Below are 72,089 nucleotides of genomic sequence, written 5' to 3' on the forward strand. Positions count from 1 at the left end.
CACACACAGGAAATAATTTCACTAACGGATAAAGTAGCTGAACTTTCAGATCAGTTCACTAACTTATCTACAAAGGTAGATGATGATCTGAATGACACAAGACCTGTAGCCATCACTGACACAGAAGAGTATGAACAAATTAAGCAATTCAAACAAAATCAGAATCAAATTAATACGCAACACAAAAGAGAAATCCGGAAAGTACAAGATCAGTTGGCACAAGTAATACAAAAATTACATATTTCAGAGGACCATCGCGCTCCAACACGGGAAGAGGGACTTAGAAATATGGAACAACCACAAAATAATAACACAGGAAACTTCGGAAATTATGAAAGAAATTGGCAAGGCACACCGAATTTTGAGATGGAACCGCCGAAACGACGTAACAATGACCGACATGTGACTAGCCGACATAATGATTTTGACTATAAGCTGTTCATTACTACACGTAAATTCAAAACATTTAAGAATTCTGGCAACGACATTCATCCACAAGCATGGCTCCATCAATTCTCTCATTGTTTTCCTCCCAAGTGGTCCTCAGAGCACAGATTAGAATTTATGTGTGGCTACTTAGAGAATGAACCAGCTGAAAGAATGTGATCGGTCATTAACGATTGTCACAGTGAAGGAGAATTTTACCATGCATTCCTCTCAGCATATTGGTCTCAAGCTACACAAGACCGCGTAAAACATAGCATCATGATGATGAAACACTTTGAACAATCTGAATTTTCCAGTCTTGTCAAATATTTTGAAGACATGTTGCACAAGAATCAGTACCTGTCAAACCCATACAGCCCCTCAGAACTCATCCGCATTTGCTTAATCAAATTACCTGAGCATTTACGACATATTATTTTGGCAGGACGTTGCAAAGACGACATTGAAGCTTTTCAGGGGCTCTTACAAGAACTGGAAATTGACACTGACAATCGCGGAACGCGAAAACAGGAGCACAACAATTACAGGTCACATCCGTCACAATTCCGTGATGACAGAAATAATAACTGGACATGACAAGGCTATTCTTACAATGCAAATCGTGACCAAAATAGACACCACCCATATGACAACCACTGGCAGAGTAATAATAGTTACAGGGAAAGATCGCATTTCCGTCGTAATGAATATGACAGAAATTACCAAAGAAACAGACAATATGGGAACAAAAACAATTATTATCAAGGGAGACAGAATAACTTCAGACGCAACAGTTCAGCACGCAGTTACGATTCCGGGAGAAATTCTCCACCACATGACCGACAAACAAGAAACTATGTCAACTACCGACATAACAACAGACCTGAATTTCATCAGAACTGGCGGGATTTAAACAGGGCTGGGCTCTCTGGGCAAGGTGTATTTGTAGAAGTTAGGTCTCCTAATCCCAGTAACGACGCGCGCCAACAAAGAAACAGACAATGACTGGCACAGCAGGCAGCCACATGCACCTGCTGGCTCAGGGAAAAATAACATAGACGCTAACCTTGAGAAAAATTCCAGTATCCTTTACCGACGTATACCACATGATAATTGCGTTAAAGTTGAAACTCTGTGTACTAGGAAGAGCAAAGGGTTACACCACATTTCACATGTAAAACCGTTTATTGAGAGATAATCTGCTTTTTAACTTTGTCTTTGCCATATAACTTTTCACTTTACATTGCTAGTAGGCTTTGTCAGACTTAGAATCTGTTAACATGCAACAATGTTTGAAGTTAAATATCCAGTCAAGAACCAAGAGAACTTATTTCAACAGAAATTACGAATGCATTGTTATTGTGAACAGACGACACAGTGTTATTGTGTGTGTGCATTCTTGCTTGTTAGTTGCACGATTACGTAACGACTATAAGGCTCACATACTTAGAACATTTACCAGTACTGCTAATGAGATTTCAATGCAACATTTTGATTTACTTGAAAATACATTCTGGATTTCAAGTACTTTCTGTGAGATACCAGATGACACAGTGGTTAGTTTATGTGACAGCTACACGATTTTATGACAATGCTACTAATGAGTGACAACTTACAATGTTGCTTTTGCAGTGTTTCTGTTTTATATCTGCACAGTTTTTCTGAATTGTTCTGGAAAGTAAAACATGTTTTAGTAGTAACTTTTGTAATATAGCTACAATGAGACAGCCTCTTTCGTAGCACAACAACACGTTACACTATAGTACTTTCTTGATCATGGTAAGGTACGTAATAACTACGATATCTATACGCAAAGCATTTCACTTTCGTTTATGATGAGGTAAGTACATTGACTTCAGCAGACATTTGCTTACAGAGGACGATAACTACGACACTTCTACAGAATTATCTTACAGCAAGACGCACATTTAGCACTACAGGACACGCATTTGAGTGCTTAATTTTGTACTTAAACCATTTATTTTTCAAGATTTTTGAATTACAAAGAAAGTTTTCCGTAATACATTTCATTCCATTGCTGTAATCTGTAACACCTGAGGGTATAATTAGATTAATCCTCAGGGGGGTACACGCTTACTTTGTGTACCATGTGTGTGGCAAGCACAAGGAGCCCTAGCTAATATGGTATTTGCTTATACAACTTTACACATCAGTACCATATTTCTCCAACACAAAATACACAGCTACCTGATCATTTAACTGAGAGAGACAAACATTTATTTTACTACATCAGTGACAGATGTTTACATAATTACACCGTTGGATAACTTCACACTTACAAAATTGTAGTTTGTCTGTACTTTGTGAACTGTTCATATTTTTTCAGAACCATTGTGATACTATGAGTGCTTTGAATGATGTATTTGGTATGGGATCACGATTTTTAAAGTACGTTTGAGGTAGATGACACTATTGAAATGAGCAGAGTTTTTTTAGGTTTTGAAATTATTGGAGGAAGCTACGACGATTTTGAGAGTTGTCTGAGGTGTTATGATGTTATTATTACGATGACTATGTGTATTATGCTGTTGCGGTATGTTTATGATCAATAAGCTGATGCTATATGAGTTATTTGATTATGCTACGTATCTGTTATGATGAAATATTGAAGAAGTGTCGACGAATAAGGTAAGGAATAATGAGTAGTGTTTAGGGACTCTGGTTTGAGAAAAAGGTAGTTGGAAACCAAGAATCGTACTTTAAGAGTTATGAAATGTATGTAAATGCGTGAATGTATTACAATGCCGCCGAAAATTTTTTGGACACTGTTATATCAATAGGATTTTGTTTCTACAGATTTTTAACGCAAATTCTTGACCAGTGAAATATTTTTATATGAGACTGTCACTGTAGCAGAAACTGCTGTCGTAAATATTTCCGTAAGAAAGTTAAGTGACCACCTGCACGTAATGTGTAGTGGGCACCCAGCTGTGTCAGACACCTGGAGAACAAGCCATTAGTTTGTGCCTTTTCAGAGGCACAGGTAGAAAAAAAAAGGGAGGCCATTATCCTCGCTATTGACATTCCTTTGTAGAAAGCATCGCAAATACGACACACTCAAACTTGAAAACATATGATTACACTGTGGAGCTCTTAATTTATGATATTTACTGAAATGCCTAATGAAATGATGAGAAACATTTTACATTTATTGTCTTTCTAGTTGAGAGATTCTTTTGCCTTTGGAGACGACATTTGCCCAGTGAATGACGTTTCATGCATTGCTCTATATAGGCTATATATATTTGCTCATTTCGTTTAATATCTAGTTTCTAGCTGCACTGCAGCATTGGTTATTATAAAATTTAATAGATGTACTAATATCACTATTTTCTGTCTACAGACCCAGGAAATAATACATTTATGATGTACTTTCTTAGAAAAGAGAGCACAAATAGACATTTCCCTTCACAGGAACTGCATAAATAATTTTTTAAACGATTTGGTAACTTGTCTGCTACAGTAACTTATCGTGATGCATCACTCTAGTATTAAGATGTGACATAGGTAGTAGACATGGCCATGTTTAGTGTAATATTTTTTTTTGCTTGAGCTTTGTCATGTTTAGATATAAGTTATTACATTTGCTGCTGCTGTGTGCCAGGCATAGTGCTACTAAATTTCACTTTGTATTACTCTGTTAAGCTAGTTTCACTACTGATTTATTTTTCTTGTTGCTGCACATTGGCTCATATTAGTTGTAATGTTGCTTTGCTTGGTAATTTAGATTTATTGCAGCTTGCTTTGACAACTTCCATTTTTTTCATTGCTGTTTGTATTCATTGTTTTATGCTGTTGCATTGCCTCGTCCCTTAGTTTAGCATCTGAGCTCAGTAGATTTAAGTTAGCTTAAGAGGGGGTAGACTACATAAGAGAATGAGTTGCAATGAATTGGAAGAAATGCATTGAGAAGTTATACGAAAAAAGTACAGAAAGCAGGTGTAGGTAGGATTTTCTTGGAAATAAATAATGATGTAAGAAATATGTGTAATAAACACAGAAAGCATGCTTGGATAGGATTTTTTTGGTGGAAGCAAAGGTTGAAATAAGACGAAACATCTATGGAATGAAGTTTTGGGTTGGACTGCAGTATCAAATGTTGCACTGAAAACAAACCCTGTCCTTTCCTTTTGTATTATTCCGCTATATGTTTGTGTACCCTTGTGTATTTGTGTTCATCCTGTCTTTATGTGTTTATCTGATACGATTTATGTTGTAGAATTTTTCTAATACTCAGCTACATTCACTATGATGAGGAATACTGTTATCCTCAAATATAATTTTCATTAATAATATGTTATTTACTTTGCACAGATGTTAGACATTATTTATCTGTTCTGTTTTGTTGCTCATGTGTGCAGTTGATGTTTCAAAAGTTATTATGATCTTTTATGTAGGTACTTATAATGCCTGTAACACTGATGTTTATGTTATTTCGATTCTTTTGTAAAGCCTGTATTACTACAAATGTTATCTGTATTATTATGTTTTTAATGATGTTTTCTGTATCTTTGTAATTGTATTCTCGTGTTATAAAAAAATTGTAATTGTCACCAGTTCACCATATTATTAACTTGTAAGTTACATTTCACTGCACACGTTTCTGTTGGTCATAGTATATGGACAATATGTGAGAAGTAGGGACTGTTAGTGTTTGCACGTGTGTTAATAATTCAGCAAGAGACTGGATAACAGCATTGCTGGTTCTAAGGACAATTCCAAAAACTTTGTGAATGCACAAATGATGGTTATGGACTTGCTATATTATCCACAAGACTCTTCAATGGTGATTGTGCACCTGCACAGTCATAACAGATGGCTGCTGGCCATCTCTACAAGGACTACAGTGGGTCTACACCTTTGATGACTCACCAATACCATAATCTCTACCAGGACTACAGTGGGTCTACTCTGTGATGACCTACCTATCAATATTCTTCAAAACTTCGACTGACTCTGCTGTGGGTTTCCTCTGTTGTGGCCCATTACCCGTCTGCATGTCAAGAGTCAGCACTGTCTTCCCATGCCCGCATCTCGTGGTCGTGTGGTAGCGTTCTCGCTTCCCACGCCCGGCTTCCCGGGTTCGATTCCCGGTGGGGTCAGGGATTTTCTCTGCCTCGTGATGGCTGGGTGTTGTGTGCTGTCCTTAGGTTAGTTAGGTTTAAGTAGTTCTAAGTTAAGTCCCATAGTGCTCAGAGCCATTTGAACCATCTTTCCGTTGGAAGGACAACACTACTTCTTCAAGGCTGCATGGAAATCCACTACTTCCTTGTGCATTGTCTTTTACTGCACAGACTTTGAGAAAAGAAACGGCAGTTTTACTGTGATGAATGATCAGGACTGTCTTTATGGACTGTGAGAAAATTTTAGCTTTTGATCAACATTGTATCAATAAGTGTGTGCATATGATTTTTTTTGTTATTGTAGCTGTGAAAAAATTTTTAACAAATATGTGTTGGCCAGTGCCCAAAACAATTTGTAAAATTTTTTGTGGGGAGCATGGGGGCTATATAAGTAGGCTGTTTAGGTTTTTATATCGGTAACGCCACGTAGCGCTCTGTATGAAAATCGCTGGCTGTGCTGTGTGCAGTCTGTGGCTAGTTTGCATTGTAGTCTGCCATTGTAGTGTTGGGCAGCTGGATGTTAACAGTGCGTAGCGTTGCGCAGTTGGAGGTGAGCCGCCAGCAGTGGTGGATGTGGCGAGAGAGATGGCGGAGTTTTGAAATTTGTAAGACTGGATGTCATGAACTGCTATATATATTATGACTATTAAGGTAAATACATTGTTTGTTCTCTATTAAAATCTTTCATTTGCTAACTATCCCTATCAGTAGCTAGTGCCTTCCGTAGTTTGAATTTTTTATTTAGCTGTCAGTAGTGGCGCTCGCTGTATTGCAGTAGTTCGAGTAATGAAGATTTTTGTGAGGTATGTGATTTGTGAAAGGTATAGGTTAATGTTAGTCAGGGCCATTCTTTTGTAGGGATTTTTGAAAGTCAGATTGCGTTGCGCTAATAATATTGTGTGCACGGTCATGTATAATTGTTCTAGGAGACGTTTCACATGTTGGCGGACCACTTACCTGGAGCTTGTTGTATATAGCCCTGGTGTCTCTCAACGGTTTCGATCTGCTTGGCCGTACACAAATATCATCTCGGCTTGTACCCAACATGAATACTAGGCCATTCTGTTGCTTACAGTACGCTACGTCAATCACGCACCCTGCAACAGACAAGGAACACAGAGCACGTTTTCAGAGGAACGTTCATTCGTCAGCAAAATCTATCGTGATAACGATGCATTTCCGGACACATATTCGTATGACCCTTTTTCCTTCATTTCCAGTCAGGAGTCCGTTACTCCAGTTTGTCGGTTTTGTTATTGTTCACCCTGTGTCGAGGAAAATTGTGTCACGAAATTTTAACCCTGGGTAGCTGATGTCAGTAGAAACCAAAATTAGTAATGTGTAGGTCGACAAGACACAACTTATCAACTGCGCAACCTTGACGCCACGCGCTCCGATTGGCCGTGGGATTGCCCTGATGCCGTTCGTCGCTTGACGGGCAGCGCTATAGTTGTCGGTTCACACATACAAACGTCCCTCGCTCCCTCATTGCCCCAACCTGATACGCCCACCTGTCGAACAGCTCTTGCTGTTTGTCTCCACCTCACGTCAGAGGCATTCACACGTAAGCTTCGCTTCGGAGGGCACACACACGTCAAATGCGATTTAGTCATACAGTAAGCATGGTGGCACAGAATTCGTCTGAAGAACAATGAGATATGGTTTTTGTTTATGGACTAGAAGACGGTAATGCGCCTGAAGCTCGACGGTTGTATGAGGAACGGTACCCAGCAACACGCTAACCACACCCGCAGACTTTACAGTAACTCGCTGGCGTTTTGGCGATACAGGCTCGTTAGTGGGATATCATGGCGATGCTGGAAGACCTCGGACACGACGGGGTGCTGTATTTGAAGAAGCTGTTCTCGAGCGCTTCAAGGAAGCACCTACGACAAGTACACGAACTGACATCTTGGGTTGTCGGGTGTTCTGCCGGATATCAGCGTCGTACTTGCACGATATTTCGGTCACGTAGCTCGTGACCTTCATCAGGTGCGACCTGAGACTGCTCCTCGAGTGGACCTGGTCCAGTATTCATAGGCATGAATACTGGACCAGGTCCACTCGAGGAGTAGTCTCAGGTCGCACCTGATGAAGGTCACGAGCTACGTGACCGAAATATCGTGCAAGTACGACGCTGATATCCGGCAGAACACCCGACAACCCAAGATGTCATTAGATCGCCGGAAAGCCTGAAGAGTTACAAGTATACGAACTGTTGCACACGACATGGGTGTCACTCATCGGTTAGTCTGGGAGGTTTTGAGATATGACGGCTAGCATCCATTTAGTTTCCACCCTGTCCAATACCTAAATCTTATGTCGGACTAGGCTAGCGTTTTGCCAGTGGTTTCTGCGACGTGTTGCACGAGATCCCGGTTTCCCCGCCATTGTTCATCGACGAGTGCACCTTCCGTCGGGATGGCCTTTACAACACGTTCATTACTGGGAAAGGGGAAATCCTCACGTCACGTACGTCCACGGCCACTAGGAACGATTTTCGCTCAACATTTCGGCAGGCATTGTGGGTGACCATTTGAATGGGGCCAGTCCGTCTACCTCCTCGACTTACTGGGACAAATTACCTTCACTTTTTGCAAGAAACTCTACCTGGCCAGCTGGAAGATGTTCCCCTGGATGTAATTTTTCCTCCTATCTACGTGATTATGTAGCTCTCAATTCGTTCGAGCAATCAGTCATTCATAGTATGAAACACAGTCATAGCTCATTCACTCAAAATGATTCAGAAATTTTCCGCAAGACCGCTACGGTCGCAGGTTCGAATCCTGCCTCGGGCATGGATGTTTGGGATGTCCTTAGGTTAGTTAAGTTTAACTAGTTCTAAGTTCTAGGGGGCTAATGACCTCAACCGTTGAGCCCCATAGCGCTCAGAGCCATTTTCAAAAATTTTACTTCTTAGAATGAAATCAGGCGATGATTCTTCTTCTCTGGAGGCTCGTGCTTTGCGGCAGTCTGCTAATCTGTACAAATAAAATGCCTCGTAATTTTTGGGAGCGTTGTATAATCAATCGGGAAACCTCAGATCAAGCGGATATTTGGCTTTGATGAAGTTTAACCTTCCGAAGAAGTAATGGAGCTCTTGGATTCTTAAACGCAGGTTTGTATCCAGTCTTTCGGAAGTTCCCTTCTGATTAACAACTACGCAATATATCGACGAATATCATTAATTCTCAAATGTCAAATACACACCTTTTGTATGAAGGAGCAATATATATATTTCCCTTTTTATCGTACAATTTCGTATCAGTTATCTTCTGTCATAAATCGCAATATTCAGATTACAATTCTTCAAACCAAGCTCAGGCTAATCGGCACGAAGACAATCTCGGAAGCTTTTTTCTTCTAACAACCACCAGAGAGAGTACTACAAAGAATACTTATGCGCTCACGGCATAGCTATTGTATGAAACTATTTTGCGCATGGATTCTGCGAGTATGAAGATAGAAAATTTGTAAACGTCATTCAAGGGTAGAATTGTATCAGAATAATTCATCGAATATAAAGAATGGACATATGGCTGCGCATGTGGTTGGAGCATGGTGGGGCACCCGCACATAACAGTCGTGCTGTGCGCGGATATTTAAATGAACTCTTTAACGCCCGGGTAACTGCCAGAGGAGCTCATAGGACATGGCCCCCGCGATCACCAGACCTCTCGCCACCGGACTTTTCCTGTGGGGGTTCTTCAAGGTTCTAGTTTACCCAGCCGGACGCGAACCACCTAGAAACGAAGAGGAATTAATGGGTCGCATCCAACATGCCACCAGTCACATCAGGGCAACGCCAGAAATCTTTGAAAGAGTTCATCAATACACCGTTCGACGTTACCACGCCTGTGTCGCTTCAGAGGGTCGCCAGTTCGGGCACCTGATTTAAGTAAACAATGTCCTACGTACTGTGGTGTCACCGCCAGACACCACACTTGCTAGGTGGTAGCTTTTAAATCGGCCGCGATCCGCTAGTATACGACGGACCCCCGTGTCGACACTGTCAGTAATTGCAGACCGAGCGCCACCACACGGCAGGTCTAGAGAGACGTGCTAGCACTCTCCCCAGTTGTACAGCCGACGTTGCTAGCCATGGTTCACTGAGAATTACGCTCTCATTTGCCGAGACGATAGTTAGCATAGCCTTCAGCTACATTTGCTACGACCTAGCAAGGCGCCATTACCAGTATAGATATTGAGATTCTATTAATGTATCATCAAGAGCGATGTTCTACAAATGTGGATTAAAGTTAAGTATTCCAGAAGCTACGTACTTTTCTTTATAGCATTCATTACGTATCCTGTTTCAGACCTCACGCCAGCCTGCGTGAGCTTATAGCGTGCATTTCGGTCTCCTCAAACAAAACAGTGTTGGCACTTCTGCCGACACTTCACGTACAAAAATGGCCCTTTGAAGGGCCGACACAATATGTAAAATACTTTGTATACGCGAAGCAACAGCTGTTGACGGGTTTCTTCCTAGTACGTCTTATAATGAAACTATAATGGATGAGTCGGGACCCCAGCAGATTCGCCCCCAGGCCCCCAGAGTGAAAGGCTGGCGCGCTACCACCGTGCGAGCAAGCCGCCTTTGATACATCGCTATCTGCGGCAGCAAAGCATTCGCGGTCGTGCGTTGTCCAGAGCATCCGGCAACAGGGCAATTCCGCGGCTAATAGGAGCGCGTGGCGCCAAGTTTCCGTAGTTTAAAAATTGTGCATTGGAGACCTAGACAACATTAGTAATTTTGGTTCCTACTGGCATCAGCTATCCAGGGTTAAAATTTCATGACACAATTTTTTTCCGCCCTGTATATAGAGTGAATCACCTAAAACGTCCACGACAAATATTGTGGAAATGGAAAGTACTATTGATGCGCGGTCTTCACAGAATGGTTTGGTAGTCAGGGACTCACGTTAGCCAAACAATAGATTGTAATAATTAACCAAACAAACACTGTTTTTAGCCTTTTTCACAATTATTATTAATGCTGTTGCACAACCTAGGTTTCGTGTTATAAGCCCATTTTCAAGTACATTACTGCTTCCCAAACACGAAGTCATGAAGGAACTTAAAACTAGGATTGAAAACAGTAATGTGATTGAAACCAGTGCAGATATTGAAGAGACTGTAGCGCTGTTAAATAAAACAGATTATACAAACAAAGTAGAGGATTTTTTCCAGTCAGTGCAGCTCAAAAAACTACAGAGAGACCCGACAGCTAGTTACAATGATCAGTCTAAGCAGGTAGTAAACAAGTGCTCCAGTATCTTTCCTGAATATGCCTGTAAGAGCATGCTGCAAATGAACCCTAGGGCACCACAGCTGTATGGTTTACTGAAGCTCCACTAACCAGAACTTCTAATCCGTCCAGTGGTATCTGCAAAACATGCAGCCGGCCGAAGTGGCCGCGCGGTTCTGGCGCTGCAGTCTGGAACCGCGAGACCGTTGCGGTCGCAGTTTCGAATCCTGCCTCGGGCATGGATGTGTGTGATGTCCTTAGGTTAGTTAGGTTTACCTAGGTCTAAGTTCTAGGGGACTAATGACCTCAGCAGTTGAGTCCCATAGTGCTCAGAGCCATTTTTTTTTTTTGCAAAACATGCTCCAGTACACAAGACTGCCAGGAGAATCAACACCATCTTGAAGAAGAAGCTGAACTTCAAAGGAAAATATAGCATCAAGAACAGTTTGTATTTAGTTAACAAGATAACAGATGTTAAAGTTCCAATAAATGCAAAATTAGTCTCTCTTGATGTGCATAGCTTGTTCACATGTATTCCAGAGCAAGACTGTGTAGATATTGTGTCACAATCATTGTCTGCACACAACATAAATCTAGAAGAGCAGCTGAGCACTGTTAGTACAGTGGACCGTTGTTTAAATCAAAATTATTTCTGCTTTCAAGGGAGCTATTATCAGAAAACAGATGGTGTGACTCATCTTATCCCCCTTACTAGCAGAAATGTTCATGGACAAGTGGGAGACTGATTTTCTGAAGAGAGAACCACTGGCAGAATATGTTGTGTCTTGGTACAGATATGTAGATGAAATTTGTTTTATGTGGGAAGGTTCCAACAGACAACCCCATAAATTTGTGGAAAACATGAACCAGTGGCACATTAATATAAAGGAGTTGGAGGGGGGGGGGAGCATAAACTTCCTGGAAATTAGCTTAAAGATAGAGGACAGTAACCATACATTTAAAATTTCACTGACAACTTTCATCCCGGCTTCCTCCCAACATCCTACAAACTACAAACGTGCAGCATTCCATTCACATGATCCACCGTCTCCTTTCTATCCCTATGTCCCAAGAAGACTTTGGCCAGGAACTTAACACAACAAAAACAATAGCCATAAATAATGAATTTGACTGCAATGCCACTGATAAAATTTTGGGTAAAAAGATGAAGAAGTAAGCCAGGTCCTTACCGTCCTCAATGAAAAAAACATTGGGGACGGTATTACCTTTTATAGGGAAAACATCAAATAGCATAACTGAAATCTTGAAGGCAAAGGGTTTCTCTGTGTTTTTCTACGTCCCTCAGACAATTGGGGGTTTCTTGTCCAATGCAAAAGACAAACAATCAATTATCGCAAAAAGTGGGGTTCATCAAATCACATTCTAGGAGTGTCAGTTTTGCTACATTGGACATACGGGGAGGTCAATCTGTACCAGGCCTAAGGAACACCACAGAAGCTGGACACTGAAGAGGCCTGACTCAGCCTTTGCAGAACATGCCCTGAACAATAATCACAAATACACAACAGATGTACAAGTCCTACACACAGAGGAAAAGGGGGACAAATTCGACCAATTAGAAATTTTAGAAATAGAAAAACAGATGTGTATATCCCCACACGTATTATTAAACGACCAAACCCAATTCAATTATTCATCTCTTTTAGATGAAATCACAGGATAGAAGCAAAACTTTGAGCCCCAGTCAATCGTAGTTAAAAATATCTTAGCTGATTCATAACTTTTGTCAGGTTATGGTAGTATAATTGCTGAATGCGAATTTATGTACGTAATTTATTTAAAAAAAGGGTCATTGATGTAAGTGTACATTAAGATATGGATCGATACCTAAGGAGTTGAGATTATCTTTGCCTTGTCATCATATTTATCTATGTATTATCATTTTTGGTAATCAGTAATGTACTTGAATATGGTCTTATAATCCGAAACCTAGGTTGTGCAATAACATTAGTAATAAATTGTGAAATAAGGCTAAAACAGTGTTTGTTTAGTTAATTAACAACGTTTCAACAAGAATCCACAATTGATTCAATTAAAATGATTGTAATAACACTTAGAAAGTATATTTTTTGTGCAAACGTACACTTTTTAAATGGAACAATTCCTATTGCCATTAACAGACCAAAAGTAGGGTAAACTAGAACATCAGTGGTGTTTGTTACAGGTTCTAGTGGGTATCGTTTACGAGATACATTTTAAAAAGGTCCGATACCGACAGTTGTGCAATACCTATAGTAGCACTTACTAAAGAGCTACACAACTTGATACACTGGTTATGTGGATCCTCACCAGTAACGAGACAACTGAACATCACAGGTTGTGTTGAAAATGATTACCGGCAGCGGCAGTACACGCTTCCAGTCTGGTCTGGAACGACTGAGGCTGTAGTAATACGTTGTTGCATGTCATCGGGTGCAGGTGGTATGTCCTTGTAGACAGTGTCTTTCAGCTTTTCCCTTAGAAAAACGTGTACAGGCGTCAGAACCGGGAATGGGGGCGGACAAGGTACACGTCCTCTGCGTCCAATCCAACGATATGGAAACCATTCTTGGAGACATGCTTGAGTACTTCGTGCGCTGTGGACTGGACAGCTATCATGTCTGCAGAGGAACGTCTTCTAGTATCCTGGAACGTGGGCCATTCTGAGACTGCGAAAAACAGCACTATGAGCTGAAGGTTCACTATCACACATCACACTTTCTATCCTGGAAGGTGGGCCATTCTGAGACTGCGAAAAACGGCATTATGAGCTGATGGTTCACTACCCACACCACACTTTTACACTCCATGGACGCTGACGTTCCTCCTGACGAAGCCGATGGCGATTGCCAACAGACCAATACTGGTTATTTCGGCGGTTTATCTGGTCATGACTGGTAAATGTGGCTTCAGTACTAAACAATATACAGGGTGTTACAAAAAGGTATAGCCAAACTTTCAGGAAACATTCCTCACACACAAATAAAGAAAAGATGTTATGTGGACATGTGTCCGGAAACGCTTAATTTCCATGTTAGAGCTCATTTTAGTTTCGTCAGTATGTACTGTACTTCCTCGATTCACCGCCGGTTGGCGCAATTGAAGGAAGGTAATGTTGACTTCGGTGCTTGTGTTGACATGCGACTCATTGCTCTGCAGTACTAGCATCAAGCACATCAGTACGTAGCATCATCAACAGGTTAGTGGTCAACACGAACGTGGTTTTGCAGTCAGTGCAATGTTTAGAAATGCGGAGTTGGCAGATGCCCATTTGATGTATGGATTAGCACGCGGCAATAGCCGTGGCACGGTACGTTTGTATCGAGACAGATTTCCAGAACGAAGGTGTCCCGACAGGAAATTGATCGGCCCTTAGGGAGCACGGAACATTCCAGCCTATGACTCGCGACTGGGGAAGACCTAGAACGACGAGGACACCTGCAATGGACGAGGCAATTCTTCGTGCAGTTGACGATAACCCTAATGTCAGCATCAGAGAAGTTGCTGCTGTACAAGGTAACGTTGACCACGTCACTGTATGGAGAGTGCTAGGGGAGATCCAGTTGTTTCCGTACCATGTACAGCGTGTGCAGGCACTATCAGCAGCTAATTGGCTCCCACGGGTACACGTCTGCGAATGTTTCATCCAACAATGTGTCAATCCTCATTTCAGTGCAAATGTTCTCTTTACGGATGAGGCTTCATTCCGACGTGATCAAATTGTAAATTTTCACAATCAAAATGTGTGGGCTGACGAGAATACGCACGCAATTGTGCAATCACGTCATCAACACAGATTTTCTGTGAACGTTTGGGCAGGCATTGTTGGTGATGTCTTGATTGGGCCCCATGTTCTTCCACCTACGCTCAATGGAACACGTTATCATGATTTCATACGGCATACTCTACCTGTGCTGCTAGAACATGTGCCTTTACAAGTACGACACAACATGTGGTTCATGCACGATGGAGTTCCTGCACATTTCAGTCAAAGTGTTCGTACGCTTCTCAACAACAGATTCGGTGACCGATGGATTGGTAGAGGCGGACCAATTCCATGACCTCCACGCTCTCCTGACCTCAACCCTCTTGACTTTCATTTATGGGGGCATTTGAAAGCTCTTGTCTACGCAACACCGGTACCAAATGTAGAGACTCTTCGTGCTCGTATAGTGGACGGCTGTGATACAATACGCCATTCTCCAGGGCTGCATCAGCTCATCAGGAATTCCGTGCGACGGAGGGTGGATGCATGTATCCTCGCTAACGGAGGACATTTTGATCATTTCCTGTAACAATGTGTTTGAAGTCACGCTGGTACGTTCTGTTGCTGTGTGTTTCCATTCCATGATTAATGTGATTTGAAGAGAAGTAATAAAATGAGCTCTAACATGGAAAGTAAGCATTTCCGGACACATGCCCACATAACATATTTTCTTTCTTTGTGTGTGAGGAATGTTTCCTGAAAGTTTGGCCGTAACTTTTTGTAACACCCTGTGTATGATATATCTGGAGTATCCTGTTTTAATGCTCATGTACAGAAGACTTCCGGCATAGGAAGTCAGCCTCATTCTGCCAACGGCCTTGTCAAAGAGGGCGGAGGAGCGGATAGAGGTTCAGGGCACTCTCTTGTCCTAGGGGTGGGAAATTGCCCCTAAATGCGGAAGAATCAGCAATGATCAACGACATGAGGATGCAGAAGGCAATGGAAACCACTGCATTAAAGACACATAACGTGTATCCACAGGACATGTGGCCTGTGTTTGAAGAAGTGTCATGATGATCTCTCCATTGGCAAAGGATTCCGGAATAGTCCCCCATTCGGATCTCCGGGAGGGGACTGCCAAGGGGGAGGTTACCATGAGAAAAAGATTGAATAATCTACGAAAGGATAACGTTCTACGAGTCGGGGCGTGGAATGTCAGAAGTTTGAACGTGGTAGGGAAACTAGAAAATCTGAAAAGGGAAATGCAAAGGCTCAATCTAGATACAGTAGGGGTCAGTGAAGTGAAGTGGAAGGAAGACAAGGATTTCTGGTCAGATGAGTATCGGGTAATATCAACAGCAGCAGAAAATGGTATAACAGCTGTAGGATTCGTTATGAATAGGAAGGTAGGGCAGAGGGTGTGTTACTGTGAACAGTTCAGTGACCGGGTTGTTCTAATCAGAATCGACAGCAGACCAACACCGACAACGATAGTTCAGGTATACATGCAGACGTCGCAAGCTGAAGATGAACAGATAGAGAAAGTGTATGAGGATATTGAAAGGCTAATGCAGTATGTAAAGGGAGACGAAAATCTAATAGTCGTGGGCGACTGGAATGCAGTTGTAGGGGAAGGAGTAGAAGAAAAGGTTACAGGAGAATATGGGCTTGGGACGAGGAATGAAAGAGGAGAAAGACTAACTGAGTTCTGTAACAAGTTTCAGCTAGTAATAGCGAAGAATCACAAGAGGAGGACGTATACTTGGAAAAGGCCGGGAGATACGGGAAGATTTCAATTAGATTACATCATGGTCAGACAGAGATTCCGAAATCAGATACTGGATTGTAAGGCGTACCCAGGAGGAGATATAGACTCAGATCACAATATAGTAGTGATGAAGAGTAGGATGAAGTTCAAGACATTAGACAGGAAGAATCAATACGCAAAGAGGTGGGATACGGGTGTACTAAGGAATGACGAGATACGTTTGAAGTTCTCTAACGCTGTAGATACAGCAATAAGGAATAGCGCAGTAGGCAGTACAGTTGAAGAGGAATGGACATCTCTAAAAAGGGCCATCACAGAAGTTGGGAAGGAAAACATAGGTACAAAGAAGGTAGCTGAGAAGAAACCATGGGTAACAGAATAAATACTTCAGTTGATTGATGAATGGAGGAAGTACAAACATGTTCCGGGAAAAACAGGAATACAGAAATACAAGTCGCTGAGGAATGAAATAAATAGGAAGTGCAGGGAAGCTAAGACGAAATGGCTGCAGGAAAAATGTGAAGACATCGAAAAAGATATGATTGTCGGAGGGACAGACTCAGCATACAGGAAAGTCAAAACAACCTTTGGTGACATTAAAAGCAACGGTGGTAACATTAAGAGTGCAACGGGAATTCCACTGTTAAATGCAGAGGAGAGAGCAGATAGGTGGAAAGAATACATTGAAAGCCTCTACAAGGGTGAAGATTTGTCTGATGTGATAGAAGCAGAAACAGGAGTCGATTTAGAAGAGATAGGGGATCCAGTATTAGAATCGGAATTTAAAAGAGCTTTGGAGGACTTACGGTCAAATAAGGCACAAGGGATAGATAACATTCCATCAGAATTTCTGAAATCATTGGGGGAAGTGGCAACAAAACGACTATTCACGTTGGTGTGTAGAATATATGAGTCTGGCGATATAGCATCTGACTTTCGGAAAAGCATCATCCACACAATTCCGAAGACGGCAAGAGCTGACAAGTGCAAGAATTATCGCACAATCAGCTTAACAGCTCATGCATCGAAGCTGCTAACAAGAATAATATACAGAAGAATGGAAAAGAAAATTGAGAATGCGCTAGGTGACGATCAGTTTGGCTTTAGGAAAAGTAAAGGGACGAGAGAGGCAATTCTGACGTTACGGCTAATAATGGAAGCAAGGCCAAAGAAAAATCAAGACACTTTCATAGGATTTGTCGATCTGGAAAAAGTGTTCGACAATATAAAATGGTGCGAGCTGTTCGTGATTCTGAAAAAAGTAGGGATAAGCTATAGGAAGAGACGGGTCATATACAATATGTACAGCAACCAAGAGGAATAATAAGAGTGGACGATCAAGAACGAAGTGCTCGTATTAAGAAGGGTGTAAGACAAGACTGTTGCCTTTCGCCCCTACTCTTCAATCTGTACATCGAGGAAGCAATGATGGAAATAAAAGAAAGGTTCAGGAGTGGAATTAAAATACAAGGTGAAAGGATATCAATGATACGATTCGCTGATGACATTGCTATCCTGAGTGAAAGTGAAGAAGAATTAAATGATCTGCTGAACGGAATGAACAGTCTAATGAGTACACAGTATGGTTTGAGAGTAAACCGGAGAAAGACTACGGTAATGAGAAGTAGTAGAAATGAGAACAGCGAGAAACTTAACATCAGGATTGATGGTCACGAAGTCAATGAAGTTACGGAATTCTGCTACCTAAGCAGTAAAATAACCAATGACGGACGGAGCAAGGAGGACATCAAAAGCAGACTCGCTATGGCAAAAAAGGCATTTCTGGCCAAGAGAAGTCTACTAATATCAAATACCGTCCTTAATTTGAGGAAGAAATTTCTGAGGATTTACGTCTGGGGTACAGCATTGTATGGTAGTGAAATATGGACTGTGGGAAAACCGGAACAGAAGAGAATCGAAGCATTTGAGATGTGGTGCTATAGACGAATGTTGAAAATTAGGTGGAATTATAAGGTAAAGAATGAGGAGGTTCTACGCAGAATCGGAGGGGAAAGAAATATGTGGAAAACACTGATAAGGAGAAGGGATAGGATGATAGGACATCTGCTATGATATGAGGGAATGACCTCCATGGTACTAGAGGGAGCTGTAGAGGGCAAAAACTGTAGAGGAAGACAGAGATTGGAATACGTCAAGCAAATAATTGAGGACGTAAGTTGCAAGTGCTACTCTGAGATGAAGAGGTTAGCGCAGGAAAGGAATTCGTGGCGGGCCGCATCAAACCAGTCAGTAGACTGATGAAAAAAAAAAAAAAAAAAAAAAAAAAAGAGAGAAGGTTAACACGATTCTCATAATCGTTTCCACTGCGCTCTTGATGGCGAGAGATGTGAGAGGTCAAAGCATCCCCCGTTTGTACTGTTTTCTATTTTTTTCGTAATTAATTTATATATTTGATTACTGTTGCTGCAGGACCTACTGCTTTATGCTTCACAAGAAACAGTTCGCATGCAGCGCGCCTCTTTCCTTCGTCACGAAATTGTTTAATTTTGGCATTCCATAAAGCATGGATGCCTTTCGTATCTGAGAGTGAAATCGTTCAGCAATTCGCGATTGATATTTCTCAGATCAGACTTGGTGGCTAAAGAGACGTGCTACGGGTGTACACGACAAACAAGTGGTGTACGCTTGCACAGGCCTTCCTATTCTTGGTACACACTTTCAAGCAAGCACACTTTCGTACCAGCATACGTAATCGAAATTCGATAGAGCATGAATCTGCATGAACAGTCCTGATGCTTGCGCAAATTTATCCTACACACACTCAAGCATGCTTGCACACAGTGCTGCAAAATGGTTCAAGTCGTACCTCTCTAACAGGAAACAAAGGGTGTCAGTGCAAGGGACTAGTGAATTAAGTCATCAGCCATCATTAGAATGGGAAGAAATTACATGTGGTGGCCCACAAGGATACATCTTAGGGCCATTGCTTTCGTCATGTGTACATTAATGATCTCTCATCAGTTACACTGCCAGAAGCAGAGTTCGTTTTGTTTGCAGATACCACAAGTATTGCAATAAATAGTATGTCTAGTGTAGTTCTAGAAAGATCTCCTAATGATATTTTCGGCCGGCTGGAATGGCCGTGCGGTTCTAGGCGCTATAATCTGGAACCGAGCGACCGCTACGGTCGCAGGTTCGAATCCTGCCTCGGGCATGCATGTGTGTGATGTCCTTAGGTTAGTTATTTTTAATTAGTTCTAAGTTCTAGGCGACTGATGTCCTCAGAAGTTAAGTCGCATAGTGCTCAGAGCCATTTGAACCAATGATATTTACATGGATATTAATAAATGGTTTAAAGCCAACTCACTGACATTAAACTTCGAAAAGACTCACTATATGCAATTCAGAACCTGTAAGAGGTTTCCACCCAGCATATGTATAAAGTATGAAGAAGAGCAGATAGGTTGGCAGTCTTAAATTCCTGGGATTACAACTTGATAAAAAATTCAGTTGGGAGGAGCACACCACAGAACTACAGAAACGCCTTAACTAATCTGTATTTGCAGTTCGAGTGTTAGCAGACATAGGCGACATAGAAATGAAAAAGCTTGCATACTTTGCCTACTTTCATTCCATAATTTCATATGGTATAATATTTTGGGGTAACTCTTCAAGTCAGACAAAAGTTTTCAGAGCCCAAAAGCGTGTAATACGTATTATTTGTGGAGTAAATTCACGGACGTCCTGTAGAAACCTCTTCAAAGAAATGGGTATACTAACTGCTGCCTCTCAGTATATTTACTCCTTAATGAAATTTGTCCTAAATAATATATCTCTTTTTCCAACAAACAGCTCAGTTCATATATACAATACCAGGAACAAAAATGATCTGCACAAGGACTTAAAAGCACTTACTTTAGTTCAAAAAGGGGTCCACTACTCAGGAACATTCATCTTCAATCATTTGCCAGCAAACATAAAAAATTTAGTTACAAATAAAGATCAGTTTAAAAGGAGCCTGAAAGACTTCCTAGTGGCCAAATCCTTCTACTCCATTGACGAATTTTTTAATAGAAACAAATGATGTATTGTATATACTCATACTATTAGTATTGTTATTTCAGCTTAAAAAATGATGTATAGTATATACTCATTCAGCTTAAAAAAAAAAAAAAAGAATTGACATGTTCCACATCCACGAGGATCTCCTCAGCATGGATCTACTGAACGAAAAACTAATCTAATCTAAGCGCTTGCGCCTGCGTGCTTGTCGAGCATGATGTTAACAAGTGCAGCCACCTTAACAGACTACTCGGCTACCGTGTCTACACTAGTGCCGTACGGCACATCTTCTACCCGGAGAGCAGTCGCGCGTCATTCACGGCACGCCTTCAGATGCAACAAGCCTTCCACTCACTTTTGGTCACTCAGTATAAAAAAGATTCAATAAAATGAAGTCAGTTAGTTACTTACGTGCTCCACAAATAATCTGAGTGATTCTATTATCGAAATGATTTGGAACGAATCATTGTACAGGATTTGTATGTATGTACATACACCATTAATGTTAACATTAATGAACACATTATTTTTATAGTGATATCCATGAAACTACGATTAAAAACAAGTTGGTTGTTTTTTGTCTGGCCACCAGTTTTCAAGTACATATTCCTCAATGGAGTAGAAGCAGTTGTCCGGGAGAAATGATTTCGAATTATTTTAAAAACTTGCCTTGCTACCTGCTAGACATTTTGTGTAACTGAGTAAATGACCAAATATTTTTTGCTGTATGCTGAACTCATTTCTGAGCTACTGATAGCTTTAACAATAGGTAATAAAGGTAATTTTCCCTCTATTGTTGTAGTTGCGAACATCACTGTTCTTCTCAAATTGTGATGCATTGTTTATGATGAATTTCATTGGTAAATATACGTACTGTGAAAGGGCAGTTAACATACCTAGTTGCTTGAAGAGGTACCTACATGACGTCGGTGAGTGAACACCACTTATTGTTCTTACTGCTCGCTTTTGTGCAATTAGTACTTCCTTACCACAGAAAATTATTCTATAAAACATTACTGAGTGGAAATATGTGAAATATTTCAAAAGGCTGATATGTTTGTTTCCAAGATTAGCAATTACACGAAGAGCAAAATTAACTAAACTAAATTGTTTAAGAAGCTAAGTAATACACTTCTTCCGCTTTAAGCGTTCATCGATATGTGCACCCACACATTTGGAGCTTTCCACACTATTTACTGACTCCTGCTCATGTGTTACGTCAGTTGTTGGTATGACTATTGGTTGTATAGAACTACAGTGTCTTTAACAAAATTCAGGTTGAATTCATTTTCAGAGAAACACTTAACAATTCCTTGGAGAGTATCATTTACCAATTCTTCTGCTGCTTTCTCTTTAATCGGATTTATTGTAACACTGGTAAAGTGCCAATGCTATGTGAAAGATGATTCACTTACATAAGGAATAGAAGTTGACCCAAAATTGAACTGTTTGGGACTTTCTTCATGACTTTTTCCCTAGTCACTAAGTTTTCTACCTTTCTGGCACTATATGAATTTTTCAGGCAACCTTTTGCACGCTATTTGCTAAGTACGATTGAAACCAGCTGTGCATAACACTATCAGTTCCATAGAACTTGTTTCTTTTTACATAGTCGAACGCCTTCGAAAGATTTAAAAAATACTATCTAGCGATATGTTATTGGTTATAGCTTATACTTTTCGGCGAGTGAATGTATAAATAGTATTTTCAGTCAAGCAACCCTTCTGGAATTCAAACTGTGATATGCTAAGTAAATAGTTTCCACTATTTTGGAAAACTACGTCACTAAGGAAACTGGACGGTAACTGTTTAAGTCTCTCTGGTCATCTTTCTTATGAAGTGATTTAACAATTGCATATTTTAACCTGTCTGGAGAACTTCCCTGTGGCAATGAGACATTGCATATTTTTAAATAAGGACATTACTGAGAAAGTTGTAAGATCTTTTCAAAAGTCTGTTTGTAATTCCATCAACGCTTAATGAGCTTTTGTTTTTTGGAAATGTTATAACTGTGTTACTTTCAATGAAGGTTGTGAGTACTACTTTTAGTTGTTTATAGTTTTGTGGAACGGTATTTTTAGTATATTCTCTTGCTTGTTGAAATAAACCATTTATTTTATTTATTTATTTTTGATGCTACGTTTAGAAAGTGACTGTTAAAAGTATTTGCAACTTGTGAATTATCAGTCACAACGTTGTCACTTAGTTTAATTATTATGTACTCTTTACACTGGCAGGCTTTCCTTTCTCCCATTTGACAATGTCCCATATACTTTTAATTTGATGCCTTTTATCAAACTAACTCTGACCAACAAACATCAAAATTTAATGCTTTGAGACAACTTTCTGAACCGTTCGAAATCAAATGGTTCAAATGGCTCTGAGCACTATGGGACTCAACATCTTAGGTCATAAGTCCCCTAGAACTTAGAACTACTTAAACCTAACTAACCTAAGGACATCACACACGCCCATGCCCGAGGCAGGATGCGAACCTGCGACCGTAGCAGTCCCGCGGTTCCGGACTGCAGCGCCAGACGTTCGAAATCAAAACAGAGTCAGACGAGGGATGGATTATCATCATTGACTGTTTATTTTAACTCTGGAAAAAGGTAAGGGAATGACAAAATGAACCATATCGGCCTGTCGTTTGGAATAAATGCAATAAAAAATGTATATCATGAAACAAAAAATTACGGCGTTATAGCACAGCTTTTAAACAGGAACTATCTGACGCCATGATAACTGGTGACAGATCCCAAATAAAAAACAGTGGAAAAAAAAGAAAGGAAAATTCTCGGTACAATCTTAAGAGCAATATGCGAAAATGGACTTTGGTCAGAAAGTGATCACAGATCTGCCATGTTACAAAAGGTTTTCAGACACCACCAGGAAATAGCGATTACTGATTTACGGTGACGTCGGCGGCCGGCAGAGCGGTGTGCTGACCCATACCCGTCCATATCGGGTTTCAATGACGCCTATCAGATGAGGATGACACGCCGATCGGTCGAAATCGTTGGCCTTTCCAAGGCCAGTTCGGACGGAGTTTAGTTTTATTTTAGTTTCACGTTCACCTATGTAGAACGAACAAAACAGGCTCCTCATAAAAAAAAACTTATAGACTTAGTCTTACCGACGAAAAACCTCAACAAACAGCTAGCAAATTTAATGTAGACATAAAACAAATTGCCATTCGTGGTGAAATTTAGAATTCTGATTGTTAAAAACTAATTTACTGAGAAACCAACCCGACGTAATGCAGGATGGACAGAAAAAAACTAAAACGAAACACAGTGGACAAATGAAGAGACGCTGGAAGGTAGAGAAGAAAAAGTGCAGAATAATGTCCAACACGCTCCTTAGTTCAGCAAAAAGAAACAAAAAACCACATTACTGGCTGTGGCTGGGGATTAATAGAGGAAGGAACGATGTTGGTCTTCTTCATTAGCGCCTGGTCGCTATATGATTAGGTGATAACTGTATGTAACTATTTTCAACGTCGAAAGTCAAGGTGGAAACGTTTGGCGCCTTACCCTGTAACTAACACTGCTTGACAAAAAAGTGGAGCACCCAGAAGACAAGGTCGGCTGTTAATGCGCCCTACAAGTGCACACCATCCGCAAGAGCCTAAGTCATTAGAGATGCAATTCTCATTGGCCGGAAGCACAGCCGCCACAGTGTTGTTCGCGCCCAGTATTGTTACCCCGCGTGGTGGCGTGCGTAAGGGGCGCGAACAGCGTCAGGTGTTACGTGACCGCTGTACAGGACACGGAAATGCGGCGTACCGCTACGAGACAGCGTTATCAGCATCTGGCATTGAAAGGGGCTGCACTGTGGGTCTCCATTTGGCCACCTCTTCGATCGTGCACTATTCTGATTTGTCTGGCGTTAGGATGTGACAGTTGCCCGGTGTTGGACTGCGCTGGAACGCGAGAGCGGTCATACTCGTCAAGCCTCAAAGAAGGGTCGCCTTAGTGTGCACCAGGCACATCGCAACCTCTTCACATGTGGCGACCGAGGACAAGTAATGGACTCCCTGCCAATGTCTAGCGTCCTCTCACACCGTTGGTCGTAGGCTGGCAGCTGCCGGACTATAATATTACCGCCGTTTGCGTAGACTGCTGTAACGCGACAAGAAAAATGGCTGCGTCTGGAGAGGTGCAGTGACCGGAAAGCATGAACTGCCCATGAGCGGCGTCGCACTGTGATCAGCGATCAATCGCAGTGTTGTGTGCTACCGCGGATGACCGTTGTCGGCGGGTATCGAAGTGATCTGGAGAGATATCCCATTCATCCAATGTTTCAGCGCAGTACAACGGTGTTGTTCCTGACGTTGTGGTGTAGAGAATTATCGAGTCCGAATTCTGATCACGGCTGGTAGTGACTGAGGGGTCTCTGATGCCACAGCGGAACGTGTCTAACATCTAGCGTGCTCTGCGTTACCTCTCATGGAACAATATCGTGGTGCCATTCTTCAACAGGACAATGCTCGTCCACAAATTGCAAGTGACTCTATCAAATGTCCGCGGGATTTTAAGGTATTCCCGTGCCCAATAACATCCCCCACACGTATCCGCAGTGGAACATGTGTAGGACCAGACTGGATGTTAACTCTGTTCCAGCGCCAATATCCAGGATATCAAGGACCAGTTTAACAGTTGTGGACCAGCTGCCTTCAGGAGAAGACAGAACGACTTTTGACAACTTTCAGTGCAAACGTCCAGGACAGAGGACGTTCAGCGTCATATACATTACTGGCCATTAAAATTGCTACACCAAGAAGAAAGGCACATGATAAACGGGTATTCATCGGACAAATATATTATACTAGAAATGACATGTGATTACATTTTCATAGATCGTGAGAAATCAGTACCCAGAACAACCACCTCTGGCCGTAATAACGGCCTTGATACGCCTGGGCATTGAGTCACACAGAGATTGGATGGCGTGTACAGGTACAACTGCACACGCAGCTTCAACACGATATCACAGTTCATCAAGAGTAGTGACTGGCGTATTGTGACGAGCCAGTTGCTCTGCCACCATTGACCAGACGTTTTCAATTGGTGAGAGATCTGCAGAATGTGCTGGCTTGGGCAGCTGTCGAACATTTTCTGTATCCAGAAAGGCCCGTACAGGACCTGCAACATGCGGTCGTGCATTATCCTGCTGAAATGTAGGGTTTCGCAGGGATCGAATGAAGGGTAGAGCCACGTGTCGTAACACATCTGAAATGTAACGTCAACTGTTCAAAGTGCCGTCAATGCGAACTAGAGGTGACTTGAGACGAGTAACCAATGGCAGCCCATAGCATAACGCCTGGTGATACGCCAGTATGGCGATGACGAATACACGCTTCCAATGTGCGTTCACCGCGATGTCGCCAAACACGGATGCTGCCATCATGAGGCTGTAAACAGAACCTCTATTCATCAGAAAAAATGACGTTTTGCCATTCGTGCAACCAGGTTCGTCGTTGAGTACATCATCGCAGGGGCTCGTGTCTGTGATGCAGTGTCAAGCGTAACTTCAAAAAAATGGTTCAAATGGCTCTGAGCACTATGAGACTTAACATCTGTGGTCATCAGTCCCCTAGAACTTAGAACTACTTAAACCTAACTAACCTAAGGACATCACACACATCCATGCCCGAGGCAGGATTCGAACCTGCGACCGTAGCAGTCGCGCGGTTCCGGACTGCGCGCCTAGAACCGGTAGACCACCGCGGCCGGCAGGGTAACTTCAGCCATGGTCTCTGAGCTGATAGTCCATGCTGCTGCAGACGTCGTCGAACTGTTCTTGCAGGTGGTTGTTGTCTTGCAAACGCCCCCATCTGTTGACTCAGGGATCGAGACGTGGTTGCACGATCCCTTTCAGCAATGCGGATAAGATGTCTGTCATCTCGACTGCTAGTGATAGGAGGACGTTGGGATCCAGCACGGCGTTCCGTATTACCCTCCTTAACCCACCGATTCCATATTCTGCTAACAGTCATTGGATCTCGACCAACGCGAGCAGCAATGTCGCGATACGATAAACCGCAATCGCGATAGGCTACAATCCGACCTTTATCAAAGTCGGAAACGTGATGGTACGCATTTCTCCTCCTTACATGAGGCATCACAACAACGTTTCACCAGGCAACGCCGGTCAACTGCTGTTTGTGTATGAGAAATCGGTTGGAAACTTTCCTCATGCCAGCACGTTTTAGGCTTCGCCACCGGCGCCAACCTTGTGTGAATGTTCTGAAAAGCTAATCATTTGCATATCACAACATCTTCTTCCTGTCGGCTAAATTTCGCGTCTGTAGCAAGTCATCTTCGTAGTGTAGCAATTTTAATGGCTAGTAGTATAAGTTGGCTGATGCTGTCAAGTTATTTCTAAATTTGACTCGATTTTGTAATCACTGAACCATCACATTCCCTCTCACCCGTCAAGTTTCATTTCGTTACCCCATCTCCTTCTGGGTGCTTCAATTTTTTTGTCTGGCAGTGTGTATTTGAATGACAGGAGCAGATACAGTTTCGAGTCCTGCAGATCGGAGTTGTGAATTTATTGATCCCAACCGGTAGACGAACCGCAACGATAGGAATCAAAAAGTGTAACGCAGCTCTCTGCTTGATACCAGTTGTGTGCGAAGGGAATCATTTCCTCGAGCGGCACCTTGAGAGTCAGACCGCTTAAAGCCGCTGAAGCAGTAGGGTTTTCAGCCGAGTCGTGTTATTGGATCATTTCGACGATACCTGTACTTGTCATCTTCAGGGAAAGTGTCGCTTTCATATGCGGATGGTTTCTTCATAGCCACTAGAGTACAGATTCCTCTGACGAGTGCCGAACGTCTGCTGGAGATTACGAATATGAAATTCGTCGAAACATTGCGACAGCAAGACACCACGACTCGACTGATAACCCGAGATGACTTGATAGGTGTAGTGCACTGCACGCAACACTCGAGTGGGCGGATCTGGTCAGCTGGTGTCCAGCGTCGCCCGGGGTAGACGGCCAATGGCGAGCTGCTGGCGACGTGCGGCGATCGAAGACGTACGCCGTCGGGGACACGCCCCCTCCTCCTCCTCGCCCATTCCGCCGGACGCCGGGCGCCACTTTGACGGATGGGGGAGAGGAAGGGGAAGAGGAAGGGGAAGAGGAAGAGGCGAGGAGCAGACGGAACAGGTGAGGCGCCTTTCCGGACCCCAGGGCAGGCCAGCTGCCGGAGCGCACACACCGGGGGACGCGCCTGCTTTGCCCACCTGCGAGGCGCTAAATACATTAATAATCTATTACAAAAGACGTAGTATCCAGTAGTCCTCGAAAACTAAATTTATTGTCCGGATGGTCACTCGTACACTGAAACACCGCCACGTGTCTATTCACAACTAAATCTAGAACAATTGTCCATCTTGGGTGTAAATTAACGGAAGAATTTCTGACTAATCCAGGGGTAACCCAAGGCTGCAGCCTCACACCACCGCTCTTACATATACACTACTGGCCATTAAAAAAGCTATACCAAGAAGAAATGCAGGTGATAAACGGGTATTCATTGGACAGATATCCAGTCAGTAACAGATTTGTTTCCTGATGCAAAGATTAATGGCTGCAACTACCACTTCAATCATTGCTTGTGGAGGCAAATGCAGAATTGCGGCCTTGTTGCTGCTTACAAGGAAAACGAAGAAATTCGCTTCCACATAAGATTGTGTTCCGCTTTGGCTCACATTCCCCTGGACATGTTAGATGATGGGTGGCTATGCATTCAGGAGAGCACGCCAGAAAATGAAAAACTGCAGGATTACATTTTCATGCAATTTCGGTGCATAGATCCTGAGAAGTCAGTACCCAGAACAACCACCTCTGGTCGCAATAACGAGTTGTAGGCATTTGTGAGAAGCGACAATTGTGAGAAACTGAAATGTGGCGACACTTGTGAGAAATCCGGGATACTGAGGGACCGGCACAGAGTGTGTCGAAAATGCTGCGCCACTACCTGCTCGGCCACTACCTGCTGCCGCTTGGTATGACTGAGCGCTCGGCTTGTGCCGGCCCGGGCAGCTGCGGAGGGACATTCACACTCCTCCAGTACAGCCAGGTTAGAAACTGAAATGTGGCGACACTTGTGAGAAATCCGGGATACTGAGGGACCGGAACAGAGTGTGTCGAAAATGCTGCGCCACTACCTGCTCGGCCACTACCTGCTGCTGCTTGGTATGACTGAGCGCTCGGCTTGTGCCGGCCCGGGCAGCTGTGGAGGGACATTCACACTCCTCCAGTACAGCCAGGTTAGAAACTGAAATGTGGCGACACTTGTGAGAAATCCGGGATACTGAGGGACCGGCACAGAGTGTGTCGAAAATGCTGCGCCACTACCTGCTCGGCCACTACCTGCTGCTGCTTGGTATGACTGAGCGCTCGGCTTGTGCCGGCCCGGGCAGCTGCGGAGGGACATTCACACTCCTCCAGTACAGCCAGGTTAGAAACTGAAATGTGGCGACACTTGTGAGAAATCCGGGATACTGAGGGACCGGCACAGAGTGTGTCGAAAATGCTGCGCCACTACCTGCTCGGCCACTACCTGCTGCTGCTTGGTATGACTGAGCGCTCGGCTTGTGCCGGCCCGGGCAGCTGCGGAGGGACATTCACACTCCTCCAGTACAGCCAGGTTAGAAACTGAAATGTGGCGACACTTGTGAGAAATCCGGGATACTGAGGGACCGGCACAGAGTGTGTCGAAAATGCTGCGCCACTACCTGCTCGGCCACTACCTGCTGCTGCTTGGTATGACTGAGCGCTCGGCTTGTGCCGGCCCGGGCAGCTGTGGAGGGACATTCACACTCCTCCAGTACAGCCAGGTTAGAAACTGAAATGTGGCGACACTTGTGAGAAATCCGGGATACTGAGGGACCGGCACAGAGTGTGTCGAAAATGCTGCGCCACTACCTGCTCGGCCACTACCTGCTGCTGCTTGGTATGACTGAGCGCTCGGCTTGTACCGGCCCGGGCAGCTGCGGAGGGACATTCACACTCCTCCAGTACAGCCAGGTTAGAAACTGAAATGTGGCGACACTTGTGAGAAATCCGGGATACTGAGGGACCGGCACAGAGTGTGTCGAAAATGCTGCGCCACTACCTGCTCGGCCACTACCTGCTGCTGCTTGGTATGACTGAGCGCTCGGCTTGTACCTGCCCGGGCAGCTGCGGAGGGACATTCACACTCCTCCAGTACAGCCAGGTTAGAAACTGAAATGTGGCGACACTTGTGAGAAATCCGGGATACTGAGGGACCGGCACAGAGTGTGTCGAAAATGCTGCGCCACTACCTGCTCGGCCACTACCTGCTGCTGCTTGGTATGACTGAGCGCTCGGCTTGTACCGGCCCGGGCAGCTGCGGAGGGACATTCACACTCCTCCAGTACAGCCAGGTTAGAAACTGAAATGTGGCGACACTTGTGAGAAATCCGGGATACTGAGGGACCGGCACAGAGTGTGTCGAAAATGCTGCGCCACTACCTGCTCGGCCACTACCTGCTGCTGCTTGGTATGACTGAGCGCTCGGCTTGTGCCGGCCCGGGCAGCTGCGGAGGGACATTCACACTCCTCCAGTACAGCCAGGTTAGAAACTGAAATGTGGCGACACTTGTGAGAAATCCGGGATACTGAGGGACCGGCAGAGAGTGTGTCGAAAATGCTGCGCCACTACCTGCTCGGCCACTACCTGCTGCTGCTTGGTATGACTGAGCGCTCGGCTTGTGCCGGCCCGGGCAGCTGTGGAGGGACATTCACACTCCTCCAGTACAGCCAGGTTAGAAACTGAAATGTGGCGACACTTGTGAGAAATCCGGGATACTGAGGGACCGGCACAGAGTGTGTCGAAAATGCTGCGCCACTACCTGCTCGGCCACTACCTGCTGCTGCTTGGTATGACTGAGCGCTCGGCTTGTGCCGGCCCGGGCAGCTGCGGAGGGACATTCACACTCCTCCAGTACAGCCAGGTTAGAAACTGAAATGTGGCGACACTTGTGAGAAATCCGGGATACTGAGGGACCGGCAGAGAGTGTGTCGAAAATGCTGCGCCACTACCTGCTCGGCCACTACCTGCTGCTGCTTGGTATGACTGAGCGCTCGGCTTGTGCCGGCCCGGGCAGCTGCGGAGGGACATTCACACTCCTCCAGTACAGCCAGGTTAGAAACTGAAATGTGGCGACACTTGTGAGAAATCCGGGATACTGAGGGACCGGCACAGAGTGTGTCGACAATGCTGCGCCACTACCTGCTCGGCCACTACCTGCTGCTGCTTGGTATGACTGAGCGCTCGGCTTGTGCCGGCCTGGGCAGCTGCGGAGGGACATTCACACTCCTCCAGTGCAGCCAGGTTACATTATTTCAGAATTTTTTTTTGGGCATGGAACAGTAGCCTTAGTCAAATTAGAAAGCGGAGTTGATTTTGCCCCTACGATATCATGTCAACCATTAGTTACGGCACAGTTACGCGTAAGACCTTTTTTATTGGAATTTTTGTTCTGATTAATCTTACATAGGGCATTATTTTCGCTCAACCTCATACTTAATGATGTATTTTACAGAAACTATAGAAACCGAAAATGTTTTCCATCTTTAAACCCCCACCCAAAATTTGATATGAAAGGAGTGGCAACCTTTTACCGTACATTAAGAGGAGCCAACTAAAGAATTTGGTTCTCGGTAGAAACTTTTTCTTTAATTATTTCGAAACAAACGTCAATTTTTCCGTACCACGCAGGGAAGTGTACTGAGGTCTAATGTGAGTCCTGCTAGCAATTAGCGTAAAGGAATGCAATTTATGTATTGAAACAAGATGTATTCATCGTCCACTGAAACAGACATTGTTTCTAAAATTCTCGACACGAAAATGCTGATTGTGATTGTTAGAAACGCTATGACTTTTCAGACTTCATTAGTGAAACTTTTACAATTTGCAAAAGACATTTAGACGACTTTGTGTCGTGTCCAGGGAACACCACGAGGAGGTACTCTCTCTTCGTCCCCCATTATATTTATTTACAATATTTACAGGATGATTATTTATTTACAACTTTTACAATAGGGTGATCGGCGTGAACTGAACCCCTTTTCAATATTTACAAGTATTGCTGTAGCTTCAGCCATTTCCTTTTCATGGTAATTTCTGGGCATAGGCCACGCAAGTAAGAAATGATTTTATATTGCCGTCAACTTGGAGTCTTGTAAGGGCCTTAAAAATATCTCATCTGTCCTAACTGCGGAGTTTTTTCTTCTTTTCCCACCTATATTTAAAACTAGTCGGAGCCCATGATATTCTGCGTCTTCTCTGAGAATTTGTACTACGGAGTAAAAATTTGGATGAACCTTCGAAATTAATGTATTTATCCTCCGATTCCATTCTTCTGAAACATTGTTGGTGCGGTGACGCCTTCGTGGGCAGTTCCATATATCTCTTGGCATGTCTCCATTATCGAGCCATTGTTCAACAAAATAGTCGTAAAAATCCTGCAGTTTTTCATTTTCTGGCGTGCTCTCCTGAATGCATAGCCACCCATCATCTAACATGTCCAGGGGAATGTGAGCCAAAGCGGAACAAAATCTTATGTGAAAGCGAATTTCTTCGTTTTCCTTGTAGGCAGCAACAAGGCCGCAATTCTGCATTTGCCTCCACAAGCAATGATTGAAGTGGTAGTTGCAGCCATTAATCTTTGCATCAGGAAACAAATCTGTTACTGACTGGATGATTGCAGATTCAAAATCCATCATGATAGCTGTAGGATTCGTTGCTCTCAACAGCTGTGAAAAAGCTATCGTACGTTTCTCCCTTTTTATTGGGTAGCAAGGCGTACACGGTTGGAACTGTGTTTGTTTCCTTCTCAGAACTAGAAATACCGGCATGAAAAATAAGTAACGGTCCAAACTGCTTGCTGGAGCTTTTGAACGTTCCATCGACAAAGAACGAATTGCAGTTTGTTAAACAAGATTTTCCCCTTTCGCTGGCGAACACCAATATCCTATCACTTGGTCCTCTCTCGTCATCTGCGAGTAAAAATTTGCTCCCATCATTCGTAAGAAAACGATGTTCTTGCAGAAATATTCCTGCAGCATCGGTCGGATCTTGTGTAGATCCCATGCTTTTTGCCTGAAGCGTTGCAGCGATCGTTTTCCACTCCTGTGTGACGGCAGTAATGTGACGTAGCAGCACTGAACTGCGGTGTGCTACCTGTTTGGTGTCCCTATAGACCGCCCGCTACCTGTTCTGCCGGGTCTCCTCACAAATGTCGCTCCTCACAACTGTCGCTCCTCACAAGTGTCGCAACCCCGTAATAACAGCCTTGATGCGCCTGGGCATTGAGTCAAACAGAGATTGGATGGCGTGTACAGGTACAGCTGCCCATGCAGCTTCAACACGATACCACAGTTCATCAAGAGTAGTGACTGGCGTATTGTGACGGGCCACTTGCTCGGCCACCATTGACCAGACTTCAGTTGGTGAGAGATCTGGAGAATGTGCTGGCCAGGGCAGCTGTCGAACATTTTCAGTATCCAGAAAGGCCCGTACAGGACCTGCAACATGCGGTCGTGGATTATCCTGCTGAAATGTAGGGTTTCGCAGGGATCAAATGAAGGGTAGAGCCATGGGTCGTAACACATCTCAAATGTAGCGTCCACTGTTCAAAGTGCCGTCAATGGGAACAAGAGGTGACCGAGACGTGTAACCAACGGCACCCTATACCATCACGCCGGGTGATACCCCAGTATGGCGATGACGGATACACTATTCCAATGTGCGTTCACCGCGGTGTCGCCAAACACAGATGCGACCATCATGATGCTGTAAGCGGAACCTGCATTCATCCGAAAAAATGAAATTTTGCCGTTCGTGCACCCAAGTTCGTCATTGAGTACACCATCGCAGGCGCTCCTGTCTGTGATGCAGCGTCAAGGGTAACGGCAGCCATGGTCTCCGAGCTGATAGTCCATGCTGCTGAAAACGTTGTCGAACTGTTCGTGCAGATGGTTGTTGTCTTGCAAACGTCCCCGTCTGTTGACTCAGGGATCGAGATGTGACTGCACGATCCGCTACAGCCATGTGGATAAGATGCCTGTCATCTTGACTGCTAGTCATACGAGGCCGTTGGGATCCAGCACGGCGTTCCGTATTACCCTCCTGAACCCACCGATTCCATATTCTCTTAACAGTCATAGGATCTGGACCAACGCGAGCAGCAATGTCGCGATACGATAAACCGCAATCGCGATACGCTACAATCCGACCTTAATCAAAGTCGGAAACGTGATGGTACGCACTTCTCCTGCTTACACGAGGCATCACAACAACGTTTCACCAGGCAACGCCATAAACTGCTGTTTGTGTTATGAGAAACCGGTTGGAAACTTTCCTCATGTCAGCATGTTGTAGGTGTCGCCTCCGGCGCCAACCTTGTGTGAATGCTCTGAAAAGCTAATCATTTGCATAGCACAGCATCTTCTTCCTGTCGGTTAAATTTCGCGTCTGTAGCACGTCATCTTCGTGGTGTAGCAATTTTAATGGCCAGTAGTGTATAAGGGTATTAGGGGTATCAGTACAGCATGTTTTTAGGTTGGTTAATACCTCCAAGAACACGTGGCAAGAGCAAGCCATTAATGCTTTTTCCCCTTGGCAGCAGATCCGGTGTTGAAGTGTGGATCCGTGCTCGCAAAACTGTAAGTATATACTGACAAGCGTAGTGCACTTAGTGCTGCAGTTTGACCATGCAGAAAACATCGGGTACTAAATTATGTGAAGTTTTTGCGGGAAAAAACAACTAACACAATGAATTGTGTACATGTTAAGGTGCCAATAATTACAATATCTGCAGCTACACTCCTAACTCTCTCTCTTGTATAGATATACAGGGTGTCCGAAAAGTCTTTCCCTGATTACATAAATTGATAACTCAGGCTAGAAGTAAGATACAAATATGAAACTGGTGTCTAGTTGTTTACAAACTTTCAAAGTTTTTTTCCACACATCAGTAAACTTCCACATGAGCACACTTGGTAGCATGTAGCGCATCTAGGCGATATTCAGTTTCCGTCCACACATTAACCAACATCACTGGAGGGATCGATTCAACGACTGTGGTTATCCGTTGCCGCAGGGTTTCAAGATCTGGTACACGTGTTCGGTAGACCTCGTCCTTGACATAACCCCATAAAAAGAAGTCTAATGGGGTTATGTCTGGAGAGCGTGGAGGCGAAACCGTTGGCCCATCACGACCAATCCATCGCCCAGGAAAGGTCATATCGAGATAGGCACGGACGTCCAAACCCCAATGAGGCGGTGCACCGTCTTGCTGAAACAAGACATCGGGGCGATACTGGAGCAGCTGAGGAACAGCATACAGTTGCGACATGTCCAGGTGCACTGAAGATGTGATGGTAGCGTCAGCGAAGAAGAATGGCCCGATAATTCGATCGTGCAATAGCGCGCACCAAATATTGGACTGCCTCTGGTATACTCCATGACCTCGCCAGGGGATTGAGAACCCCAAATGCGCACATTATGGTGATTCACTACTCCACTGACAAAAAAGGTCGCTATGTCGGAAAAGGAAATTCGTCTGAGATAACCATCATCGTTCTCAATATGTGATATGTAGCATTTCGACCGCAAAGTCATATCGACGTGTACTGTCGTTGGGCAACAAGGCCTGAACGATTTGCACTTTGTATGCACGAAACAATAAACTTTCGTGTAAAATGTCATGTAGAGAGCTTTTTGGCATCTGTAATTAACGTGAGGCCTTGCACACCGATTTCTTCGGACCACGCATAAAAGACTGCCTTACAGCTTCCACCCTGTCTGCTGAGGTTCTTGGTCGACCAGACCTCGGAAGGACAGCAGCCGATCCTGTGTTCTTGAACTTCTCATACCAGGCTTTATTGCTCTTGACGTCAGGTGGGTTCCTTCCAAAAGTTGTCTGGAAGTGTCTCTGCACTGTGGTTAGTGATCGTGTCTCATGGTACCACAGGACATACTGTGCTTTCTCCTGATGGTTTACATGGCTTCTTGGGCACTGCACCTCATCCACTACTTACGTACTGCGAACCTAAAACAGAAAAAACCTTTGATAGTTGTAAAAAAATCGACACAAGTTTCATATTTGTATCTTACTTCTAGCCTGAGTTATCAATTTATGTATTCAGGGAAAGTCTTTTCGGACACCCTGTATATAAAGCTGAGGTGACAAGTCATGGGTTAGCTATATGCACATATACAGATGGCGGTAGTATCGCGAACACAAGGTATAAAAGGTAGTGTATTGACAGAGCTATTATCAGTCACGTAATTTGTGTGAGAACGTTTCTGACATGAAAAGGCAGCATGACTGGAATTAACAGACTTTGAACTCTGAATGGCAGTTCGAGTTAGGCGCATCAGACATTCCATTTCGGGAATCGGTCGGGAATTCAACATTCCGAGGTCCACAGGGTGGAGAGTGTGCCAAGAATACAAAATTTCAAGCATTACCTCTCATAAGGAAAGATGCAGTGGCCGATGGCTTTCATTTAACGACTGGGAGCAGCGGCGTTTGGGTAGAGTTTGTAAGGTGGCAACAGCCTTGCAACTTACATGAGTCCATTTAACGTGACACTTTAGGTTTTGTTGGAGTAATACTCTAAATTACGGTGTAGGAAATCTATGTGGAAATGCATCGGCATGCGAGAATTCCGCGATTTTGTAATTATAAGTGAAGTGTCGGCAGAAGTGCCAACACTGTTTTGTTTGAGGAGACCGAAATGCACGCTATAAGCTCACGCAGGCTGGCGTGAGGTCTGAAACAGGATACGTAATGAATGCTATAAAGAAAAGTACGTAGCTTCCGGAATACTTAACTTTAAACCACATTTGTAGAACATCTCTCGTTACTATACAGGCTTTATAATCACAATATCAATTGGTAAGGGCGCCTTGCTAGGTCGTAGCAAAAGTAGCTGAAGGCTATGCTAACTATCGTCTCGGCAAATGAGAGCGTAGTTGTCAGTGAACCATGGCTAGCAACGTCGGCTGTACAACTGGGGCGAGTGTGTTATGAAAATATCATAGTACATATTCATGTCAGAAATTTCTTACAAAGTCGTGGGACAAGATTTGTGGATTATAATTGAATGTGATGGAGTTTTGTTGCATGAGAAAGTAGATGTATGGCTGCCCACACTGTGCTCTGATTTCTGCCTTGAGGACATTTCTGTCTGCATCTCATCGGATTCAAAAAGCTGTATTATGGAGATGATATCGGTATGCTTGAGAGGCGGCATGAGCCCCCTCTCATATTTCTATCTTACTCTAATTCGATTTTCCTCTCTAATTACATGTGGTGAAAAGTCGCTATTCCTTCACAGACGGACTTCCCACGCAGCGTCTCTCGTCTCTGGTCCGGTGACAGGCAGCTTCTGCTGGTCTTGAAAGGGTTAAGCTGACGGGTGTGAGGGAGTCGAGTGGATTCTTTCCAGACGCCGACATTGTCATAAGAGCAGTGGCGACACGCCCACAGGGGCCTGACGGAGCGGCTGGGCTAGAGATTCCATTACTTCGCAGAAACTTACTGAAGACACTTTCTGGCGGGCTACCAACGAGGCGTGGGAATGACTTGTGTTCCCAGGCAGTCTTGGCGGGCAAATTCCCTCGTTTTCTGCAAAATCATAACGGTGATTGGCTTGCTCAGGGAACAGCTCCGTGACGTAGCAAAATCGGCGCATAAATTGGCGCCAAGTATCTCCATTGGTGGAATAGTACTGCATCGGTAATGGAGGGGAATTTTCCGCCGGTTTTCGAGTTGCTGATTGCAACGTTTAACCACGACCGCTGTCGTGGGGGCGGGAATGTTCGGTGTTCGGTTTGTACGGGTGCTCTTGAGAGAGTCGGCTCTCACCTATCGGTTGGAGTAGGTTACAAGACTGAGCTCTCGCTGCTCTGGACAGCCTGCCTTCCGTTGGGTGTCTAATATACCTTTACTTAATTGTAACTGTTTGACGAAGTTGCTGAAGTTTCGACTTCAACGTAACTTTCCGAGTACAGTTAGCAATTGAGCGTTCTGCGTACAAGCGGCCTGTGTTGTATGTCTTGAGCAGTTTTGGTTTAAGTTGACTGTATTGGAGTAAGTGTGTGACTTCGCTTGTTAAAATCAATCACTGTACCGTCAGTGATTGTGTGGCGGGCCTTCTTCGTCTCCCTCAGAGGCACATTTGTATTGCTAGTAAGTCTTTAGTCTGGAACAACCAGACCAGGATAATTTGCTCCGGGCTACACTCGCGACATTATCATCACCACGACGGGACGTCGAAGCAACCAGCCATCGCCTCCGGTACGCCAGATCGTGTTCTTGCAGTTAAGAAAACAACTTGGTAATGTATGTCCGCAGCACCGGCAGAGTAGGGATTTTGCTAGGTGATAATCAGAGCTCAACAGAGCGCGCCTGTTCGTCTTTTCTAACTTTGTTCTGTCTTGGGTGTTCATTGTTTGAGTTCTCACCACTGTAGCAGCAATTAATGTTGGGTTGGCTGTGTGTTTCTCTTAAGATTTGAGCTGCAAGGAATTGGCTCCACATACCACTTCATCATAAATGTCACAATCTAGTTTATGGACAACTTCACCTTCACAGCATTTATTTGAGTATCCAATGTGATCCAATTTGATGTATTGTAAATGTTTCATATGTTTTGTTTATTATTTTGAGTTTAGTCACAATAAATAAAATTGTTATTTTGGACAGAACTTCCATCCTGTTAATCGGTAGAGCAACCCTTTCATTTCTCACTACGTTAGTGAAACTTGCCTTTATTTAATTAATTTCTATCAAATTAAATTACTGCAGGTTCCAAACTCTTTTATACTCCACTTGCAGGATCGATTACAGTCAGTTCGCGTTTTTCTTAATCCATGTGCAACAGCAAAAGTCGGAGTGAGAATAGGGAGTGGGGGGCTTAGAGCATCATTTCCATATGAAGATTCTAGAAGAATTTAGTGTTAAATACACTGCTAGCCGCGGCACCTCGCATGCTCACCAGAAAGATGCTATTTGGCACCTTACAAGACCGCTAGGGAGCTCTTTGGACAGTGTAGAACTGGTACCAGATGGTTATGTGACCCTGTACCACTGACGTACATCATGGCAGTGAAGGGATGTATATGTGCCAGTCAGTTGCGTAGAATCAGCGCAGTGAGATGGCTTGAAGTGAACAAGGGACAGAATGGCAGAAAGGACATGTCCCGTGAGCATACCATGTAAGAAAACGTTAATGTATCAATGCGAAGTCCAACATGTCGCGAAGTATGGTTTCGGTCTAACACTTGCAGCCATGTGACACGGCGTAAGAACAGTAGCTGTAAAAATATCCTGTAAGGTGGCAAGATCTTGCACCATTTTTGTAGATTTATATTTGTATTTGATTACCGTTTATGAAGGACAGATTATTAATCATTTTATTGACTGATACTGACTAGCACCGTTAGTACTGCATGTCTGTGAGTTAATTACGACTGAGCAGTGACAGAAAAGCCAAAGTGGGGCACACGTTCTCAAAAGCCGCTATCAGCTGAAGAGGAGCAGGGAGGAGACCGGACATTTAGTGTTGTGTAAGAGAGCAGAGTGTGGCGGCGGCAGTTTACGGTGCTGGAGCTGACAGAACTCCCGCAGCATAGACAGAATGGGCAGGAGGTTGCTCTCTGGTCGGACTTAAAAAAAATTCAGAACAGTCTACCTGTAGAAAGAGCATCACGGGTTGTAAGACGTGTATATTTCTATTGCCTATTGTCAAACCAGAATTTATGAAAGATGTTTATATTTTATTAATAGGATTAAGTAGGAATAATTAATATTTGTCATGTTGGAAATAATTGTGGTAGCAGGGAATGTCTGCACCAAAGTATTGTTGGCAAGAGAGATCGCAAATTGATATAATTTTAAAAAGGGCGGGAGAGACCGCGTATGGATACATTTTAAGAAAAGAGCGGGAAAGACCGCGCATTGATACATTTTGTAATGGTAGCAGGGATTGTCTGTACCAGAAAGCATTGTTGGCACGAGAGACCGCACTTTAGCGTTCGTAGGAAGTCAGCAGTAAGCGAGAAGTGAAGCGAGTCGGTAACAGGTCTGAAGTGAGACGTTGAGAGGAGCGTGTGCCTGCCAGCTACCAGCTATGATTTATACGAGATTATAAACGGATGTACAGAGACATCAGCTAACTATTATCATAAGAGGAACTAATATTATTGAATTATTTTCTTTGCGAAACTCAAGACTACTGAAGGTATGTTTGCGCAATGCTAGTTGTAAGATTATTGTAAAAAGTAAGTCCCATTTGAACGTTCGTAAAATCATTTCATTACCAACAGTAAATATTTGAAGCGTTTTCAGAATATAATTAATTTTTGCCAGCAATGTTGCATTGCTGATTATAATCCATCCCAAAAACCATCAACGTAAAACTTTGCAAAATTTTATTGTTGTCAAGAAAAAGTTTAACTATGATTTGCGTAACTTCAGTCAAATTAATTAAAGAATAACGTCAGCTTTGCTAATAAAGAATAACGTCAGCTTTTGTAATAAATACAGCCACTTATTATGAAAGCCCACTAGCAGCTAATGGAATATAATAAAACAAAGTAAGTATATTGATGTCGCAGTTCGATGTAGCAGTCAGATGGCGATCCAGTTACAGTAAAAAAGGTAAGGAACAGTTTTGGGTTATTGCAGGTAACGACTGAGGGCCACGACGACGACACGTTCTATGTTTCGTCGAAACAATCAGAAAGTCACTTTTAATAAGCAGCAATTAAATTTGTATGCGAAGATTGAGAAAGAGAATAAATTTCAAAGGGAAGATTTCATTTGTTATTATTAAGCAAGAGATAGAAATCCTAAGGAAAGGTTTCATAGGTTATTGTAGAAGGGAAGGTTGCGTAACAAAAGAGATGTAGAGGACACGATTACTGCGTAACAACAAAAGAGATAGGGCACGGGAAGTTTTCAGGGTGGACGAAGGTGAAAGGACATGCTTTTAGTGTGAAGGAGTATGAGGGATCACAAACGATGGTCGCGAGCCGACCACCGAGGAATCTCCGGCGCACACTTCTCGCCAAAAAGCAGAGATGTGTTTCTGATTGGCAGAGTGCTGAGGATGTAGGAAGGGAAATGGTACCTTCCAGAAAATGCGGTATGTTCTTCAAGTGACTGGCTGGTAGATTCATGATCCATGTAGTGGAAAGTAATATTTTTGTAACGGCCACTGATATTTGTTTCCTGAGCGCAAACATAGACGCCGCATATCCAGGAGGGAGCCTGAATATGAGGTGAGCAAGGACCCCGCTGGGGATCGATTGAGAACATTTCCGTGCCGGGGGCGATCGAAGACATTTCCCTCCAGGGACAGAGCAAGAGACTTTGTTGGCAAGAGCCACAGGGCAGAATCTGACATTTAGACTTTCACAAGAGTTGCTCTCAACACAGGGAATGCGTGAAGTCCTTTCTCCACGACAGAGTTCTTACTCTGTTTACTCGAGTGACGATTCTTTAGCCCTTTGTGGAGTCTGACACACACACTGAAGTGCTTCTTTGCAGGAGAATAGATGAGTCGAATTTATGTTCCTGGGAAGTAAGTAAACAGAAATCTTGATTCGTGTTCAATCTTGCAGCTCTAGGAAGGCGTACTGCAGCCACTGTGTCAGTAGGGAATTGCAGGTACGCTACGTGTGTCAACTGCACAGTAGCCAGTGCTCCAATAAGCGGCTTATCGGTGCAGAACGACTGTTGTCCATATATCAGTAGGTGACACGCACGCTCCGGTTCAGCAGACAGGGAGACACTCACAGTAAATGTGTTGAGTTCCATTTGCTTGTCCCCTGAGCGTTTTGTGAAAGTCAGGCTCATGGTCTTCTGTGTTTCACCGCTAACAAGTATCTGCCAACTTTGTCTAATAATGGGGGGGGGGGGGGGGCGGGGTGAGGCAGGACGTGGTCTAAAGCCGATCTCGGAACTACACGTAAGAAAGAATCTGATAGTGTTGAGAGGCACCCACATGCCTTGCTCATACTGTGGCATCAAGCAGTCAGGCCTGCAAGATGAGTGGTCTGCTAAGCGAGTGGATTTATTCTTATTTTTTGAGAAAACATCGCCGGCCGCTGGTGGCCGAGCGTTTCTAGGCGCTACAGTCTGGAACCGCGCGACCGCTACGGTCGCAGGTTCGAATCCTGCCTCGGGCATGGATGTGTGTGTTGTCCTTAGGTTAGTTAGGTTTAAGTAGTTCTAAGTTCTAGGGGACTTATGACCTCAGCAGTTGAGTCCCATAGTGCTCAGAGCCATTTGAACCATTTGAGAAAACATCAATGACTGATTATGAGCTCTAGTACTCACAATTAAGCTACAAATTATTCTCCTGTTTGAATATTACGCAACGGAAACGGATAACCCACATCTGACTATTAGTAATTTACACAACTCTGATTGTTCACTACTCTCTGGCAATACCACATTTTCTTTCTTACCCAACGGCTTTGATCAACACGTGACCATCGCACTGAATATGAATGGCGCACACATTATAAATTCTGGATATCATGACTACACACTATTCGAAGAACAAGGCCACCGATCTTTTTCTTTTCACTATCTTTTTTATTCCAATAAATTCTGTTATGATTCAAAGATAACCTAAACACACCATTACATTTTATACGACAATTACACATGAGGAGCTCCGCCCAGTGGGCATGGCTTTACATTGGTGATTCTCTATCTTATGGTCTCGTAATTATCTAACGCTACAGTGCACTTTCTGGATAGGATGCTGGATCTTTTGCTATATCTCACACTTCGACTCTCACACCCATCATCACGAAAATTTCCTCCAGACCGAGCGGTACAAAAAGAAACATACATAACCCACAGCCTCTGAACCTATCTTGCTACTCTCCCATGCAAACCACACATAAATTACACGAAATACATCACACTAGCAACATACCTCACAAAGAATAGTCACAACGTTAGAATCACTCCACTTTCAGCTTTCCCACTTCAATTAGTATTTATCCCAGTTTCACACGACACTGCCCCACTTCGTAACTTTTCTTTCCATCTACGAACTCTGGAGGATATATGCACGTCTTCCTGTGCAATGCAAGCCAAGTGGCGTTGCTGGATAGACGGCTGACTCACCTTGCTTCTCTCTCAGACTATTAAGAGTTTGAATCCAGCGTCACATGGAAACATAACACGCAAAGTAATATTAAGAGGCTCCGGAAAGGCTCAAAATCATGAAAAGTTCAATTTTTACTTTTTTGCGTTTTCTGAAGCTGCAGACTATTACCTTTTAATAGATATATAATTTATTCAATTCCGAAGACTACAACTATTTTTAATTTTTTTTTGAAATGTGTTGTACATGGGCGTGACCCACTGTGGCGCTGTTAAACTGCTGTCAAATGGTGTTATTATTAACGTTCGTGTTCATCAGGTACATTTTAGTGATGTGAGATAAAGTATGTGTTGTGGCTAACCAGTGATGGTTCAATATATATCGCTGGTGTGATTGTTGATTGTTTCATGTTTATTTACTCTGTCGTTATCTCGAAAATATTCGTAATTAATTCTGTTTCTTGAGTCTCTGTTTTGTTGAAGTATAATAATGAGTAAAAGTAAAGTTGCTGTTGCGACTTTCAATGATGGCAACATTGTAAGGTGCAAGGTATTTATAAATATGGGAATGAAGGTTCTAACATGGTACAAGCGATGCTTGCTTTAGACAAGGAACGCCTTTGGGCTGCAGACAGGGCTGTAAAGAGTCTAGAAATACAAGCAAGAGTAAACAGGAGGAGGAACAAGAGGAAGCTGGAGGAGGAGTTTGCAGAGGATGAAGATAATCCATCCTATGGACCTGGAATGCACTAAAAAGTTAATCCAATCTTTGTCGCTCGATTCCCAAAACTTTTATTTTCTCATACTAATTACATGTTTTCTAAGGATCTTCCAAACATATTTCTTTCAAACTTTCAGTAAATGTTACACAGTACCTTCTGCATAATTTAACACAGCCTTTTTCCAAAAAACTGTATATTTTTGAATATATAAATAAAAAACTGCAAAAAAAAAATGTTGTGAATTTTCATTACAATTGAAAAAAATCATCTTTAATAACTGAACTAAAATTTTGTAAAATCCCTGTGTTAATTTGTAGCCCATATTCCAATAAATAATCTGTAAAAAGTTCAACTTCCTACCTCAAATACTTTGTGAGGAAAGATGTAATTTATAAGCGTTATTTTAACATTGCAAGTATAGGGCGTTCCGGAGCCCCTTAAGAACATATTCGTCACACACGCGAGTCCTCAACTGATACCATGGACGAGTACTTTTCTTTATCCTTTGTCTCATACACAGATTGAGACTCACACAGTACTAACCACGTGGAAGTACTCGTCTCTAATTTCAAGTCCTGCACACGCCATTTCTTAAATATTTCCAACTTCTAGTACACACGCCACTAATTCAGCTTAAGTTTAGCACTCGGAAGTATTTAAACTTAGTACTAGCAGTCACAAGTATTTCAACTTATTGCTACACGTGGTTTTACTGTGACCTTTGGTCACTTCCGAAGATTACTACGGCCCCCTTAATATTACCTGCCTGTCATTTAATTCTCCCCCCAAAAGTTCCTGAAATAGAGAAAAAAGTATTCCAAACTACTCTTAAGTATATCACATGCATACCATTTTCTCCACTCTTTTGTCTTTAAGGAGTACACCTAAGACAGGTCTTACGAACACAAGATCCAGCGCCAGAGTGCTGCCATGGCCGTTCTTCAGGTCATCTCGCACCTCTGCCAAAGTGGGGGAGCACCATGCTACTGTATTGCTCAGCCACATTTCAGGCGCTCAAAGCTCAGGTAAATTTCATCTCTTTTGTTCCACCAAAGGTGACCAAAGGACCGTCTCAAAGATGATCATATATTGCACATTCACTATCTACAGTTAGCGGACGACCACACATTCATTCATTTCACAGATCTCACCAAATTGGATCCAGGGATTTATTTTGTGGGAGTGCACATGTGCTCAATTAAATACATAAATTGTCATTCTTTCCTACACTGGTATCCGGCTTCGGTTTATTAAGTGAAATTGAGTTTTTTATTACAAAAAATATGTTGTTCTGACAAGAGTAACGAAGAATGTTGTGCATATTTTCAATGTCGGGTGGTACTGTACCCTTTCATTGTGTACGCCATATTTATACAAGTTTTTGCACTCTATTTCTTTTTTGACAATAAATAACTGACAATATCCACGTTCCGATTCTTTCTAGTAGCATCCCCACAGGAATCATTGGTTTGATGTTCTAAATGAATTGAACTTAAGTCATAACACGATACATACTTGTATGGAAATTTTTCGGTGTAGATCCTCAACGAACGAGTCATATTCATCATTTGCAGGCATGAAAATTCCATTGACGAGACAGTATTAGGCAACCACCGGAATACATGCCATATGTTACAAACACCACGGGCGTTTACAGTACTAACTGACAGAGACCTAACACGATCAATGACAATCGCTGACAATTTTACATGCAGGTCTTCCACATCTGCTGAAGTTCATAGTGATGAAAACACCACTGACAACTGGTAAAACATTGTTTTCATTGACGACACTGTTTCACGACTTACAGCCGCAAGCCGCATCTTCAAGTGCAACCTACATACACTACTGGCCATTAAAACTGGTACACCACGAAGATGACGTGCTACAGACGCGAAATTTAACCCACAGGAAGAGGATGCTGTGATATGCAAATGATCAGCTTTTCAGAGCATTCACACAAGGTTCGCACCGGTGGCGACACCTACAACATGCTGACATGAGGAAAGTTTCCAACCGATTTCTCATACACAAACAGCAGTTGACCGGCGTTGCCTGGTGAAACGTTGTTGTGATGTCTCGTGTAAGGAGGAGAAATGCGTACCACCACGTTTCCGACTTTGATAAAGGTCGGATTGTAGCCTATCGCGAATGCGGTTCATCGTATCGCGACATTGCTCTTCGCGTTGGTCGAGATCCAATGACTGTTAGCAGAATATGGAATCGGTGGGTTCAGGAGGGTAATACGGAACGCCGTGCTGGACCCCAACGGCCTCGTATCACTTGCAGTCGAGATGACAGGCATCTTATCCGCATTGCTGAAAGGGATCGTGCAAACACGTCTCGATCCGTGAGTCAAGAGATGGGGACGTTTGCAAGACAACAACCATCTGCACGAACAGTTCGACGACGTTTGCAGCAGCATGGACTATCAACTCGGAGACCGTGGCTGCGGTTACCCTTGACGCTGCATCACAGACAGGAGCACCTACGATGGTGTACTCAATGACGAAACTGGGTGCAAAACGTCATTTTTTCGGATGAATGCAGGTTCTGTTTACAGCATCATGATGGTCGCATCCGTGTTTGGTGACAGCGCGGTGAACGCACATTGGAAGCGTGTATTCGTTATCGCCATACTGGCGTATCACCTGGCGTGATGGTACGGGGTGCCATTGGTTACACGTCTCGGCCACCTCTTGTTGGCATTGATGGCACTTTGAACAGTGGACGTTACGATTCAGATGTGTTACGACCCGTGGCTGTACCCTTCATTCGCTCCCTGCGAAACCCTACATTTTAGCAGGATAATGCACGACCGCATGTTGCAGGTCCTGTACGGGCCTTTCAGGATACAGAAAACGTTCGACAGCTGCCCTAGCCAGCACATTCTCCAGATGTCTCACCAGTTGAAAACGTCTGGTAAATGGTGGCCGAGGAACTGGCTCGTCACAATACGCCAGTCACTACCCTTGATGAACTGTGGTATCGTGTTGAAGCTGCATGGGCAGCTGTACCTGTACACGCCATCCAAGCTGTTTTTCTCAACGCCCAGGCGTATCAAGGCCGTTATTACGGCCAGAGGTGGTTGTTCTGGGGACTGATTTCTCAGGATCTATGCACCCAAATTGCGTGAGAATGTAACCACATGTCAGTTCTAGTATAAAATATTTGTCCAGTGAATACCCGTTTATCATCTGCATTTCTTCTTGGTGTAGCAATTTTAATGGCCAGTAGTGTATTTAAGAACTAAAATCTAATTATGAACTCATTGCAAATTTGAGATTTTATATGAAGATTATTTGAAGACTCATTCTTGCCTAATGTAGATGGACCCAACGTTCTTTGTTAAAGCGTAGCCATTCAGGGAATATTGTGAATATTTGAAAAGTAGACGAACGAACGTTACTTTGAAAGGTGGTGCATGTAATACCCTCTTCTAATGTTTTCGGGTAGAATGAATTGATATACTGGCCATTCATTGCATCTGTAAGTATCTGTAAGGAAAAGAAACAGTGTTGAAGGCTAAAACCGATATCAAACATATAGCTCAACTAGCAAACTCTGACTGACCAGGTAAACAATACTGGAGATGTTAAGTCGCAGACAGGCACAACGAAAAGACTGTCAAACAATTAAGCTTTCTGGAAAAAAGGCCTTCATCGGAATTAGACCCTCCTCCCCACCCCCACACACACACACTCGCTCACACAGTCGCAGCTCACACACACACGACGCCAGTCTGGCTGCCAAGACCAAGACTGCAAGCAGCAGTGCGCGATGGAAGAAGCAGTGTTGGCCTCGGCAGCCAGACTGTCGTCACGTGTGCGTGCTCTGCGACTGTGTGAGCGTGTATGTGTGTGTGTGTGTGTGTGTGAGAGGGGGTGGGGGTGGGGTGGAGGGTCTAATTCTCCGATGGAGACCTTTTCCCCTGAAAGCTTACTTGTTGGACTGTCTTTTTGTTGCACCTGTCTGTGACTCAGATTTTCCTGCATGATGAGTGGCAGTCTATCCTTTTCATAATATTGTCATTATTCCATCCTGGATTTTACAGGTAGACAATAGCTATCACGTAGATGCTGTGTCGCGATTTACACATGACTAAGGCCGCTGGGTTGCTCTCTTACAAGACAGTTAACTGTACAAGCAATCAGAGTTTGCCAAAATATTATTATGCTTTAAGGCCCCAGAAGTAGACAACATTCCATTAGAACTACTGACGGCCTTGGGAGAGCCAGTCCTGACAAAACTCTACCATCTGGTGAGCAAGATGTATGAGACTGGCGAAATACCCTCAGACTTCAAGAAGAATATAATAATTCCAATCCCAAAGAAAGTAGGTGTTGACAGATGTGAAAATTACCGAACTATCAGTTTAATAAGTCACAGCTGCAAAATACTAACACGAATTCTTTACAGACGAATGGAAAAACTGGTAGAAGCCGACCTCGGCGAAGATCAGTTTGGATTCCGTAGAAATATTGGAACACGTGAGGCAATACTGACCCTACGACTTATCTTAGAAGAAAGATTAAGGAAAGGCAAACCTACGTTCCTAGCATTTGTAGACTTAGAGAAAGCTTTTGACAATGTAGACTGGAATACTCTCTTTCAAATTCTGAAGGTGGTAGGGGTAAAATACAGGGAGCGAAAGGCTATTTACAATTTGTACAGAAACCAGATGGCAGTTATAAGAGTCGAGGGGCATGTAAGGGAGGCAGTGGTTGGGAAGGGAGTGAGACAGGGTTGTAGCCTCTCCCCGATGTTATTCAATCTGTGTATTGAGCAAGCAGTGAAGGAAACAAAAGAAAAATTCGGAGTAGGTATTAAAATCCACGGAGAAAAAATAAAAAACTTTGAGGTTCGCCGATGACATTGTAATTCTGTCAGAGACAGCAAAGGACTTGGAAGAGCAGTTGAACGGAATGGTCAGTGTCTTGAAAGGAGGGTATAAGATGAACGTCAACCAAAGCAAAACGAGGATAATGGAATGTAGTCGAATTAAATCGGGTGATGCTGAGGGAATTAGATTAGGAAATGACACACTTTAAGTAGTAAAGGAGTTTTGCTATTTTGGGAGCAAAATAACTGTTGATGGTCGAAGTAGAGAGGATATAAAATGTAGACTGGCAATGGCAAGGAAAGCGGTTCTGAAGAAGAAAAATTTGTTAACATCGGGTATAGATTTAGGTGTCAGGAAGTCGTTTCTGAAAGTATTTGTACGGAGTGTAGCCATGTATGGAAGTGAAACATGGACGATAAATAGTTTGTACAAGAAGAGAATAGAAGCTTTCGAAATGTGGTGCTACAGAAGAATGCTGAAGATTATATGGGTAGATCACATAACTAATGAGGAGGTATTGAACAGAATTGGCGAGAAGAGGAGTTTGTGGCACAACTTGACAAGAAGAAGGGACCGTTGATAGGGCATCAAGGGATCACAAGTTTAGCATTGGAGGGCAGAGTGGAGGGTAAAAATTCTAGAGGGAGACCAAGAGATGAATGCTCTAAGCATATTCAGAAGGATGTAGGTTGCAGTAAGTACTGGAAGATGAAAAGCTTGCACAGGATAGGGTAGCATGGAGAGCTGCATGAAACCGGTCTCAGGACTGAAGACCACAACGACAAGTCGAATTGACTATTCAACATTATGTATACTATTTTTTTCTATCTAAAATTCCTTTTCCTCTAATAGATTCAAAATCTGGCCTTTTTTTTTCTATGGAGGATTACAAAATTGACACCAGGACTTGTGATAATATAACCTTTTTCCTCTACGCGTGAGGGTTATTAAGATTTGGAATTTATTTTAAATTAAGATCTTCCTGTAGCCTTATGGAGCACGTAACGACACAGACCAACGATACTACTGACGCTAGCTGAGATAAACGAAACAGAAGAATGTTGGGAGTGCCCACTTGAGGGGAAGTAACCGAGTATGCGAACAATCATTCGGTACGCGCGACTAACAATCATACGGCACTGCGGAGATACTTTTTGAACACCCCGTATAAATAAATTGTAATTGTAGTTGCAGTCATTTACATATCAGCCGATAGTGTGCAAGTGTACGAAGGTACATTGACATCCGACCATGTCTTTCACTTTCAATGAGATATCTGAATGTCTGTGGAGGAACACTAATCCATTCTGCTCAAAAGATGAAATCAGAGAAGGTACTACTGTTGGACGTTGGAGGCTGGAGCGAAGTCAAGGTTCTAATGGATGCCAAAGGCATCCCACTGGATACAGGTCGGGTGTTCATTTCTGGAACACAATCTACGACCAGCTTAGAGGTGATGACAGTTTCTGCGGGACCTGACCATCATTTTGCAAGATAATGCTCAAGCACGTGCAGTGCAAGCTGTTACTGATTTGTTTGACTGATGGGGCTGCTAAGTGCTGTACCACTTACTGCACTCCCCTGACTTAAGCCCTCGTGAGTTCAACTCGATTTCTAAACTGAAAGAAACACTTCACGGCATTCGCTTCAGAACTGCTACAAATTCGTCGGGCAATAGACCGCGCCGCTCGAACTGTCAACACAACTGGCACTGCTAAGAGTATCCTACGACTTCCACATCGCTGGCAACGGGTTATACACAATGCTGGTGACTACTTTGAAGGTCAGTAAAACTTTGAAACACGTATCTATTTTGTACGAGCTGTAAATAAATAGTTGCCACAATTAAATTTCCAACCCTCGTATATAGAGACTTACCGTAGAAGGCTAAACGGAGATTTAGTGCTAATTTAAAAGTTTTCATGTCTCTTTTTCATAAATGGGGCAACTATGTTATCACTTCATACATCTCACCGCCCGTCAGCAGATGAAGTTATTAATATATAATTCTAATTTCGTTCTAGACGGCTGCAGGTCATCAATGGTGTCTGTTCTTTCGGACATGTCCGAACGAACAGACACCGTATCCATATAAGTATATAGTTCTGTCAATACCGGGCATGACCTTCTTCTTCTGTGCGGATGCACACATATTACCCGAACTCTTACGGGACTTGGTAAGAATGTCTTCCACGAATAATGAGTGTGTTGGGTAGGGACACTACGAATGTAGTGTGTGGACATATAAGGTGAGAATGTGGGTCTCGCGGGAGGCGTGCGCGAGATAGTCCCTGCAGTAGCACTATCCTCTGTGCCCCCGGTGGCTCAGATGGATAGAGCGTCTGCCATGTAAGCAGGAGATCCCGGGTTCGAGTCCCGGTCGGGGCACACATTTTCAACATGCCCCGTTGATATGTATCAATGTCCGTCAGCAACTAAAGGCATTAATATATAATTCTAATTACTTCCTTATGCTTCTAACTTAGAGGCAGTGCGCCCGTAGGTGCTAAACGATTCATCTGTGCATACTCACTGGGATGACTGATTACTTGTCCGGTGAGCTTATATCATTTTGGTTTAAAAATAAACAGTGAATTGTGTATTTGGGTTTCAGTAGTTTGGCGAAGAGGGATAAGACATAAACATAACTGTGAACAGCATCTTGTATTTTTTACTCGTGCACCGGACTAAAAGGAAACTTCAAAATGTTCTACACGGTAGTAAAATGCTGCGCATTCATTCTTGCCCAGCAGTGATATCTCCGGTATAACTGAATAAGTTAGTAAAAAGGAGTAATACAGTTATGTGCCAGGGGATTGGATTACAATGGTGAATTCAGTAAAGAGGAATAAACCAACATTCGCAGGGTAATTCCATAACTAACAGCGAAGTGGTCACACAGGGGCAGGCTGTCGGTTGGATAAATATACGTTGTCTGTGATTTGAAAAAGGCTTTCGCTTTATGTTCAGTTCGAAGCAATTTTCCACGCACTGTGTACTTCCGTTCGAGAGAGTAATCTGGGAAAGAGAGGAGAAGGAAGACTAGAAGACACCCTGGCAAGCGAGCATAGAGATTTACATTATGAATGAACCGCGAAGTCCAGCAAGTGCACGATATGGAACACCTCACTCTCTGTACGTCAGCAAAATATATATACAGTGGTCCAGTGTAGTTGAATACAGCTCTGAGACTTAACAGAAACAAGATGATAATTATGATATTGTTTAAGACTAGAACCACAAGCAACACTTCAGTACGCGGGCGTTCAAATTGGTTCAAATGGCTCTGAGCACAACGGGACTTAACATCTGAAGTCATCAGTCCCCTAAAACTTAGAACTACTTAAACCTAACTAACCTAAGGACACCACACACAGCCATGCCCGAGGCAGGATTCGAACCTGCGACCGTAGCGGTCGCACGATTCTAGACTGAAGCGCCTAGAACCGCTCGGCCACACCAGCTGGCAGTACGCGGGTGTGACAGGTATAATAATATTACAGGCTTTATAAGCACAGCTTCTAGGAATACTCAGATTATGAAATGTGCGTATGTTTATACAGTATAATAAGAAACTCATTCGTGTTTGTCCCCATATGAAATGAATATTTACCAATACATCTTATGTCAAATCTGTATCACTAAAACCGCGAAAAATGTCACCCGTTCCTCGGTCCCAGATGCAGATTGCATAAAATGCAAGAGTTTCCAGAGATGACAATTTGATTTCTTGTATTTCATACAATTATTGAGTGAATTTAAAATGCTGTCATAATCTACTCATTGATAGGTATACACTGAGGTGACAAAGGTCATGGAATAGTGGCATGCATGCACAGCATACGGATGTAGTATCTCGTACACAAGGTATAAAACGGCAGTCCATTGGCGGAGCTGTCATTTGTACTCAGGTTTCCGACGAGGTTATGGCCGCACGATGGGAATTAATAGACTTTGAACGCGGATTGGTAATTGGAGGTAGACGCATGGGACATCCAATTCGGAAATCTTCAGGGAATTTTAATATTCCGAGATCCAGAGTGTCAAGAATATGAAACGTCAGGCATTACCTCTCACCACGGACATAGCAATGGCTGACAGCCTTCACTTAAAAACCGAGAGCAGAGCGTGTGGTGTCACCGCCAGACACCACACTTGCTAGGTGGTAGCCTTTAAATCGACGGACGCGCGTATAAGATTAACGTATCAATACCAAGGGAACTTCAGATTGTCAATTGTAAATAGCATCGGACGCGCGTGTCGCCACTATCAGTGATTGCAGACCGAGCGCCGCCACACGGCAGGTCTAGTCTAGAGAGACTTCCTAGCACTCGCCCCAGTTGTACAGCCGACTTTGCTGGCGATGGTTCACTGTCTACATACGCTCTCATTTGCAGAGACGACAGTTTAGCATAGCCTTCAGCTACGTCATTTGCTACTACCTAGCAAGGCGCCATATTCAGTTACCATAAGTATTCTGAACAGATAATATTGTGAATCATTTACCGTCAAGAGCGACGTTCATCATTAATGGATTAAATTTAAGTATGAAACTAATTACGTCCGCTTTCTGAATTCTCATTCCTTGTCATGTTCCAGACCTCACGTCAGTATGGTTCTTCCCTCCTCACGCCAGCCTGCGTGAGCTAAGACGCGTGCATTTCGGCCTCCACTCGTAACACAGTGTTGGCTCTTCTGCGAACACAAAAGAGCGCCTGCGTAAATCTGTCAGTGCTAACAGACAAGCAACACTGCGTGAAATAACAGCAGAAATCAATGTAGGTCATACGACGAAGGTATCTGTTAGGACAAGGCGGCGCAGTTTGGCGTTAATGGGCCATGGCAGGAGACGAGTGACGCGAGTGCCTTTGCTGACAGCGCGACATCGCCTGCAGCTCGTAACCTTATAGGTGTACCCAGACGACCGGAAAACCGTGGCCTGGTCAGATGAGAGCTGACGGTAGGTTCGAGTGTGACGCGGGCCCCACAAAGCCATGGATCCAAGTTGTCAACAAGGCTCTGTGCAAGGCTTTGGTGGCTCCATAATGGTGTGGACTGTGCTTACATAGAATGGACTGGTTCCACTGGTCCAACCGAACGGACCACTGACTGGAGATGGTTATTCATCGACTTCATGTTACCAAAGAATGACGGAACTGTTGTGAATGAGCCGGCTGGGGTGGCCGAGCGGTTCTAGGCGCTATAGTCTAGAACCGCGCGACCGCTGCGGTCGCATGTTCGAATCTTGCCTCGCGCATGGATGTGTGTGATGTCCTTAGTTACGTTTAAGTGGTCCTGAGTTCTAGGGGACTGATGTCCCCAGAAGTTAAGTCCCATAGTGCTCAGAGTCATTCCAACACTTTTGTTGTGAATGACAATACTCCAACCCACTGGGACACAGCTGGTCGTGAGTGGTTTGAAGAATCATCATCATCATAATTTAAGACTGATTATGCCTTTCAGCATTCAGTCTGGAGCATAGTCCCCCTTATAAAATTCCTTCATGATCCCCTATTCAGTGCTAACATTGGTGCCTCTTCTGATGTTAAGCCTATTACTTCAAATCATTCTTAACCGAATCCAGGTACCTTTTCCTTGGTCTACCCTGACTCCTCCTACCCTCTACTGCTGAACCCATGAGTCTCTTGGGTAACCTTGCTTCTCCCATGTGTGTAACATGACCCCACCATCTAAGCCTGTTCGCCCTGACTGCTACATCTATAGAGTTCGTTCCCAGTTTTTCTTTGATTTCCTCATTGTGGACACCCTCCTGCCATTGTTCCCATCTACTAGTACCTGCAATCATCCTAGCTACTTTCATATCCGTAACCTCAACCTTGTTGTTAAGGTAACCTGAATCCACCCAGCTTTCGCTCCCATACAACAAAGTTGGTAACAAGATTGAACGGTGCACAGAAAACTTAGTCTTGGTACTGACTTCCTTCTTGCAGAAGAGAGTAGATCGTAGCTGAGCGCTCACTGCATTAGCTTTGCTACACCTCGCTTCCAATTCGTTCACTATGTTGCCATCCTGTGAGAATATGCATCCTAAGTACTTGAAAACGTCCACCTGTTGTAACTTTGTTCCTCCTATTTGGCACTCAATCCGTTTATATCTGTTTCCCACTGACATTACTTTTGTTTTGGAGATGCTAATCTTCATACCATAGCCCTTACATTTCTGATCTAACTCTGAAATATTACTTTGCAAACTTTCAATCGAATCTGCCATCACAACTAAGTCATCCGCATATGCGAGACTGCTTATTTTGTGTTCACATATCTTAATCTCACCCAGCCAGTCTATTGTTTTCAACATATGATCCATAAATAATATGAACAAGACTGGAGACAGGTTGCAGCCTTGTCTTACCCCTGAAACTACTCTGAACCATGGACTCAATTTACCGTCAATTCAAACTGCTGCCTGACTATCTACGTAAAGACCTTTAATTACTTGCAAAAGTTTGCCTCCTATTCCATAATCTCGTAGAACAGACAATAACTTCCTCCGGTTTGAAGAATACTCTGGAAAATTAGAGATAGTGATTTGGCCTCCCAGATCGCCCAACACGAATCCCATCGAACATAATTGGGACATAATGGTGCACAAAACCTTCTCCGGGAACACTTTCGCTGTTATGGACAGTTAGAGACAGCATAGCTCAGTATTTCTGCAGGGGACTTCCAACAACTTGTTGAGTCCATGCCACGTCGAGTCGCTGCACTATTCCCAGCGAAAGGGTCAGACACGGTACTAGGAGGTGACGTATGTCACCTCAGAGTAACCTTAGGTTGGAAGTTCAACACAGTAAGTCAGGTATCAAAGTTTCTGTATACGTCTTGGATCGTTGTGACTCACAACGCGCAAATTACCCTAACTACAGGGCGTTTATAAGTTAACTCCAGAAAAGTAACTTTTTGTGGTGTGCGTACTGTAAGACCGTCAGTACACACACCATCAGATTATTTGATTGTCGCTCTAACAAAGTAGGCGAGTGTCAGCAATGTGTCTCGTGGTCTAATCGTGGCGTGTTTATCTTCTGCCGTTTGGTCAGACGATAGAAATGCCACTTGCACGCTTAGAGTAGCAGATTGACGGTGACCAACTTTAAACAGAACTTGATTAATTTTCGCACACATTTATTAAAATAATAATAACAAGCATAAAAATTACTTAACTTGGTTCTGGATGCTATTTACAATTGACAATCTGAAGTTCCCTTGGTATTGATACGTTAATCTTATTCTCACATATCTCTGATACTTGACAAGGTGTCTATACATTTATCTTCATGACTATGTACAGGAATATGGTAATCTTATTAGGCGCAGACTGAAACTTGACTATAGACTAGTACAGACTGGTGCAGACAAATGCAGAACTCGTACAGACTTGTACAGACTAATGCAAACAAATGCAGACTGACTAATCGGAGGTCTGTACATGCGTTATAATACCTCGCGCGTTTAGGTATCACTGCGCGAGTGTGATCCACGAGGAGAAAAGGTTCTATGTTAGTAGCAATCTCATTGGCTGCGTTACATACACTTCTGGAAATGGAAAAAAGAACACATTGACACCGGTGTGTCAGACCCACCATACTTGCTCCGGACACTGCGAGAGGGCTGTACAAGCAATGATCACACGCACGGCACAGCGGACACACCAGGAACCGCGGTGTTGGCCGTCGAATGGCGCTAGCTGCGCAGCATTTGTGCACCGCCGCCGTCAGTGTCAGCCAGTTTGCCGTGGCATACGGAGCTCCATCGCAGTCTTTAACACTGGTAGCATGCCGCGACAGCGTGGACGTGAACCGTATGTGCAGTTGACAGACTTTGAGCGAGGGCGTATAGTGGGCATGCGGGAGGCCGGGTGGACGTACCGCCGAATTGCTGAACACGTGGGGCGTAAGGTCTCCACAGTACATCGATGTTGTCGCCAGTGGTCGGCGGAAGGTGCACGTGCCCGTCGACCTGGGACCGGACCGCAGCGACGCACGGATGCACGCCAAGACCGTAGGATCCTACGCAGTGCCGTAGGGGACCGCACCGCCACTTCCCAGCAAATTAGGGACACTGTTGCTCCTGGGGTATCGGCGACGACCATTCGCAACCGTCTCCATGAAGCTGGGCTACGGTCCCGCACACCGTTAGGCCGTCTTCCGCTCACGCCCCAACATCGTGCAGCCCGCCTCCAGTGGTGTCGCGACAGGCGTGAATGGAGGGACGAATGGAGACGTGTCGTCTTCAGCGATGAGAGTCGCTTCTGCCTTGGTGCCAATGATGGTCGTATGCGTGTTTGGCGCCGTGCAGGTGAGCGCCACAATCAGGACTGCATACGACCGAGGCACACAGGGCCAACACCCGGCATCATGGTGTGGGGAGCGATCTCCTACACTGGCCGTACACCACTGGTGATCGTCGAGGGGACACTGAATAGTGCACGGTACATCCAAACCGTCATCGAACCCATCGTTCTACCATTCCTAGACCGGCAAGTGAACTTGCTGTTCCAACAGGACAATGCACGTCCGCATGTATCCCGAGCCACCCAACGTGCTCTAGAAGGTGTAAGTCAACTACCCTGGCCAGCAAGATCTCCGGATCTGTCCCCCATTGAGCATGTTTGGGACTGGATGAAGCGTCGTCTCACGCGGTCTGCACGTGCAGCACGAACGCTGGTCCAACTGAGGCGCCAGGTGGAAATGGCATGGCAAGCCGTTCCACAGCATCTCTACGATCGTCTCTATGGGAGAATAGCAGCCTGCATTGCTGCGAAAGGTGGATATACACTGTACTAGTGCCGACATTGTGCATGCTCTGTTGCCTGTGTCTATGTGCCTGTGGTTCTGTCAGTGTGATCATGTGATGTATCTGACCCCAGGAATGTGTCAATAAAGTTTCCCCTTCCTGGGACAATGAATTCACGGTGTTCTTATTTCAATTTCCACGAGTGTATTAATACGCAGATCTGCGGAAGCAGAATTTGGTCCGTCTCTATGGCAGCGCCATCTCGTAGTGCGGAGACGGACGAGCGCTTCGCCTGCGCTGTTGTGCTTAGTGGGGCCCGCTCTAGTGGGAAAGTTGTGTACGTGCTGACAATGCGGAACTATGTACACAACACTTTTGATTATCAAAACCATAATATGTTATAGAAATGTTTGATGCAGCACTGAATACAGGATATCTTCAGCTTTTATTCCCGTACAAGACTCATAGTTCCAAATGTTCCCGCCAGTTGGCATGCACGAATGAGTTATTCCAACAGTCGTCATTGAGTCATATAACGGTGCAGAGCATGTGCAGTGTCGAAATCGGCTTCTATAGATGATCGACAATCAAGAGTAAGTATCTAAGCCGCCATCTCAAAAACAAACTGCTGTCAATTGGTACAATCGTTTCACCGCAGCTGTCTGTGCATCATATGGGATCCCGGTCAGGGTCAGACAGCGGTCTCTGATGCAGCAATTGAACACTCAAGCGTCTTACATTCGTAGTCCGGATAAATCAACGAGACGTGGCAGCTTAGAACTGTATACGCCTAGTGGTACCGTGTGGACGTAGAAAAACGAGCTGAGTTGTCCGTAGAAATGTTTAGCGAAAAGCACACTGATGATGGTTTTCTCAATAAAATTGTGTTTACTGACGGAGCCATCGCCCAGACTTGCGGTGAAGTGAATCGGCGTAATGTGCGGATACGGGCGTGAGCAGAAATCCCGTCACGTAAAAGAACATGTGCGGGACTCGCCCTAGTAATGGTTTTTTTGCGCTGTAAGCTGTAAAGAGATTTATTCACCTTTCCTTTTTTCCCGAGTCAACTGTAACTGGCATATCGCAGGGCCTACCTGGACGTGCTTGAACTTTATCTAATGCCTCAGTAACAACAGGCCACGGGCACAGAATGTATTTTCCAGCAAAATGCCACGCCAGCACATTACCATAATCAAGTTGTCATGTATCTCCGTAGGGATGTAGCGACTTGTATTGGACATGGTGGAACAAATCCTGGCCACCAGCATCAGCTGATTTAACCAACTAGACTTCTATATGTGGGGTTACATTGAGGACGAGCATGTTTATTACTCCCCTTCCGGGAAAAGTCGACGAGCTTCAAAATGGTTGAAATGGCTCTGAGCACTATGGGACTTAATTTCTGAGGTCATCAGTCCCCTAGAACTTAGAACTACTTAAACCTAACTAACCTAAGGACATCACACACATCCATTCCCGAGGCAGGATTCGAACCTGCGACCGTCATGGTCGCGCGGTTCCAGACTGTAGAGCCTAGAACCTCTCGGCCACCCAGGCCGGCAGTTGACGAGCTGCGGCAACGGATAACATAAGCAGCTGCTAACACTCTTCAAGACTTCATAACATTTGGCAGGAAACTGATTACAGATGGGATATTTGTAGTGTTACATAAGGTAGCCACGCTGAACATTTGTAAATAAAACTTGAAGATATAATTCATTGAGAGCAGTATCAAGCCGGCCGTCGTGGCCGTGCGGTTCTAGGCGCTGCAGTCTGGAACCGCGGGACTGCTACGGTCGCAGGTTCGAATCCTGCCTCGGGCTCGGATGTGTGTGATGGCCTTAGGTTACTTAGGTTTAATTAGATCTAAGTTCTAGGGGACTGATGACCTAAGATGTTAAGTCCCATAGTGCTTAGAGCCATTTGAACCATTTTTAGAGCTGTATCAAACATTTCTGCGAGTTATTTATTTTTTTCACAATTGAAGGTTGGTTTTGTATAAATAATTTATAAGCAGTAACACGTTCCACTGCTCAGTCTCCTCCCAGATAGTCAGAAACGCCACAGTACATTTAGAAGAGGAATTTATTCCATAAATGGCAACAGATTTAAGAAATTAAACATGAAAGGAATCCAACAGAGACCTTTCAAGCTTTTATATTCATCCACTCTTTCCGAGTATAAACAAATTTTACACGTAATTTCAACCCTGTCCGAAACCTTTTCTCACAGTCATCAGCCACCAAATAACGAAAGGAAAAACTTTAAATGCTTACTACATTTTTGGTGTCACGCAGTAAGACTTCAGTGTCAGGTGTGGTGTTTCAGTTTATCCCTTCCTTACTCCTAACTGTATTCACAACTGATTTTGCAGGCAGTACCCACATATACCACTGAACGTACCTGCAAAATTGTATCACAGGGCGACAAATAGTTCACGAGATAAGACGCCATGAGTTCTGAGATGCGTCACACGGGTGTTTTATACGTGGCAGTGAAATTCTTTAAAAGGTCGGGCTGTGTGTGTGTGTGTGTGGGGGGGGGAGGGGGCTACTAATACTTCCCTAAACGCTTCAGAGGGAATGTGAACCGAGTCCTGTACATTGTCAAATGTTATCCTTCAGAGCAGTAGCGTAACAGTAGTCCGCTCCACCCCTCTCCCTCTCCCCTGCCGCCCCTCCCCATTACACACACACACCAGTTCTTTAAAGAAGGGATTCCGCTCTAGAAAACAGTTTCAAACTTATGATTACTATACAACAGAGTTAATGTGTTGAAAATATTTCACGTTCAGCTTTTTATGGCTGAAGTCGCAAAAACAAACATTCTGTATATGATAAACTGTTTACCTTTCATTGTTTTATGCGTCTGTGAGCGAAACAAAGTATAGGAAACGTTTGAAATTATGTGTAAGGTTTGTCGGAAGAGGCGAAGTGCTCTCACTGTCAACTGCTGGACGAGTACAGCCTGTGTGATTAGCGCCCCGTCAGCAGCGCTCCTTCATGAGATACACGCAGTTTCAAACTGTCATACTTGACTTCACGGTGCCAAACATCTGTACCTCTTAATAACAAACTCATCTTGCCCTTTCCTCACATCATATCCTACAAATCGAGGATGGAGGGCAAGAGGCACATTCCGTGTTCCTAGATTTCCGGAAAGTGTCTGACACCGTGTCCCACTGCAAAGTGTTGACGAACGTGTGACCGTACGGTTTTCGTTCCGAGATACGTGAACGGCTCGAGGAGTTTTGAGTAACAGAACCCAGCATGTGCTCCCTGACGGCGAGTGTTCATCAGAGACAAGCGTACGGTCAGCAGTGCCCCGGGGAAGCGTGATACGACCGCTTTTATTCTGTATACGCTCCTGGAAATTGAAATAAGAACACCGTGAATTCATTGTCCCAGGAAGGGGAAACTTTATTGACACATTCCTGGGGTCAGATACATCACATGATCACACTGACAGAACCACAGGCACATAGACACAGGCAACAGAGCATGCACAATGTCGGCACTAGTACAGTGTATATCCACCTTTCGCAGCAATGCAGGCTGCTATTCTCCCATGGAGACGATCGTAGAGATGCTGGATGTAGTCCTGTGGAACGGCTTGCCATGCCATTTCCACCTGGCGCCTCAGTTGGACCAGCGTTCGTGCTGGGCGTGCAGACCGCGTGAGACGACGCTTCATCCAGTCTCAAACATGCTCAATGGGGGACAGATCCGGAGATCTTGCTGGCCAGGGTAGTTGACTTACACCTTCTAGAGCACGTTGGGTGGCACGGGATACATGCGGACGTGCATTGTCCTGTTGGAACAGCAAGTTCCCTTGCCGGTCTAGGAATGGTAGAACGATGGGTTCGATGACGGTTTGGATGTACCGTGCACTATTCAGTGTCCCCTCGACGATCACCAGTGGTGTACGGCCAGTGTAGGAGATCGCTCCCCACACCATGATGCCGGGTGTTGGCCCTGTGTGCCTCGGTCGTATGCAGTCCTGATTGTGGCGCTCACCTGCACGGCGCCAAACACGCATACGACCATCATTGGCACCAAGGCAGAAGCGACTCTCATCGCTGAAGACGACACGTCTCCATTCGTCCCTCCATTCACGCCTGTCGCGACACCACTGGAGGCGGGCTGCACGATGTTGGGGCGTGAGCGGAAGACGGCCTAACGGTGTGCGGGACCGTAGCCCAGCTTCATGGAGACGGTTGCGAATGGTCCTCGCCGATACCCCAGGAGCAACAGTGTCCCTAATTTGCTGGGAAGTGGCGGTGCGGTCCCCTACGGCACTGCGTAGGATCCTACGGTCTTGGCGTGCATCCGTGCGTCGCTGCGGTCCGGTCCCAGGTCGATGGGCACGTGCACCTTCCGCCGACCACTGGCGACAACATCGATGTACTGTGGAGACCTCACGCCCCACGTGTTGAGCAATTCGGCGGTACGTCCACCCGGCCTCCCGCATGCCCACTATACGCCCTCGCTCAAAGTCCGTCAACTGCACATACGGTTCACGTCCACGCTGTCGCGGCATGCTACCAGTGTTAAAGACTGCGATGGAGCTCCGTATGCCACGGCAAACTGGCTGACACTGACGGCGGCGGTGCACAAATGCTGCGCAGCTAGCGCCATTCGACGGCCAACACCGCGGTTCCTGGTGTGTCCGCTGTGCCGTGCGTGTGATCATTGCTTGTACAGCCCTCTCGCAGTGTCCGGAGCAAGTATGGTGGGTCTGACACACCGGTGTCAATGTGTTCTTTTTTCCATTTCCAGGAGTGTATAAATAATGACGTGACGGACAGGACGAGCGGCAATTTACGGCTGTTTGCTGATGAAGCTGTGGTGTGCGGTAAGGCGTCGTCATTGAGTAAGTGTTGGGTTATACAAGGCGGCTTACACCGAAATTCTAGTTGACGTCATAAACGGCAGCTTCCTCTAAATGTTGAACAATGTAAGCTAATACAGACAAGTAGGAAAAACAGTCCAGGAACGTTCGAATGCAGCATTAGTAGGGAGCAGCTAGACATCGTCACTTCCATTAAATATGTAGACGTAACGTTGCAGCGCAACATGGAATGGAATTAGCACGCAAGGACGGTACTAGGGAAGCCCAATGTTCGACTTTATTTTGTTACGAGAATTTTTGGGGAAGTGTAGCCCATCCACAAAGGATACGGCATATAGAACGCTAGTGCGCCTCATTCTTGAGTACTTTTCGAGTGTTTGTGATCCCCATCAGGTCGGATTAAAAGGAGACATCTAAGTAATTGCCAAGAGGGGTGGCCGCCTGGTTAGAGGCGCCATGTCACGGATTGCACGGCCCCTTCCGCCGGAGGTTCGAGTCCTCCCTCGGGCATGGGTGTGTGTGTTGTTCATAGCATGAGTTAGTTTGAGTGGTGTGTAAGTCTAGGGACCGATGACCTCTGCAGTTTGCTCCCTTAAGAATTCACACGCATTTGAACATTTGGAATTCAGAGGCGGGCTGTTGAATTTGTTACGGGTAGGTTCGATCAGCAGGCATGTTTTATGGAGATGCTTCAAATGTAAATCCCTATGGGGTGGACGATGATCTTACCACAAGACAATATTGCTCAGGTTTAGAGAACAGGCATTCGAGGGTGACAGCAGAGCGTTTTTACTGTCGCCATCTTACATTTCCGTAAGCACCATGAAGATAAGCAGCGCGGAAGCATAGCTTGTGTGGAGGCTGTGAGACAGTCGTTTTCCCCTTGCTGTATTTGCGGATGGAATAGGGGAGGAAATGTCGAAGAAAGTACCATCCACCATGCACCGTTCAGTAGCTTTGCAGGGTTCGTATGTGGATGTAGATGTAGTAGTAGATTACGACAGCATTTTAACTTTTTAACAGTATTGAACAAATATGTGAAATATAGAAAACTGAATTTTTATTGCCGGTAGAAGTCATTAGATAATTAATGAAATTTTGTCATCCGCAGACGCCGCAAGGTAGGCAACGTTCTACTAGAATCAAGTGGTCGAGTTCATCGTCCAATAATATAGGGAAGGCAGCATATTGTCTGTTTAATCACTTACCAGCCACACCTAAAGCTAGAAAACGATTTCAAACCCATGGTTGATTAATTGGAGTGCAATACCTTTCCAGACCTTTCTCTCAACACTGAGTTTGATGGACTCGGTCCACTTTAATTCTAAGACCTACAAACGAAACCTCGCAAAAAGCGGCTGGTTGCCGTGCAGTGGTTCTCGGGGCGGCCCAGGACGTGTCCCGCAGACGGGCTTTCCCTTTAAGCGGCGGTCCCCTTGACGCGGGGTGTTTCACCTCGATACTGCGCGTCGACTGGCGCGTCGCACGTACACCTATCGACCGAGCGCGCCGCGCCGCGCGGTCAGGCGGAGAGCCGGCGGCTCCCCACTGCGCATGCGCCGTTCGCTTTTTGTTTCCCGCCAGGCCCGCGGCAGTCAATATGCTCGGCCGGCGGTCACCGACTGTCCGGTCTGCTGCCCCCTCCCCTCCGCCCCCACCCTGCCGGCCCTCATCCCCTCCTCCGGTGCCTCTCCCCCCCACCCGCCACCACCCCTCCAGCCGTCGCCCGCGGCACGTGTCGAGTGGCCACTCCACTGGTCAGGCTGTGTCCACTCGCCTTCCCCTCTCCCTCCAGGATAGCTGGACGCTAGCGCGCCATTGGTCAGCAGCATCCCAGTTCTCCTCCCTGCTCCCGCATCACTACTATGCTCTCTGACCCGTTCATTCTTCGTTTCCCTGCTTTCTCTCCATTTTCTCGTTTTCCCTCCTTGTGCGAGGGGTTCCCCTTTGGGTCAGCGGTCGTAACTGTTAGCGCACTTTATGTTTTTCGCCGTCTTCCGTTTCGCCGGCAGCACTATTGATCCCCCCGCTGTTTTACTTCTCGGGTTCGGTGAGCTGTGTAGCATTCCCCTAAAGGGAACCCGCAGTCTTCCACCGACGGCCGCATTCAGGTCTATAATTACAGTCTGTAGGCCGCTGGTCACTGCGAGATGAAAACTCTTTACCGAAATGCAGAATAAATAGAAATTACAGGAGGAATTCCTTAACCATATTACCTACGTGCTCACATTTACTGCGATTGATGCCTTCTATGTTTAACTACATAATATGGACTGATGGTCCGATATTAATTGTCTTAGCGCTCAGACGGTTTCTTCTCTGAGGATGCACTTGCTGCTATTGACCGCGAGGGACTCTCCGTCCAGTTCGGTCGCCGTTTGTGTAAACTTTCTGCCGTGCTGCTGACGCAGCCCGTTGCCCGGGAGACACCATCTTGGAGGTTGTTTACACACGTGTCCCACTTACACTAAAGTCAACACCTACAGAATGACTTCATGTCCTCTCAAACATCACTCCGCCTGAAATCCGTAGACAGCAGGCAACAATTGAGGAATGGCAAAAAACAAATCATGCAGATAAGGCAAGAGTAATACCGATACACCAAGTACTAGTTGACCGCTGTCGATATCGCCTTAAATCAAGAGCGCCAATATGGGAAGACAGAACACTTGCCCAAGGAAATACCTATGACTGCCGCAAATCCTGGAAAACCAAGTGGAACAATAGTGACATTAACCGACACAATTTAGAGGACCCCGGACAAAAACTCCCAGGAATACAGCTTCCTCGTAAGATCTGGTGCCAGCTTCACCGTGCGAGAACTGGACACGCGAGAACTAAATCCATGCTGTACAAATGGGGCGCCAATGATAACGCAATGTGTGACGGTGAAACTGATGAACAAACATTACAACATCTAGTGCAAGATTGGCCACTACGAAGATTCTGTGGTGACTGGAGAGACTTCGTGGATGCCAGCCCTTCTGCCATTAAATGGCTATCTCATTTGGACATAACTTTTTGACGGAATGTAGCTGTAATTATATTTCAACTTCGCTCAGATTTAATAATGACTGGTGTTTGTTCTGTTTATATTATTATGTATGTGTGTATATGTATATTTGTATTTAAATGTTATGTTATGTAAATTTACGTTGTCAATACCGCACTTGCACTGGTAAAGCCATGCGGTAAATAATAACAGGAGGAATTCACAACGCAATATCTACACTTAGTATATACACTCTAGGACACACCACGGAAGAATTATCTGAATGGTACGGAAATCGGTAGATGTGATGTACGAGGTGCATTCAAGTTCTAAGGCCTCCGATATTTTTTCTTTGGACTGGAAAGAGATAGAAACATGCGCATTGTTTTAAAATGAGGCCGCGTTCATTGTCAATACGTCCCAGAGATGGCAGCACCGTACGGCAGATGGAATTTTACCGCCAGCGGCGAGAATGAGAACTGTTTTAAATACTTAAAATGACGACGTTTTCCTTACTTGAACAGCGTGCAATCATTCGTTCTCTGAATTTGCGTGGTGTGAAACCAATTGAAATTCATCGACAGTTCAAGGAGACATGTGGTGATGGAGTTATGGATGTGTCGAAAGTGCGTTCGTGGGTGCGACAGTTTAATGAAGGCAGAATATCGTGTGACAACAAACCGAAACAACCTCGGGTTCGCACAAGCCGGTCTGACGACATGATCGAGAAAGTGGAGAGAATTGTTTTGGGGGATCGCCGAATGACTGTTGAACAGACAGCCTCCAGAGTTGGCATTTCTGTGGGTTCTGTGCAAGCAATCCTGCATGACGACCTGAAAATGCGAAAAGTGTCATCCAGGTGGGTGCCACGAATGCTGACGGACGACCACACGGCTGCCCATGTGGCGTGTTGCCGAGCAATGTTGACGCGCAACAACAGCACGAATGGGACTTTCTTTTCGTCGGTTGTGACAATGGATGAGACGTGGATGCCATTTTTCAATCCAGAAACAAAGCGCCAGTCAGCTCAATGGAAGCACACAGATTCACCGCCAACAAAAAAATTTCGGGTAACCGCCAGTGCTGAAAAAATGATGGTGTCCATGTTCTGGGACAGCGAGGGCGTAATCCTTACCCATTGCGTTCCAAAGAGCACTACGGTAACAGATGCATCCTACGAAAATATTTTGAAGAACAAATTCCTTCCTGCAGTGCAACAAAAACGTCCGGGAAGGGCTGCGCGTGTGCTGTTTCACCAAGACAACGCACCCGCACATCGAGCTAACGTTACGCAACACTTTCTTCGTGATAACAACTTTGAAGTGATTCCTCATGCTCCCTACTCACCTGACTTGGTTCCTAGTGACTTTTGGCTTTTTCCAACAATGAAAGACACTCTCCGTGGCCGCACTTTCACCAGCCGTGCTGCTATTGCCTCAGCGATTTTCCAGTGGTCAAAACAGACTCCTAAAGAAGCCTTCGCCGCTACCATGGAATCATGGCGTCAGCGTTGTGAAAAATGTGTACGTCTGCAGGGCGATTACGTCGAGAAGTAACGCCAGTTTCATCGATTTCGGGTGAGTAGTTAATTAGAAAAAAAATCGGAGGCCTTAGAACTTGAATGCACCTCATACATGTACAAACAAACAAACGATCACAATCTCAGAAAATTGGATGGTTTAATCAGAGAACGAGCTTCATAAACCGAGGAAGTCAGTAACGCGATGGTCCATGTCTGGCCCTTATGCCAGCAGTTACTCGACTTGGCATCGATTGCCAGAGATGGTGGCTATCCTGCGGGATACCGTGACAAATTCTGTCCAAGTGGCGAGTTAGATCCTCAACATCCCGAGCTGGCTGCAGGGCCCTGCCCATAATCCTCTAAACATTCTCAATTTGGAAGCGATCCGGCATCCTTGCTGTCGAAAGTAGGGTTCTCCAGGCACGAAGACAAGCAGTAGAAACTGTTTTCATCTACATCTACATACATGCTCCACAATCCACCATACGGTGCGTGGCGGAGGGTACCTCGTACCACAACTAGCATCTTCTCTCCCTGTTCCACTCCCAAACAGAACGAGGGAAAAATGACTGCCTATATGCCTCTGTACGAGCCTTAATCTCTAATTTTTGCGGTCTTTCCGCGAAATGTACGTTGGCAGCAGTAAAATTGTACTGCAGTCAGCCTCAAATGTTGGTCCTCGAAATTTCCTCAGTAGCGATTCACGAAAAGAACGCCTCCTTTCCTCTAGAGACTCCCACGCGAGTTCCTGAAGCATTTCCGTGACACTCGCGTGATGATCAAACCGACTAGTAACAAATCTAGCAGCCCGCCTCTGAATTGCTTCTATGTCCTCCCTCAATCCGACCTGATAGGGATCCCAAACGCTCGAGCAGTACTCAAGAATATGTCGTATTAGTGTTTTATAAGCGGTCTCCTTTAAAGATGAACCACATCTTCCCAAAATTCTACCAACGAACCGAAGACGACTATCCGCCTTCCCCACAACTGCTTGTCCAACTTCATATCGCTCCCCACTGTTAAGCGCAAATACTTAATCGACGCTACACTACTAATGGAATATTCAAACATTACAGGTTTCTTTTTCCTATTCTTCTTCTCCTTCTTCTGTAGTGGTCAATCCAAGGATTGGTTTGCAACAGCTACAATGGCAGCTTGTCTGCATTCTGTGCGTCTTTCAGCTTTTCTCTTAATTTCTTTATAGGTGTTACATCCCACATCTTTCACGATTTGATCCATGTACCTCAGTCGTGGTCTTCCTCTTGGTCTTTCTCCCTCAACATATCCCTCTATGATTGTGTTCAGGAGTCCTTTATGTCTTAATAGATGGCCTGTAAATTGCACTCTTCTTTTAACAATGAAACTCCAGAAGCTTCTCTTCTCACCTGCTCTTTCCAGAACCACTTCATTTGTGATCTTGTCGATACATTTTATTTTGAGCATGCGTCTATAGCACCACATTTCAAAAGAATTTAACTTCTCGTCTTCCTCTGTCCCGAGAGTCCATGTTTCACACCCACAGCATGCCACACTCCACACATATGATTTCAAAAATCTTTTCCTGATTTCAAGGCTGATGCTCTTAGATGTTAAGATGTTTTTCTTCTTGTTAAAAGCAGCCTTTGCTTGAGCAATTCTACTTATCACTTCTGCCTTGCTCCTTCCATCCCTGGTAATTTTACTGCCTAGATAAGTAAATTTATCAATTTCCTATTCATCTGAATTAATTTACATTTATCTATATTTAGAATTAGCTGCCATTCTTTACACCAATCACAAATCCTGTCCAAGTCATCTTGTAACCCCCTACAGTCACTCAACGACGACACCTCCCCGTACACCACAGCATCATCAGCAAACAGCCGCACATTGCTATCCACCCTATCAAATGGCTCTGAGCACTATGCGACTTAACTTCTGAGGTCATCAGTCGCCTAGAACTTAGAACTATTTAAACCTAACTAACCTAAGGACATCACACACATCCATGCCCGAGGCAGGATTCGAACCTGCGACCGTAGCGGTCGCTCGGTTCCAGACTGTAGCGCCTAGAACCGCAAGGCCACTCCGGCCGGCGCCACCCTATCCAAAAGATCATTTATGTAGATAGAAAACAACAGCGGACCTACCACACTTCCCTGGGGCATTCCAGATGATACCCTCACCTCCGATGAACACTCACCATCGAGGACAACGTACTGGGTTCTATTACTTAAGAAGTCTTCGAGCCACTCATCTACTTGGGAACCAATCCCATATGCTCGTACCTTAGTTAGGAGTCTGCAGTGGGACACCGAGTCAAACGCTTTCCGGAAGTCAAGGAATATGGCATCCGTCTGATACCCTACAAACATGGTTCGCAAGATATCATGTGAAAAAAGGGCGAGTTAAGTTTCACAGGAGCGATGCTTTCTAAAGCCATGCTGATGCATGGACAGCAACTGTCCCTGTGTGTGGATGGGCATTGCCTTGCTGAAATGGCCGGCCGGTGTGGCCGTGCGGTACTAGCCGCGTCAGTCTGGAACCGCGAGACCGCTACGGTCGCAGGTTCGAATCCTGCCTCGGGTATGGATGTGTGTGATGTCCTTAGGTTAGTTAGGTTTAAGTAGCTCTAAGTTCTAGGGGACTGATGATCTCAGCTGTTAAGTCGCATAGTGCTCAGAGCCATTTGAACCATTTGAACCTTGCTGAAATGTAAGTGCGTGCTTGACTGCCATGAAGAGAAACAAACTAGGGCGTAGAACATGGTCGACGTACCGCTGCGCTGTAAGGGTGCTGCAGATGACAATCGAAGGAGTGCTTCTATGAAAAGAAACGGCACCCCAGACCGTCAGTGATGGTTATCGGGCCGCATGGCGGGCGGAAGTCAGGTTGGTCTGGGCGTCTTCAGTGGACATCGGGGCTCAGTTCGAAGCGGGGCACATCACTGGATAGAATTCGACTCCACTCAATAGGAACCACGTCGAAGACGTGGCTGGAGACGCGTGGGACAGCGGTTGGATACCAACCTGACGATATTAGGAGGCATTCCACTGCTTTCGTCATTCCAATGTAAAATACAGGGTGTCCGAAAAGACTTTCCCTGATTAACTACATATGGCGGTAGTATCTGTTTCTGAAAGAACAGTTACCGTGGATGACCATGCAGCTTTGCTAGAAATGAAATGATAATTAAATGGACACCCTAGCTGCAAACAGGCGTTGATGTACTTCATTGGGGACATGTTGAAAATGTGTGCCCGACCGGGACTCGAACCCGTGATCTCCTGCTTACGTGGCAGACGCTCTATCCATCAGAGCCACCGTGGGCTCAGAGGATACTACGTCTACAGGGACTTATCCCTTGCACGCTCCCCATGAGATCCACATTCCCAACATGTCCACACCACTACATTCGTAGTGCGCCTAATAGATGTTTGCCCATCATACTCATTACTCGTGGCAGATTAATCTACCAAGTCCCGTACGAGTTCGGGCATAGCGTGTGCGTTCGCACAACAAGGTCAATGGCCGGGAAGCGTGTAAGGGATAAGTCCCTGCAGACGCGCTATCCTCTGTGCTCACGGTGGCTCAGATGGATAGAGCGTCTGCCATGTAAGCAGGAGATCTCGGGTCCGAGTCCCGGTCGGGGCACACATTTTCAACATGTCCCCAATGAAGTACATCAACGCCTAGGGTGTCCATTTAATTATCATTTCCCTGATTACATAAACTGATAACTCAGGCTAGAAGTAAGATACAAATATGAAACTTGTGTCGAATTGTTTACAACTATCAAAGTTTTTTTTTCTGTTTTAGGTTCGCAGTACGTAAGTAGTGGATGAGGTGCGATGCCCAAGAAGCCATGTTAACCAATCAGGAGAAGGCACAGTGTGTCCTGTGGTACCATGAGACACGATCACCAACCACAGTGCAGAGACACTTCCAGACAACTTTTGGAAGGAACCCACCTGATGTCCAGAGCATTAAAGCCTGGTATAAGAAGTTCAAGAACACAGGATCGGTTGCTGACCTTCCGAGGTCTGGTCGACCAAGAACCTCAGCAGACAAGCCGGCCGAAGTGGCCGAGCGGTTCTAGGCGCTACAGTCTGGAACCGCGCGACCGCTACGGTCGCAGGCTCGAATCCTGCCTCGGGCATGGATGTTTGTGACGTCCTTAGGTTAGTTAGGTTTAACTAGTTCTAAGTTCTAGGGGACTGATGACCTCAGAAGTTAATTCCCATAGTGCTCATAGCCATTTGAACCATTTCAACCTCAGCACACAGGGTGGAAGCTGTAAGGCAGTTTTTTCAGCGAAGTCCGAAGAAATCGGTGCGCAGGGCCTGACGTGAATTACATATGCCAAAAAGCTCTCCGCATGACATTTTACACAAACGTTTATTGTTTCGTGCATACAAAGTGCAACTCGTTCAGGCCTTGTTGCCTAATAACAGTCGATATGACTTTGCGGTCGAAATGCTATCACGTATTGAGGACGATGATGGTTATCTCAGACGAATTGCCTTTTCCGACGAAGCGACCGTTTTTGTCAGTGGAGTAGTGAATCGCCATAATGTGCGCATTTGGGGTTCACAACCCCCTGGCGAGGTCATGGAGTGCACCAGAGGCAGTCCAGAGGGGAATGTTTCGTGCGCGCTATTGCACGGTCGAATTATCGGGGCCGGCCGGAGTGACCGAGCGGTTCTAGGCGCTACAGTCTGGAGCCGCGCGACTGCCACGGTCGCAGGTTCGAATCCTGCCTCGGGCATGGATGCGTGTGGTGTCCTTAGGTTAGTTAGATTTAAGTGGTTCTAACTTCTAGGGGACTGATGACCCAAGAAGTTAAGTCCCGTAGTTTGATTTTCAATTTTGCATCACATATCCACAAACCACAATCCAAATTGCAGTTTAGCAATAGTAGACCAAATGCCCTTACCAGACTCTAGTCTAGTGAAGGTAAATGTGACATCGGCTGTTTTCGCAGACCATGCAAAAGGCCTGCGTTCCTTAGTCTCTCAGCTGATTAGAATTTACGGACATAATACTACACTCATGCTCATAAATTAAGGATAATTGCAGAATGTGGTGCCACACAACGCGGCACTACTCAAAACTGTCGCTGATGGCATATGCACATAGGTAATACACACGATACAGATCTATAAGTCCACGGTATTGGTGATAAGTTGAGAAAACCGTGCTACAAAACGCCAGTGTTTCCTGCCCATGTACCCCGACAACAATATGGGATATGATCAACATGCACACGTACACAGGCCGCAGAAAGGGTTGGCATACTCTGGATCTGGTGGTCGAGCAGCTGCTGGGGTATAGCCTCCCATTCTTGCACCAGTGCCTGTCGGAACTCCTCAAGTGTCGTAGGGGTTTGAAGACGTGCAGTGATACGTCGACCGAGAGCATCCCTGACATGCTCGATGAGGTTTAGGTCTGGAGAACTTGCAGGCCACTCCATTCGCCTGATATCTTCTGTTTCGAAGTACTCCTCCACGATGGCATACTCGGTGGGGCCGTGCGTCATAATCCACCAGGAGGAAGGTGGGACCCACTGCACCCCTGAAAACGCATACATACTGGTGAAGAATGACGTTCCGATACACCTGACCTGTTACAGTTCCTCGGTCAAAGACATGCAGGGGTGTACGCGCACCAATCATAATCCCACCCTACCCCACACCATCAAACCACGACCTCCATACAAGTCACTTTGAAGGACATCAAGGGGTTGGTATCTTGTTCCTGGTTCAGCCAGATGAAAACCCGGCGAGAATCACTGTTCAGACTATACCTGGACTCGTCCGTGAACATAACCCGGGACCACTGTTCCAATCATGATGCACTGTGTTCTTGACACCAGGCTTTACGGGCTCTCCTGTGATCAGGGGTCAGTGGAATGCATCTTGCAG

The 72,089-nt window shown here is 44.7% G+C and overlaps 1 non-coding gene across 1 annotated transcript; it reads left to right on the forward strand.

The window, feature by feature from the left end:
* Positions 1–50,380: 50,380 nt before the first annotated feature.
* On the forward strand, positions 50,381–50,455 carry Trnat-ugu (transfer RNA threonine (anticodon UGU)). Its single transcript has one exon. It is a non-coding gene; the product is annotated as a tRNA-Thr (tRNA).
* The last annotated feature ends 21,634 nt before the right edge of the window (positions 50,456–72,089 follow it).

The sequence above is a fragment of the Schistocerca cancellata genome, chromosome 10 (assembly GCF_023864275.1).
Source record: "Schistocerca cancellata isolate TAMUIC-IGC-003103 chromosome 10, iqSchCanc2.1, whole genome shotgun sequence".
Lineage (NCBI taxonomy): Eukaryota > Metazoa > Arthropoda > Insecta > Orthoptera > Acrididae > Schistocerca > Schistocerca cancellata.